General features: G+C 31.7%; 1 protein-coding gene and 2 long non-coding RNA genes across 3 annotated transcripts; all 3 read right to left on the bottom strand.

The window, feature by feature from the left end:
- Nucleotides 1-453: 453 nt before the first annotated feature.
- On the bottom strand, nt 454-1,684 carry LOC111704261 (uncharacterized). Its single transcript, XR_002765788.1, has 2 exons — nt 1,566-1,684; nt 454-1,058 (listed from the first exon to the last, which is right to left on the bottom strand). It is a non-coding gene; the product is annotated as an uncharacterized LOC111704261 (long non-coding RNA).
- Nucleotides 1,685-1,921: 237 nt separating this feature from the next.
- LOC111704259 (uncharacterized) lies at nt 1,922-4,719 on the bottom strand. The gene is made up of 3 exons (XR_002765787.1): nt 4,349-4,719; nt 3,176-3,257; nt 1,922-2,001 (listed from the first exon to the last, which is right to left on the bottom strand). It is a non-coding gene; the product is annotated as an uncharacterized LOC111704259 (long non-coding RNA).
- Nucleotides 4,720-17,698: 12,979 nt separating this feature from the next.
- Nucleotides 17,699-57,271, bottom strand: LOC111704258 (chaoptin; the record flags this gene model as incomplete). The annotated part of the gene is made up of 33 exons (XM_023476447.1): nt 17,699-18,170; nt 22,323-22,448; nt 23,207-23,334; nt 25,477-25,676; nt 26,232-26,280; nt 27,838-28,040; nt 28,190-28,239; nt 28,962-29,071; nt 29,816-29,873; nt 30,133-30,208; nt 30,912-30,952; nt 31,280-31,368; nt 31,972-32,044; nt 33,372-33,459; nt 34,090-34,156; nt 36,705-36,822; nt 40,623-40,754; nt 41,415-41,499; nt 42,150-42,193; nt 45,020-45,103; nt 45,994-46,040; nt 47,622-47,682; nt 48,000-48,088; nt 48,875-48,923; nt 49,843-49,918; nt 50,157-50,222; nt 50,975-51,075; nt 51,245-51,328; nt 52,166-52,236; nt 52,411-52,486; nt 56,336-56,404; nt 56,620-56,691; nt 57,154-57,271. Coding segments are annotated over 33 exons (3,044 nt in total), but the record flags the coding sequence as incomplete, so codon positions are not given.
- Nucleotides 57,272-58,214: the final 943 nt, after the last annotated feature.

The raw sequence follows: 58,214 nt of genomic DNA, 5'->3' as shown, positions 1-58,214 counted from the left end.
TATATTAATATATATATATGAGGGGAGGACAGCGAGGTGTTTATATGAGGGGAGGACAGCGAGGTGTTTAGATGAGGGGAGGATGGCAAGGTGTTTATATGGGGGAGGACAGCGAGGTGTTTATATAAGGGGAGGACAGCGAGGTGTTTATATGAGGGGAGGAGGGCGAGGTGTTTATATGAGGGGAGGACAGCGAGGTGTTTATATGAGGGGAGGATGGCGAGGTGTTTATATGAGGGGAGGACAGCGAAGTGTGTATATGAGGGGAGGAGGGCGAGGTGCTAAAATCTGTTATCAAAGTAATATTTTCCTCTCTATCATGTTTGATCCACTTCAGCTTACTAATTCTCCTAATTTCTTTTCTAAATTTGTCAAACCAGGCCCGTAGCTAGGTATTTTTCCAGAAAAGTTTAAAATTTGAACTAAAAACAGGATTTTAATAATAATAGTTTGTTTTATGTCTATGGTAAATTATCAATTTTTTTGTTTATAAAGAAGACACGTCGAAAAATGCTTCGACGCAGAACTTAATCTGGTAAATTTGTACCCAGTCTTGAGCTTGAAATTGAGACTGGGATGCTGGAATATAACGAGGTTGGAATGCTGGAAAATGATGAGTCTGGGATGCTGAATATAACGAGGTTGGAATGCTGGAATATGATGATGCTGGGATGCTGGAATATAACGAGGTTGGAATGCTGGAATATAATGAGGCTGCAGGATGCTGGAATATTATGAGGCTGGAATGCTGGAATATAACAAGGTTGGAATGCTGGAATATGATGAGGCTGGAATGCTGGAATATAACGAGGTTGGAATGCTGGAATATGATGAGGCTGCAGGATGCTGGAATATTATGAGGTTGGAATGCTGGAATATAACGAGGTTGGAATGCTGGAATATAACGAGGTTGGAATGCTGGAATATGATGAGGTTGGAATGCTGGAATATGATGAGGCTGGGATGCGGATTTTAGTGGCTCGCTTCCTCTCATGTATTTTCCAGAATTCAAGATTCCGAGGGGGGAGATTGAACCACGAGCAGAGTATAATCAGAATCTAAAATTAAAAAATTATTTGATTTACAATATTCATATTTCGAATCCATTTCTTATTTTAGCTATGTTTGCGCGCAAATAGAACAAGATTAAAGAATAAGTCGCTTTTTAAGTTATGACAAAGATAATAATTTTTAATAATATGAATTGAAGAAGAACATTTTTAAGCCCACAAAAGATGATCCTTCAATTATGACCTACTATTAAAATGTCTAGATCTAGATATTTAATTCTCCCTTTCGCCTTAAACATAGTTTCTTTTACATACAGTATATTAATACAATAAAGAGAACTTTTGATTTCAATTTTGATTTCGAACAATGTTTAAACATGGATGCACATATTCATGGAAACAATGAAAAGCTATCAAAAAAACGTAATTTCTTTAATAATTTTAAATTACTTGTAATTCGAAAAAAGTTCGTAAAAATCAAAACTTGAATAAAAATGTCATCTTTATTGTATTGATATAAACGTTGTTAGAGTCGGCACACTCTAAAAAGCTCACTGTATGTAAATGAAATATAGAGTTGTATTTTCTTTATTCACACTCATTCTATCCACATATTCAGCTTCAGAACGTACTAATATAAATCACAAGTTGATAAAAGAACTAGAAACAATAAGAATAAAAGATTAAACCAGTAAATACTAAATAACCATTTGTTTTATTTAAATGTTAGCTTAAGAGCCCAAACGGATTGGACCGAATTGGCTGATTTTTTTGAGGGAACCCATGGTTTCCCCACGGGAATAACAGGCTAAAAAAATAGTCTTTTTCCTTTTTAAATTCAACTTTCTAAAATTCCACGACCACGGGCAACGCCGGGCACTTGAGCTAGTAGTTTATATTTTGTTATTTTTAACCTGAATTGCTAAAGGTCCAATATATCCTAGGATTTTTTCTCCGAACTGGGATTCAAACGAACTCTTAATAATTTTTCCTAAATAAAATTAATCTGTACAGCCGGACCCATAAAACAGTAGTGAAGGAAGACTACTGTTAAGTTATTATTTTAAACAGCCCAATGAACATGTAACACAGAAATTGTGCACTGAACACAAAACTGTTTCACTTAATACGGTAACTTTAAGTTGCTATGTAAAATACAGATAAAATTGCTTAATTTTTTTTCCAAACACCAATTGCTTGAATACAGGCACCATGTCCAGTGTAATATTTTTTCTTATCTTTTTATACATTCTTGATATGATCCGAAATTCTTGTTTGAGAACTCAACAAATATTCTTAAAGATGACAGTTTGCAGTGTGCAGTGTGGACAGATTGAATAGATTTCACATTATTTCAAGTTTAAAGATTAAACCCGGCTTAATCTGCAACCACCACAAAGTTTTAAGTATTTTAGAAACGGAGGTTTTAAAAACTTTCCATCTTAGAAAAAGAAAGTTTGCTTGGTTGTCATTTTTCTTATCATAAAAGGATTTAATGTATTTTCCATGTTTTATTTATAATGCATTCGCAGAGCATCCGATATACATCATGAACTACCGTAAACGTGTTTAGGCCAAAATAATTCATTTTCGACACAAACTTTGATTTTATTATCCCTACATCTTTGCAACGTCCGGTGTCGAATAAAACTTGAAATTCTAAACTATGAATTTTGTTAGATCAAAAAGTCTCATTATATCAGAGGTTTGAACCACAACTATGATCCCTTGTATACTCCTGAGTTCTAACCTAAATCTACAACTATGATCCCTTGTATACTCCTGAGTTCTAACCTGCTAAATCTACAACTATGATCCCCTGTGTACTCCTGAGTTCTAACCTGATAAATCTACAACTATGATCCCCCGTATACTCCTGAGTTCTAACCTGATAAATCTATAACTATGATCCCCTGTATACTGCTGAGTTCTAACCTGATAAATCTACAACTATGATCCCCTGTATACTCCTGAGTTCTAACCTGATAAATCTACAACTATGATCCCCTGTACTCCTGAGTTCTAACCTGATAAATCTACAACTATGATCCCCTGTATACTACTGAGTTCTAACCTGATAAGTCTACAACTATGATCCCCTGTATACTCCTGAGTTCTAACCTAAATCTACAACTATGATCCCCTGTAAACTCTTGAGTTCTAACCTGATAAATCTACAACTATGATCCCCTGTACTCCTGAGTGCTCCTGGAGACGGTGTAAGGTTTCCTCCAGTTCAACTCCACACTTTAAACAATGAAACGAAATATCAAGGTTGGGACTGGATAAAGCAAGGTTAGGTAAGGCCATAAGAGAATTTTGTACCCAGAATACACCAAATTGCGTTCTATACATGAACTCATTTTCGGTGGCTGTACAATTCTATATTGTTTTTTTTTTGTAAACAAACCCAACCAAAACTGGACTTGGACCAAAATATGAAATTAAACCCAGTATTCAAACCTTTCATTATTAGATTTATAAATCTGGAGACGTATGCATTACATCGGTGCTAGCAACGTTGTGTCTCCTTTTCTGGAAAAAACAAAAATTCCAACTCCCCTCTATTCCTGGGCAACTCCCCCCCCCCTCTCATGTCGAAGGTGTAAATTGTTGTTTCGACATAAACCGCTAAACTAGTTTAGTGTATTCCAGAATAAAGGAATTGAGTCTTTACCACAAACTTAAATTTTCAAACCTCTATATCTTCAACCTAATAGCGAAATCCTTTGATATTTCAAACTTAGACTATTTGATCTAACAGAATTCATAGTTTGAAATATCTAAGGTCTACACCATTTATTTAAGTAGATATACAAATTAGAAAATATGATTTTGTTGCAAAAACTCATTTCCTTTGTGTTCAGTAAATAAATTCAATTCTCTTATGTTCTACCGTTGGGATAAAGTAAATTCCGTTAACGAACCTACGGAAGTTGTTGACAGCTAACAAACGAAATAAACAGTTAAAATATTTTTATAAACGAAAAGGTTGACTTTTACGATTTTCTAAAATTCACGAATTGAAACAGAAAAATCCGTAAACTTTTTGGTTTATCGGGAGAAAGTTTAAATAGCGACTTGAAAAACAACAATGTCATGCTAAAATTGTACAAGAAATAAGCACGAAGAGCCCTAACAGTCAAGTTTATCTTACTGGGCTTCCAAGGGGGATATTTCAGTATTAAATTCAGATAAGTTTGGAATAAATTTTTTTTGATGAGGATTGGGTAATGATTATTTTTAGAAAATTTTATGAAAGTTTTATGATTTGAGATTTTAACTGAAACGTGTACGATTTTCATTAATTTTTATATTTTTGAAGAAATTTTACTTACTCGATTACTCAACTTATTAAACTCAGAGTTAGTCGAGGCCATTTTGAATTTACTTTAAAACCAACAGATTAGATAAAGTTACATTAAAATCTAGAACTTTTTTAAATCATCGATTCTTTAACATTTAATGACTCAGCTCTTTCTTCGTGAATTTCTATGAATTTGAAGATTTCAATTTTTATTGTAAAGTTAATTTGTTTTTGGCCCAAAGTGAAGATTTCAAAGTGTCGGAGTAAAACTTTTCTCGTTTTTTAGTTTTGGGGGGCTCGCTGACAATTTAAATCTAAAGATATTTCCTTTCACATGATGTGCATTTTATTACTGCAAAGTTTTATTAAAGTTTGTCAGACGACACTTGTATTCTTGATGACTGTAAACCTCGTACTAATTATGTTTGGGTGGAAAACTGTTTGTAAACATTGATCAAACCAGTTTAATTATACCTGGCAGTATAATCAGACCCGTACTATAAATACAGCAGGAGGGGAAATTAACTTTATTTACTTTTCCCCAAAACTAATTTATTTATTTTTAACTCATGGTAAAGGTTAAGAAGTTTGTTATTATCTATGCATTAGTCTTCAACAACAATACAAATTAAAAAGCAAGGAAATTAATGCGCCAATAATCAAAATGTCAAAATAAGTGTAGTTTTTGGGAGGAATGTAAACAAACATCGGCCTGCAGGTCATAGTTTCTGGGAGGAATGGAAACAAACATCGGCCTGCAGGTCAAACTGTGTAGTTTCTGGGAGGAATGTAAACAAACATCGGCCTGCAAGTCAAGCTGTCTAGTTTCTGGGAGGAATGTAAACAAACATCGGCCTGCAAGTCAAACTGTTTAGTTTCTAGAAGGAATGTAAACAAACATCAGCCTGCAAGTCAAACTGTGTAGTTTATGGGAGGAATGTAAACAAACATCGGCCTGGAGGTCAAACTGTGTAGTTTCTGGGAGGAATGTAAACAAACATTAGCCTGCAGGTCAAACTGTGTAGTTTCTGGGAAGAATGTAAACAAACATCGGCCTGCAGGTCAAACTGTGTAGTTTATGGGAGAAATGTAAACAAACATCGGCCTGCAGATCAAACTGTGTAGTTTCTGGGAGGAAGGTAAACAAACATCGGCCTGCAGGTCAACCTGTGTAGTTTCTGGGAGGAATGTAAACAAACATTGGCCTGTAGGTCAAACTGTGTAGTTTCTGGGAGGAAGATAAACAAACATCGGCCTGCAGGTCAAACTGTATAGTTTCTGGAAGGAATGTAAACAAACATCAGCCTGCAGGTCAACCTGTGTAGTTTCTGGGAGGAATATAAACAAACATCGGCCTGCAGGTCAAACTGTGTAGTTTCTGGAAGGAATGTAAACAAACATCGGCCTGCAGGTCAAACTGTGTAGTTTCTGGAAGGAATGTAATCAAACATCGGCCTGCAGGTCAAACTGTGTAGTTTCTGGGAGGAATGTAAACAAACATCGGCCTGCAGTTAAAACTGTGTAGTTTCTGGGAGGAATGGCCTGCAGGTCGAACTGTGTAGTTTCTGGGAGGAATAAATGTAAACAAACATCGGCCTGAAGGTCAAACTGTGTAGTTTCTGGAAGGAATGTAAACAAACATCGGCCTGCAGGTCAACCTGTGTAGTTTCTGGGAGGAATGTAAACAAACATCGGCCTGCTGGTCAAACTAAAGAAAATTTGAAATTTTTTTTATATTTTTACTAATAACTCCACTGATTGAAGAGATATTGAGAAGAACAAAAATGTTTTGAATTTCTAATATTTCTATTATCATACTTCTGCGAAACTAGAGAAGCTGCGAGCTCACAAAGTCGTACCTGTGATATCGCATATATTTTACCTTCTCCTTCCCCCTAGTTTGTAGTACTTGAGTATCACTGAGTTTGTTTACATTCCGACTAGAACTTGCAGTACACTTCTTGATTAAACCAAAGAAATTAATAAATAGAAAAAAGAAAGAAAGAAACGATGCTCCAGTTACATTAAAATATATAAACATCATAAAGAAAGAAAGAAACGATGCTCCAGTTATATTAAAATATATAAACATTATGCAGAAAATAGAATAATATGGTGGTTTTACGCCTTTTCAAATAAATGCAGCTTAATTTATATATTTTCTTGACGATAAATAAATTTTTGTCAAAGAACATTATTTTTGGCAGAATTAAAACTTAAAAATTGAATGAAAAAGGCAAATATAATTTACGTGGCCTATCCTAGAACTTGACAGTAATAAAGCATGAGATTTTTATTCTAAGGTGCAACTCTTTTTAACTCTTCTATATATCAAATATCATCTTGAAAATGTTAAGAAATTATGCGAAATTAACATCTTCAATCTAATGAATCTATTAAACTAAAAAGAACTATTGCATCTGAAACATAATTCTTTGCGGGCAACCTTGAATAATAAGTGATCTGAAATTGATTCTAAATCTGAAGCATTAAAGCTCCGCTTAATTAAAATTAATTTGTCATCTTACCGATCCCTTCTCTCTCATACCTCAGAAGTTTGAATTCTCTTAACCCCCCCCCCCCTCTCTACCCTTTCTCCTCCAATATATATCTGTATGAAGGGGTTCCTTCTACATGATTTATGTGACGAGGGGGGGAGGGTAAACCAAAACAACGCCTTCATCCGAGCCACCTCATAGACTTTCCTTGTAATCTTTAAGCAGAAGAGGTTAAGATTTTTGATAGATTTTATTCTGCGTAGTTCGGGAAGAGTGTTTCATCCAGCTAGTGAATTGGCGAATAAACTAACATAATTTAAAACACGCATTTGTAATTTCTATCAGAGTTAGTAGGATAAAACAGGGTTTTAATAAGTTCATCAATTTGAAATTTTGAAATTTCGAAATGAATTTTTATCGACTAGTTAGGCCAGACATTTCAATTCTGTTTCTTTTTAATTCATAATATGGTCTCTCTGCGTGGTTCGGAAGTATGATTAATGCGGCTTGTCCTTCCTGTCTTCTCTGTGTGGTTCGGAAGTAGGATTGAAGCGGTTTCCCTCATTGTCTTCTCTGTGGGGTTCGGAGGAAAGATTGAAACGGCTCGCACTCCTCGTCTTCTCCTTAGGGTTCGGAAGAAAGATTGAAATGGCTCGAACTCATTGTCTTCTCTGTGGGGTTCGGAAAAAAGATTGAAATGGCTCGCACTCCTTGTCTTCTCTGTGGGGTTCGGAAGAAAGATTGAAACGGCTCGCACTGCTTGTCTTCTCTGAGAAACCTTGATTTGATGAATTAGGGAGAAATGAATCCCTGCATTACTTGGAATAGAACTGAGAGGCTAATATCAACTCAGTTTCTTCAGAATCCGTCTTTCAATTAGAAAATTAAAAATTATTCGTTTTAAATCAATAAATGCACAGAATTACCCAAAATGATTGAGACTGTAAAGACGACCTAAAACTCTTTAAATCTGTCGAACCCAAAGATTACTAAGAGTCTTTTGCCTTGAAAATAATATTGAGGAATGTTTACAGTTACTTAAACCACTTTTACTAAGAAGAAAATTGATGGCTGGCTAATTACAGCTGATAAGAAATTTTAATCCCCCCCTTGTATATTTTGAGCATGAAGTATAATGAATGAGAGCTGAAAATGAACCAGGATAAAACGTATATCTGGCAATGATATAATATTATATTGAACCAATTCGTTTCCTTTTATCAATTTCACTTACAGAACTCAACTCTACTGGCAGATATAGAACTTATTATAATTTTTTATTAAAGAGACTCTGGTTGTAATTTCAACTGTAATTTTCACCAGATTAATGATGATGAAGATACCGTCGTTTTTCTAGCTTAGAACAAGCCCAATTCTCATAATTTCCTTCGTTATTTCTGAAGAATGCGCAAATTACGTTTTTAGAGAAACCACAATGGAAAATATTGCTCAAAGAAATCATGGATATCTTTTTTATTTTTATTCAGACTCTCTAAATGAAGTATTGGTTGAAATTACGTATACAGTCCCTTTTTTGTTTTGATGGTTGTAAAGTATCTACTATTGGAGTTTTTTATTCATAAGAATGCATATTGCATAATAAATGCGTCATTGCAGCCTGTAAACTGTAAACTGTAAACTGTAAACTGTAAACTGTAAACTGTAAACTGTAAACTGTAAACTGTAAACTGTAAACTGTAAACTGTAAACTGTAAACTGTAAACTGTAAACTGTAAACTGTAAACTGTAAACTGTAAACTGTAAACTGTAAACAATAAAAGTTTCTATGGCAAATCTTTATAAATATTTTATCTACCATTAGTTTACTCTATCAAGGACTATTGGAGAAGGATAATAAAACAGATTAAGTGCATATAATTCCCCAACCAGGGGAAAATATTTCTAATAACATATTTTTTTTGTTTATCAATAATTTTAAACAGGTTTTAAAAAAAAAAATTCGTAAAATTTTGCAAATATTTCTAAAAATTACGAGTTAGTTTTTTAATTGACATTAGAAAATTATTGATGATTTAGGGGGGAAGTAAGGGGGGGGGGGGGTTACTCTGATCTTGTATAGGATCAACGTTAGAAATCGTTTTGTGTAAAGGGGGGGGGGTAGGGAGAGGGAAAAACCAGGAACGGAAAACCAATCTAAATTTAATCTTGAACAAAACCAGGATTGGTTTCACTAACAAACCAATTTAGGGATTTCAGTAAAAACATTTAAAAAAGAATTTCTGCTTTTCACACACCATTTAGAAAAAATAAATGTTTTTCTTTATTTTTATCTACGGTACGTACTATGTACACATTTTTAAAAATCATTCATGATATCAAGCCGACTCTCAACTTGAAGGCCTGTGCTCTTTAAAAGACTTATCGACCAACTTACACTTTTCCGTTGGGACTCGATTGATGCGGATTATACTCTTCAAGACTGCATATAGCAACAGCAACAGCGCGCAGAAGATGGGGCTATAGCCTCCTGAAAATTATATTTAAACAATTACAAGCAATTTACAAGAAGTGAGAGGGGTTCTAAACCGTCATTAGATCTCACCAGAGTTGGCCTTTCATTTTCTATGAAAAGAGAATCAAGAGTCAGGATCAAGATCTAGAGGACTGGTTTTTATGTCGAAGAATCTGAAGACCATCGATCATTTAAAACAACAACATTACTTTTTGTTTATCTTTGCAATTTTAAGGATTGAACTTTTGATATTTCAAACTTTGACAGTGCCTTCAGAAATAATCGTTTGTTTTTTCATAAGTTTTTATTTTTACGGGATTCAATGAATATGTTTGCATACCCAAAACAAGGTTTTTTGAAAGGATGCATTTTTTATGCCGAGAGTCATCAAGAATTAATAATAATTAACTTAACAACTGTCCTTGAAATATTTTTTTAACATTTTTATTTTTATTTTTATTTTTATCTTTTAATCCCAAAACTTGCCCTGTTTTTCGCGAAATATTTATTTTTAATTGAGGGTTGTTTAAAATTGTGCCTCAATCCTTTTAACCGTTTAAATATTTAGCAGGCATCATTGAATTAATGTCAGGTTATGACAGCGTGTATTATAAGTTCAATAGAATTAACTAAATTGGGGGAAAATGCAACAAATTCAGACAGGAAAAAAGCACACATCATGTTCAAAGGAATTACAATTAGATTATTATATTTTTAATCAACAGTTTTTACAGTTTTCATTTTCAAGAGAATTTAATTAGTTTTAGGAAAAGTCTATTTTTTTTTGTTTAGAACAAAAAATAAAAAAATATTAAAATAATTTTTCACGGTGCAGTCTTTTAATATTTGTAGATATTTATAAAATATAATTTATAAGTTTTTGACATAACATTTAAACATTTCAAGAAAACCCAAGGCCCAAAATGGCGTGTGGCTGGATACAATTATACAAAACACCCAAATATGTCAAAGCTCCCAAAACGAAACACCCAATGCCACATAATTTCCCTTAACAAAACGCTCATAATACAATAAAACGCCTGATGCAATATAACGTCCAAAAACTTTAAAATGTTAATAAAGACAAAAAAATTGAAATCTTTTGATTAAAATTTCATAAAGTTTTTTTTCTTGGTAAACGGTTAGATTGAAGCTTTCTTACATATCATGAAGATATATTAACATACATCTATATATATAAAGTTGTAATATCTGTTAGATTGAAGCTTTCTTACATATCATGAAGATATATTAACATACATCTATATATATAAAGTTGTAATATCTGTTAGATTGAAGCTTTCTTACATACCATGAAGATATATTAACATACATCTATATATATAAAGTTGTAATATCTGATTGTCTGTCTATTTGTTTGTCCTATCATGAACCCCTGGACCGATTTGCCTCACATTTTTATTGGGGAACTCGAAAGAACCACAGGAATATTCTTAGCTTGGTTTCAAGATTCCAAGTTGAGTAGGTTTGAGTTTCCCAGTAAAATCGGCGGGAGTATCTATGAATAACTGGGCAGCGCAAGGTTCCCAAGCTAGTTTAGTAAAAGAAATAAAAATGTTTAAACTGTATGATTTTACTTCTAAAAAAACGTTAGATTTTGGCTTTTTTTTACATTGGTCGTTCTTGTGCATAAATAGAATTCTGTAATTTGGCGTTTTGTTGAGTAAGACATATTGATTTTGCTCGTTTTATTATTTTTGGTTTGTGCCGTGGGTTTTTAATCGTTTTGGTTTGCTTTTGAGGGTTAACAATTTTGATGCTTCGACCTCAAATCTTACAAATTTCAAAATTTTTGTTCTAAACATTTGCTTTTCCTACATTATGCAAAAATATTGACCCTGAGAGAAAGTATATGCAAAAAACAACCAAAAAATACATTTTTTTATCGTTTTTCCTCTATATTTTTTCTTAGGATAAAAACATTGCAAAGTTAAATGAAAGCAAACTTTAAGTTTTTTAATAACGATCCAAAACGATGGATGGGTGAAAATGAGGGGGGGGGAATGGAGGGGGGGATGATTGAATAGAGATTATATTGTTGGGAATTATACAGCCTGAAAATTCTCCATTGATTCCTTCTTATTGGATAATTTATTCACGAGACATCAATTTAAACTAATATCGGGGATTCCCGCAGGAGTTCAATCTTTTACAGAATTCTTGAAATTTTATTGGAACCCTACCTGCCTCTTGTACCTTGGTACCTTGGGCAGGGTTGACACAGTGACCCTAAATTTGTAGAGTGGCATGGCCGATTCCTAATGGTACCCTTTCCCTTACCCTATCTGAGAACCCACAATAGGAAATTTCGAGAGATAAAGAAAGATGTTTCATTCATTCTTGATAATTTTTCAGGGTTTAAAGGGTAATGTTGTGAATTGAACATGCCAATCATTAAATGGAGGGGCACTTCTTCACTTATATAACACGTCTACAGTTCCTTTAAGCCATATCCATAAATAGGACTAACTACAGGGATAACCCTGGTAGTGTTTCTTAGTCGGTCTTATTATTTTGTGAACATTTTTTATAAAGGTGTAGATTGCAGTTATAAAACAGTTTCATATACGGCCCATCAGAGCATATACAGAATAAGAACAGGATTGCAATAACAATTTTGTAACTATATATCATTAAAAATACGATCAGAGCATATACAGAATAAGAACAGGATTGCAATAACAATTTTGTAACTATATATCATTAAAAATCCGATCATAAGGGAAAAGTATTTCCACTGTATTTACATTAAATGAGTTTTAGCAGGAAAAGTGGTGACCACTGACCAGTAAACAGGGATCTTTTTGTTTACATTTATACGAATTAACGCTTTTCTAAACGGAAGAAAACGCTGGCAACAACCAGAGAAGCGATAAAAGTAGATAAAAGAAGATATATGAGAAGAATTTGAACAGAAACATATTTTATATTCTGATGCTAGCTTTTACATTCACTTTAGAGTTCCATTTACCCTTTATGGATACTAACTTGGCAAACAGTCGGGTTCATAAATAAAAATAGAATCTGGGTTCCATACTGTAGATATCTACACAAATACATGGGTTCCATACTGTAGATATCTACACAAATACATGGGTTCCATACTGTAGATATCTACACAAATACATTGATTCCATACTGTAGATATATACACAAATACATGGATTCCATGTACTGTAGCTATCTTTACAAATATATAGGTTCCGTACTGTAGATATCTACACAAATACATGGGTTCCATACTGTAGATATCTTCACAAATACATTGATTCCATACTGTAGATATCTACACAAATACATGGATTCCATACTGTAGATATCTACACAAATACATGGATTCCATACTGTAGATATCTTCACAAATACATGGGTTTTATACTGTATAGATAGATGGGTTTCAGACTGCTGCAGTAGATATCTACAGATTCAAGTTTATACACAAATACATTCTGTTGAGAACCAAAGATATTCATAACAGTACAAAGGCTCAAATAATGAACTTCATTGTAAATCTCTTGCAATATTCTATTTTTAAACTTGTCTAACAACTATGTTTATAATTCTTTCCGTTGCATGAATATATTTTATCAATACATCCACACGGATGTAATGAATTCGAAATAATTTATTTTTATGTTCTCTAAAATCCATTGAAACTCTAGTCCAATCCAAACCAACAAGGGAGAGGAGGAATTATTGACTATTAAACCAGAGAAAGATTTCTGGATCTAAGAATCAAAGGCTTTTCCTAAATCTGAATTTATAAACGAGGTTTAAAGGGACTTTACACAACTTTGATATATAGACATTTTTAAAACATAACAATTACAGAGTTAAAGTTGAAAAATCAATCATATTTGATTTTTTTTTAGATTATGTAAGTCTTAACTTAAAATCCTGACAAGTCCCCTAATATTGTTAAAGCTGATTCAACAAGAATATAAACAGAAAATCCATTAGTGAAAACAAAGAAAACTGTCTCACCACAAACAAAAATTCTTCAATATCAATATTTATATATTATAAAAATTATAAACCTTTCTAATATACTTGGCTGGCTTAAAGGGCAGTTCCCGCCCATCTTCAATTTTTAACACCTGATCTGCGGCATTTTCTTTTCATTAATTATCAAACGATAACAAAATCATTTCGCGGATCTATCGTTTTTTGTGGATTTTGAAAAATCGAAATTCAGACCATCAATAAACCTTCCCTGGGGGCATGTGAGGTCCCACAAAAAATAGATTTTTTACGTTCATTAAATACACATAGACAGACAAGGGAAACAAGCCAAAGAATCTTTTTTGTCAACTGGCCCAGATTTGTACAATGACAAGTATGAAACTCTGACAAGAGTGCTCAACTAGGATGTACTGTACACTATATACTACATATGTACTGTACTGTACTGTACTGTACTGTACACTATATACTACATATACAACTAGGATGTACTGTACACTATATACTACATATACTGTACTGTATTGTACACTATATACTACATATACAACTAGGATGTATTGTACACTATATACTACATATACAACTAGGATGTACTGTACACTATATACTACATATACTTAACTGTACTGTACTGTACACTATGTACTACATATGTAGTGGTAATTGTCAAAACTGATTTTTTTGGCTATAACTTTATTTAGATTAAGAATAGGGATAAGGACTTTATATCTTTTGCTTGATTTTCTTAAAATTTGCTTGGTTGAAGTTTGGTAAGTTTTTAATGTACTGTACAATGTGCATTGTACATATACAACTAAACAACTTTATATACAACTCTATATGAGTGTACACATACAACTAAACAACTGTATATACAACTCTATATGAGTGTACGTATACAACTAAACAACTGTATATACAGCTCTATATGAGTGTATATAAAACTAAACAACTGTATATACATCGCTATATGAGTGTATATAAAATTAAACAACTGTATATACATCTCTATATGAGTGTATATAAAACTAAACAACTGTATATACATCGCTATATGAATGTATATTAATTATTTCCAACTACTTTGAAGGAAAATTAAGGGATTTTTACATTATCAAGGGTTCTTAAGACCAATTTTGGCCGAGGGAACCCGCGGTTAAGTGAAATTGTTAATTTCCCGAAAAAGGAGTTTTACACAATTTTATCGTCTTTTTGAGATGAAAATGCGCTTAGTTTTTCCTGCAAACTTTGCAGAACGGGTGGTTATTTTACATAACTGTCCCAAGGAACGTTAAGTAACCTAACCTCCCTCTGTTGGGGGATTCATATGTCGGTAATACTTGTCAAAGGCGGTAAAAAACTAAACAGCTGTATGTAGTAAACGCCTACTCCATAACAATTTCTCGAAACGTATTTATCCAGGTACAACTCAGATTCTCTTAACTATCAATTTCAACACACGGCTATAATCCAGTGAACTATAAACGCCACTACCAATGGGCGCGATCTCGTTAGCTATGGGTGTCAATACGGACACTGGCAATCAATTGATCAATGTCTCAACTATGACACTATTCACACTTAGCTCTAAATGCCACACAGGGGGACACAAGCATAGCTATCAAACAAGCTTTTACTCGATCTGTACCGAATGCCTAGGTACGATCTCAGCCCATATGTTTCAACGAGGACGCAATTACTCTACACTGTAATCAAAGCGGAGTTTCTATATTAACTAGTGTATTTCTCCCATGTAGATTAGAATTGGGCCTTTAACAGGGTAGTTACAAGTTATGCGCTGTTATATATATAATGTAGTTAAGCAATCAGTCACAATATGGGTATGACGGAGTTACATTGAATGGGTTAATCGCAATACATTATTTATGTATTTACTAAATAAAACTAAACAACTGTATATACAGCTCTCTATGAGTATATAAAACTAAACAACTGTATATACATCTCTACATGAGTGTATATAAAACTATCAATAACACAAGAGTAATGAACTTCTGGTGCCAAAAGACTGGACAAAACTCACTCAAGGGTCAAACCTACAGTAATGTTGAGAAATGAACTACATTAGAAACATACTCTGTATGTTATTTTCTGAGAATATAATCAGATTCTAGTTTACAGATTAAGCTGTGTACAAAATATGCAACATTTTATGAGGAATCTGATCTAATTTTTTTAATGTTTGAAAGATGTAAAACACTCAAAATTATTTTGGAAACCCCAACCACGAATGTTACAGATTTTTGAGTGATAAATTCATGGGGAATATACTTGGTTATGAGTTAAAAAAAAACTCTAAGGATTTTGTACTGAATTTTTTGTCGAAAAATCTTTTTTTTTGTGAAAAGCCTTAGTTTTCAATATGAGCACAGACTGCTAAAATAAAAAAATTAATTGCCATTTTCAGTTGTATAACAAAAAAAGGATTTTTCCCAAAAAAAAGCAAATTAGGAATTTTTTTTACGTGACTTAGTTTTTTCTCACATAAAACTGGAATAACAATGAACCAAATCAACTAAAGTTCTTGAACCAACTAAATAAATTAGAAAAAATTAGAAACCACATTTTAAAAAGCTCAATTTCAAAAATCTTAAATCATTAAGGTCGAGTTTTCCATTTTATCCAAAAATACGCCGGAAACAATTCTGAATATTGTCATTCTTTTGACATTATGAAAGATGTTTGATTAAAGGCAAAAAAAATTTTTGTTGTAGGGGGGGGAGGTTTTCCTCTTGAATCCAGCTCTTTCTTGGTACTCATATTTTGTTTAACTCTTAGACTTAATGGTTTTCATTGGGATCAGAGATGGAATTGTGTGCCCCCCCCCCCACGTAGTGATATACTTACACGTTTTTTTTCTCTTGTATTTGTGGATTAATTATTGGAATAAATCAGAAAATTGGAAAAAATTGATCTCTTTTAATTTTTAGTGAGAACTTTAAAATTGTGGAATATAAAGACGACATAAACGTACTGATTAAGTGCATTTGATGTTGTTACATAGTAAATAGTTTTACTGGTAACTTATTAAATCAGTTTAAGTAAATCAGTTTAAGTTTCCACTGCACAATTGCTGTGTCTCAGTTCTTTAAAGTCATAACTTGAGTCTTAAAGTCGTCTTGTTATTCCAGAGTTTTCTGGTCTCACCGTACATATATAAATTAGTTTAATATCTTTTTATAATGTTTGTTTGTCCGATCCCAACTCAGGAACCCCTTGACCGATTTCCCTCAAATGTTGATCGGCAAAACCAAGGGAATATTTTTATAGAGAGAAACTTAGGTTCCCGGCAAAGGTGGGTTCCCAGGCTAGTATTACATAAAACTTTTGGACTTGTGCAAGATGGATTGGATACATAGATAAAAGATGGATTGGATACATAGATACAAGATGGATTGGATACATAGATACAAGATGGATTGGATACATAGATACAAGATGGATTGGATACATAGATACAAGATGGATTGGAGCATTTTTATCAAAACTTGCCCCATTGTTTAAACCTTTATCAGACAATAAATTTCAAGCTTATAAAAATTTTTACAATTTTTTTTATTTACATTAATACTTTAAATCATTCATCATCATTTAATCATAATTGCTTTAGTATCACTCGTGGTACAATATATAAAGGTACAATTATACCTTTATAATTATACATTTTATACATCATTATGGTTTAAAGAAAGGGAACATGAAAATATCATTAAAATATACAATGTTGAAAGCTTCTAATTTTGAAATCATTTAAAATGTTCAAAATGATGATAAAATATTTTTGATAAATCTGATCAAACATCAGTCAGATATTGCTTGTCTAAACCATTCCATGGGACCAACATTAATGTAATAAATTGGTGATATTTTATTTTTTAAAGTTCCAATTTTCATCATATCGCTTCATGAACATTTGCTTTCCTTTTAGAATCGAAAGAAAAATATATTTCCGCGCCGTTACATAACTTTAATTTGATAATTACTGGATAAATCCACATCTCTTTATCCATTTCTTTGATTTTTTTTTATAAATTTATCAAGATTTAACAGTTATTAAATGCCTTAAGAAACTAAAGTTTATAACCAAATAATAAGAATTTTTTAAAAATGAAGAAAAAACTGAAATGTGAATCGGTGATGGCACCCTGTAATCAAAGCAAAACTTTAAATTTCTTTCACATTCCATTAACTAAGAAAATCCTTTAACTAGCAAAATTAAGATTTGAAAAAATTGCTAAAGGAATTGACTCTTTGCCACAAACTCTGATTTTCTAATCCCAATATCTTTGGAACCCAATGTCGTAAACCTTTGATATTTCAAACTTATGATTTTTTATCTAACAAAAGCCATAGTTTGAAATTTCAAAGGTTTACGACGTTGGAATCTAAAGATATAGGGATTAGAAAATCAGAGTTTGTTGCAAAGAGTCAATTCCTTTAAACTTTTGCGAAATATTTTTGTATTTAAATTACTTAACAAAACCATCCCAAGGACACAGAGTAAGCATAAGATCCCGTAAAAATAATAAAAGTAAAAAGAGCGGTTAATAATTAAATAATTAAAATAATTAAACCCAATTTAATATTTTAATTTGAAAACTATTGTTTCAAAATGTGCTCGAACTCGGATTTAACTGAGAAATGAGTTAAGGGCAAGAATCACAGTGAGGTAAGTAGATACCATAATGCTGGGACTGGTATTAAACGACAAACAGTCCATCTTCTTTAACGAGTCCAACAAAAGTCCATCAGAATCCATGCATCGAGCCTGACGTAGGTCCCTGATTATGGACCAACACTCTCCTTGGTCCAGGTCCATGTAGTGCTGACCGCACATTTCGCCGCGCCATCGTCTTAGCCACTTCCCCAACCATCTAAAAATAGGAAATTACATTTTTAAATGTTGTTAAGACGAAATGGACCCTCCCTGTAATGTTGAGTTTAGTAACGTTCAGTTTTTTATTGGCAAAAATTAGATTACATAATTTTTGCCAAATTGTTTATCAATTGCAATATTTGTTTATCCATTGTGAAGGAGGGGAGGAGGGCGAGCCTCAACAATTTCTAGTCCGAGCCACATTCTCCTCATTTTCTCGTCCAAGCCACTTCGAAATGTTACTCCTTCCAAGATAAAACTATTTTTTAAGAATTGGACACGTTATGGCATTAATGAAATATTGAATTTTTGTAAATAAAAAAAATAGTTTCATTTGAATTAAAGTTTTCGAGTTCAATGTCCCTAAAACTGTTCACCTTTTTTACGCGCATTTTCAGATATTCCTGGTGTAGAATGCCGCAAATAATTCCGAGTATATAGAACTTTAAATCTTTTTGTTAATTATAATTCAAACTATAGAATTTTTTAAGATTGTTCCATGGGGAAAATGATAGGCAGAGGTATGCCGAATATTTTGCTATTTATTTTATATCACGAAGGTTAGCCATTACGGAGGCAGAAAGGATTTAAGATTTGTCTAAATAAAGTTTGACATCATTCTCATGGGGTTAAAGCATCCATCATGCTGTTATCATTGCAATACTTTAGTCTATCCATATTATATGCCCTAACCCGGCCAGATCTAAAAAAATAGTATTATCTTCAAGAATTATAAACTTTAAAACACATAATAATCAAAGGACGACGATTTCGAGGTGGCTCGGACGAAAAAATGAGGAAAATGTGGCTCGAACGTGAAATTTTTGTGACTGGCCTTCCTCCCCTCCATCCAAATGTCATATCTGATTCACTCATTGAGCCATTATTTGAGTAACAATGAGCAATCAAAAGTGTCGAATTATGACAGTTTTCTGCGTTGTATCTAGATGGTGATTGCTACTAATCTTACTTGTATCTGTTGCGTCTATTAGGAAAAAAATTGAAAAAAGAATAATACCGAAGAACGCAGCGTCCATACAAATTCAGAAAGTTGCAATAATCGACTTGAATCGTTAAAAATCAATATGATTCCAAACAAATCATTCACATATTACAACCTATAATCATCGATTTTTTCCGACGCAGTACTTGGTTGATATTTCATCACATTTTTGATTTTGTTTTTATTAAAACTAATATTTCGCTTATAACTTGTTTAACAGCTAGCGCTGTTTTTTTAACATTCCTGGAAAATATGAAAATGTCTCCTTAATTATCAAAAATCCTCGAAACGGAATCGAATGTTTTCAAAAGTAACTCTCAGATCATAAAAAATAAAAATATTATGAAATATCAACTATATACGAATGCGTATAGAAAAAATTGATGATTTTAAGTTGTATTATCTAAATTATTTGTTAGGAATTAAATTTTCTGAATTTGTACGGACGCTACGTTCTTCGGTGTGAATCGTTTTTAACAATTTTTTCCTTAAAGACGCAACAGATAGAAGTAAGATTAATAGCAATCACCATCGAATAATTTTCGACGTAAGCCTATACCCCCCGTTAATTTTTCGTGAACACTCCCTTTAAAATTACGTCTTCAGTTTTTTTGAGAATAAATGCTTGTGAGATTTGAATTACATTGTTCGTATACATTTTATATATTTAAAGTAGTATATATATATATTTATATATTTTAAGTATAAATATTATACATGATAGAAAGAAGTATAATGGAAAGCACTGCAGTATTGTTCTATAGTTAACCCTACAAAGTATAGCATCTAAACATTAACTCATAACATACGGGGGGGGAGGGAGGAGGTATTTTTTTCTAAAGTATGTTTTGAAAGATAAAGCCCGCGCCAAAGACAAATATTTTGTAAAAGAAAAAAGAAAAAAAAAACATTTAAATAATGACGCGGCGGCAAGTTTGCAGTTTTGTATTTTTTTTAAAAAATGCATTTTAAACACTAATCGGAGACCACCTTTTGGAAATCCCAGGACTAGGGTTATTTTCGATTATTGGTTTAAGAATTATATATTTAGTAAAATAAGGTTCTGTAATAAATGCTGACCATATCTTGATCAAAAAGGGCAACCTTTCATATTCTACCAATTATGAAATTATCTTATTTTATATATTTATATATATATATATATATATATATATAGGACAAACATATGTAGCGGATTGCTTCAGGATCGGTAAAGAATGAATATTTGTATATTGTGTGGTAGACTGCTAATAAAGATATTAAGAATTTTTAAGTAAATATTTATTTTATACATATAGGTGGAGATAGATAGAAGTTATACACATCTTTCATTCTACAGTTATGGAAATACAGGGAGTTGTAGAAAACATGGGAATAAAATGACGACCTTAAAAGAACTGTAATTTCAAGTGACCCTAAATGCAAAGATGGCAATGCCTCATTTCAAACGGGACTCTTGAAATCTTAATCTAAACAAAATAGTGATGGATAGTTTCTCCATTGCTTCTTAAAAATTAAGAAATGCGCAAGTCACTTTCGCAGAGAAACTGCAAATGAAAATAAACATCGAGTTGAGCTGAAAACTTTAGAATGTGATATCCTTAATCCCGATCTGTTAATTAATCTGGAGATTAATAACAAGAGGAGAACAAGCATTATTTAATCTTAAGATTAAGAGAAAGAGTGGATCAAGCCTTAATCCCGATATCCACCATTCAAAAGTTCCCAGCTCAGTGTAAAGAAACAAAAACATGGATATCTAATTCATACTTGATCAGACAACACTTTCAAGGGTGCCGTTGTAAATCGGGAATAGCCGAACTCGTCTTGAAATTATAAATCACTATTAATAAGAACAATCTTTATTCTGGTATTTACCGCTTATGGTCTTTTAAAAATAAAAATAAAAGGCTTATAGATAAAAAGATATGATTGTGAAAATACATTGAAATTCTAACGTTAAAAATTAGGCTGATTTTAAATTATATACTGATTTAGTCTTTTTACTTAGACCTGTACTGTTCGTAGTTACTACTTTATACTTCTTTAATTGTTGGACTGTATGATTTTTTAAAGTGCAGTATGAGTTCTTATTAGTCTTGAACGGTCCGGATGACATTAAATATAAAGTAATTGAGTCTTTTCCTCAAACTCAAATTTTCTAATCTCTATATCTTTGCAACCTTCAGTGATGTAAACCTTTGATATTACAGAAATTTTTGAGAATGTTTCTTTAGATATTTTTCGAAAAATCAAAGAAAATATTGATCGATTTAGAGGAATTTATAATTTTTTCAACCAGCGTAATCTGGAGAATTAATGCTCTAACGCTGGTATTAAACATTATGCTTTATGCTTGTTCCTGTATCATGATGTAAGTAAGTATATAAATTATATTTCTATGATAAATAGATATAGATATATATCTGTACTCAACAAACGTGAACATATACGAATATATTATAGATGAAAAAATACCTTCTAGAAGCTGTTCATACAAGTTACAGGGTAGCAACTTTTTAATAAATAATCACAATTTTTAAAACATTTTTAATCTTAAACCGATTGATAGCGAAGTAAAAAAGAGAGTTTATCATCTGATTGCATATCATTGAATTAAATTTAGATGATCAATTTACCCTGTGAGTGGCTTAGAAAACCAAAAATAATTTTTAAAGTGCAAAATTTCTCAAATTTCATTATTCGTTTTCTTACATCTTAGTGTATTGCAGTTTGTTGTAAAATGTTTGAGTAATGTATGTTCAAAAAAGGATTTTACAGTTCAAAAATATTTCTCTCTTATTTTATTTGGTGTAAAATTGTATCATTGTATCATAGTATCATTGTATCATTGTATCATAGTAACATTGTATCATTGCATCATAGTACCATTGTATCATTGTATCATAGTACCATTGTATCATTGTATCATAGTACCATTGTATCATTGTATCATTGTATCATTGTACCCTTGCACCATTGTATCACTTTAGGTTTGTTAGAAAGAATTTGTTTAAAAAATAAGTAAACTTTTGGATAAAAAAACATTTTTTGGGACAAGTTTTTGTAAAAAAAAATATTTTGCATCCTCAGAGCCCTAAAAACCTCATTTGTTAGAGCTGCAAGAAAAATTGATGTTACACTTACCCCATACTATCACAGTTACATGGGTATAACTTGTCCCCTAGATTCAACCCCTCTAGGAAAACCGAATATGGAGCTCCCAGGGTGTAACTAGAGGCAGGGTTCTCTAGTACTGCAGACACCTTACTCCTGAGATAAATTAATCAATTAAAAAGCATTGATTTATGATTGATTAAAAATAATGTTAACGTATTTTCAAGAGACAAGTTTTGTAAATTTGATACCTTGAATCTAATGCATTATTAGCTCACAATTAGAAATTGTTTTACTCTTTAAATAGAGGGTCATTTGAAATTACGCTGACTGTCCCTTTAAATAGAGGGTCATTTGAAATTACGCTGACTGTCCCTTTAAATAGAGGGTCATTTGAAATTACGCTGACTGTCCCTTTAAATAGAGGGTCATTTGAAATTACGCTGACTGTCCCTTTAAATAGAGGGTCATTTGAAATTACGCTGACTGTCCCTTTAACCCGATTTTAACAATACTTTATCTAGAGACGAATATGAATATTCAGATGAATTAATAAAAATATTTTGTTTAGAAAATCAAGCGCAGCAGCAATTGCTATATTATAGGTCTACGCTCACAGGCAGCCGTAGTACATTTTAATTTCCAAACCGGGTCAACCTTTCCGGTCCCAGTTTGTACTGTATCGCCCGGACATTGGGTAAATAAAGCAGACACTTAATAGGACTAGCTGGTGAAACAAGGTTGAAGCGGTCAGACTTTAGGTTGAATTTACTTTTACTAAAGGGTCAAAGTAAAACAAAATAAAAATTTCATGTACTTTCTCTATTAAGACTTTTTTTTGGGGGGGGGGCGGGGGGGTTACTCGGCACAATCCCCCAAACATTTCCCAAATATAGTTAGTTTTGGATATTCACCTGTTTCCTACTCTTCCTGCCAGGTTTAAAGTAAGGTTCTGAGCTCGACCAAGATTTAAAAATAAATCTCGCTCAACCAGGATCTTATCCGAGATCAAGGTTAAACTCAGCTCTCTGCTCTGTAAACCCTGAAATAAAAATAATAAGTTAATATTCTTGACCTTAAACTTCTTCTAATCAATTTAACCTCTTATAATGTCTATTGCGTATAAAAAGAATATATATAAGCCAAGATGGTTATTAAGGATATCCTATACTGGCTGAATCAGAATTGAATCTGAAATTGATCGCCACCAATTTCACTTTTCCATAGCGTCTGCGTCTGTAATGAGGAAAATAATGAAACGTGTTGTTAGCTGTAAACCAGAGAATCTATGTAAATTCACAGAGTTGCAATTTCCAAGATTTTATTGCGAATTAAGAGCTTTCTTTCTAAATATCAAAAGTCGATAAAATTGACTGTTTTTATTTTTCAGTGCTGTCAAATTTTATTTAGTAAATTTCATTTTCAGATTGGAATTAAATCGGGCTTTATTATCAAACTTTATTTTTCGACTTTGTAGGGTCAGCCTTGTTTGAAATTCCATTTTAGTAGAGCCAGTATTATTTTGATTTAAAAATGATAAAAGTGAAACATTCTTTGAATTGTCATACATAAATAAAGACAAATGAGGCGAAGTTTTATTTTTTTTTGTGACGATTTTGTACTAAAAAAAGAAACTTTACGACAAATATAATAAGTTTTAACACTACCTACCAAGATAGCGGGGGAAGTGCTAAATAAAAATGTTTAAAAATGTTTTAAAAAATCTTAAATCGAAAACTTTGTAAGTTTTTGTAATCTATAGATTATTGGTTAGCTGGAAATTTTAAGGGTCTGCTGGTGATATTTACAGAGGTAATTTATATTGGAATATGGATATCACACGTTCAGAGGTAGATAGATAGATAGATAGATAAAAGGATAGATAGATATAAGAATAGATAGATAAATAGATAGATAGATAGATAGATATATAGATAATTATATAGATAGATAGATAGATTGATAGATAGATAGACAGATAGATAGATAGACAAATAGATAGATAGATAGATAGATAGATAGATAGAAAGATAGATAGTTAGATAAATAAATAGATAGATAGATAGATTCAGAATTTGTAAATTCAATTTTTAACCTTCTTTTTGCAAGTTCAAATTGCCTATACAATTTTCTTAACAAAGAGAAATGTACTCAAACCATGAATAAATGTGGTCTATAATTCTCATTGGGTAAAAACCCCTCTAAAAACAAAAGCTTAGGAATTCTCCGAACTGTCCCTTACTATTTTGTTTTCGTAGATAAACATTGTCCCAGGACAGGATAAATCATATCTATAAATGTGAGTTATAAATCTGCCCTTGGTTAAACCTTTTAGTCGAATTGAATTCTGATTTTAGAGATAAATCATTCAAACACTTAGCGTTGAACAAGGGTAGAGATTTCTTTAGCCCAAGGAAACTAACAATCAATACAGCTTAATTCACAAATATTTTCAAACTTTTCTTAATTCACAAATATTTTCAAACTTTGCTTAATTCACAAATATTTTCAAATTTTGCTTAATTCACAAATATTTTCAAACTTTGCTTAATTCACATTTGCTTAATTCACAAATATTTTCAAACTTTGCTTAATTCACAAATATTTTCAAACTTTGCTTAATTAGGATTTAAGATTCATATTGTTCAATCTAAAACATCACAAAAATGAGAGTTATTTTTTTGTTAAATTGAGACGTAAAAGAATTTTATGCAGAATTAACATTTCTAGTTTCCCTTTTCAAACCAAGAAGAGTGAAAAAGGACAATATATAACGCTAAAATTGTTGTGAGGATACGGGTGCAAATCGCCATTAAAAGCCTAATGTTATATTTATATCTATAAAAGGTTTCAATATATTTTCTCTTTGATATAGATTTTATTTACAAGAAGAGTTGGATTGAAAACATTCCATATTTCAAACTGAAATCAGATTAACTTAAGTATAAAGTAACTGTAGACGAAATTTCAAATGACCCTCCAGCTATATGAAGACTGAGTCACAAGTGTGCTATTAAAAGCTCAATAAGCATGAAAAGACTGGATTTCTATAATTTCTTTTTTTAAATTGATTATTTATAATTGTGATTTTTGCGGATATCTTGATTTAGAAACAATGGAGACATTGTAAGAATTCAAACATGTCATGAAATTACACAGACAATCCGTTTAATGTATGACCTACCTTAAATACTGCTGGATGAAGGTTTGTAATGGTTTCACTTGTAATAATAATATGTTTCAGTTTATCTGGTAGACCAGAATCAGGACTGGAGCTGGATAGATGGTTTTTTAAGGAGGCTCCATTCGAGTGTATATGGAGAACCTCCAGTGCAGGGTTGGAATGGAGAAGGTCTCCCAGATTCTCCAGTTTGTCTTGATTAACTTTACAAAAAAATTAAGTTTTTAAAAGTACCTCTGTTCGGTAAGGAAATTAGTTTTTGCAACAAAATCGAATTTTATAATTCCAATATCTTTGCAACCCATTGTCCTACACCTTTGATATCTAAAACTATAAATTCTATTAGATCAAAACGTCTAATTTTGACATATCAAATAATTACACCATCAGGTTACAAAGTATAGGAATTAAAACATTCGAGTTTCATGTGCAAAAACTAATTTCCTTTCAAATTCTAAATTCTTTGGCATCTGTCAGCAAAAAATTATGGAAAACATTTTTAATTTTAGATTAGGAGATGTGCACATTAAACACAAGAGAAACATTTCAAAATTACGTATGCTTTTTTATCCATTTTCCTGGATAATTTATTCCAATCTTGAAACGGAACCTTATTATAAGAAGAAGCTGTAGTGTTAAGCTGTACAAATGTATTGGAATATATATATATGTGTATATAACTATATAACAATAATCAGAACAGCTATCATATATATATATATATATATATGTGTGTATATATATATATATATATTGACCTGATATTGTTAAATGTTTCAGGTTGGGTAGAGTTGCGAAGCTCCCACTCTGAAAACAAATATTTTAAACAAAAATAAAAATTGATTAAATTTTACCATTTTTACAAAGTTTGAACCTTTTCTGAAACTTCTAATATCATTCGTATGGTTAAAAGGTTACTTTTTCAAATCATTGAAAAATGATTTAGATTTAGATAATTTAGATAATTTCAGTCATATTACTTGATAAATTTAATCAACATTTATAATTTGTTTTATCTATTTTTTTCATTTTTTTACAATTTATATGTCTTGTAGACATGAAACCCCTTAAAAATCCGATTTTTTTGGACTTTAGAAAAATTAGCTTTTTATCCAAAAAATATCTTCAAAGTTCTCCCTTTTTTAATTTCTTTTTAAATTTGAAAGGAAAGTTTAAAGTAAAATGCTAGAAAGCTGAAAACTTTAATATTTTCGAAACAAATAAATCCAGATTTGATTACACTCAGAGAACTCTCTCAAACTATTTCAAAAAGTGAATTTCCAATTTTTATTTATTATTTACAGATTTGCAAGCCGCGCTGCATCAAGTAGATTGAAGAAAACTTAAAATAACAAATTTTAAGAAAATTCTTTTCTTGATTTGTAAAATATTTCTATATGACAGGGTGTACCAATAAACATAGGATTTGAGTGACTTTATGACGTTCTTTGTATTATTGTATTATTTGTGTAATACCTAATTTCATAATAAAGTTTCGTCTGCCAGATTATATTTTATGTTACCAGTAAAACTGTATGTTGTCTTTGCAAAATTTCTGCAAGATGATCGAACAGAAAAAAGGAAAAAACTTTGTTTGTATACAGGATATTTTCTCAATTTAATACAGTATAATAGTATCAAGGGCGTATACAGGAGGGGGGTTCTTCTTAAAATAAAGAATAAAGGAAGAACGAAGGTTTAATTTGCAGGTTTAACTTCTTCATATTTTTTTCTTCTTCTACAATGTTGTCGGTTTGTATGCTTCTTTCTTACAAAGTGTACTCAAAATTGTTTTAATGCTCAACAAACATGTTTAAAACTAATAATCAATGTTTTTTTTCATTTCTTAGATTTAAAGTTTAAGCGGAGATCTAGAAATCTTTCCTCAATTTCCATGTTTACTGGGACACCCTGTAGGTGTTGCCGTCACAAGTTTCTTGATTTGATTAAAGTTTATCAATTAAGTCAAGGTTTAGAAGGTCTCCAGGTCCTACTAAACCCTGGGATACTATTATCCAACCCCAGATATACAAACTATACATTTAATATTCATAATGTGTAAAGTTTCTAAGTTAAAACAATCAACACATTTAAGAGAAATTATCTGAAGTTTAGAATATTTTATCAAGTTTTACAGTAAGAGAGATTTTCTAAAAGCTTGGGTTAAGGATATAATAACCAGACAAGCTTTCTTTTTTCTCATAAACTAGGCTTCTAAAGGGCCTCGCGCTACACTTTCTTGTTTTAATACATAATTAGCTGATATTTTGATATATTGTTGCTGATTTGTCTGCAAAATAGTTTAAAGATTCAGCCGGTTTAAGGTCTATTGCGTTAAAATAAAGTCTTCCGTTCCTTTATTACCTCTACGTTTGTTAGCTCTAGTCCTCCTAGATCTAGTCTTTGCAACCTGTCCAGGCTTAGGAAGCTTTCATTCTTGATACTCGTCATAGGGTTGTAGGACAGAGACAGGGAGGCGAGGTAGGGAAGGATATACCATACGTTGTGAGGAGGGGAGGGCATCGAGTTCCAGGATAAATCCAGTTCACGAATATTTGACATGTTTGCTTCAAATATTAAAATATTCAAGAAATGATTGAATAATTTGCATCCTTTGAACATTAAGAATGTTTCAATATCTAAAATAATTTAAAAATTCCTATAAAATTGCCATGTCATGTTTAAAGAATTAGATTAATTTGATATTTATATTTGCCTAGACTGCTGGAGGGCACAAAGGTCAGCTTGTTCAGTGACATATTTAGGCTAAACATTAAAACAACAATCATTATTTGAAAACAAAGAAAAATTTGAAATTACCAAAAAAAAATTACTCCAGTGTCCTAATTTAATAATTTGATCCGCGGCTTAAATCTGCCAAAAACCGGTTTCAATTGAGCGACAGCTTAAATCTTGAAAAATTTAATACAACTTTAAGTGAAACCAACCATATTTGATCCGCGGCTTAAATTTAAGCCGCGGCTCAATTTCTTTAAATTCGGCCTCAGAGATCATAAATTGATCTGTTCAGAACGCTCTCAACTGATCCCATGTTCCATGGCGGTTTGACTTAAATCCTTGATCTTTGAATCATCTAATGACTATCTCTTGCTGGATTTTTCAAATATATTCATAATTGAACATGAAAAGTGTTCATGCTGTGGATATAGAATTGAGATTCTGGTGGTTAAGTGCACTGTGGATATAGAGTTTAGTTCTTTGTGGCTGAGCGCTTATACTTACAAAAAAAAGGGTTTAGCCTTTCTGTATGTTTACAGAGCTGAAAACTTTAGAATAGTGGATATCGGGATTAATGCTTGATCCTCTCTTTTTTTTAATCTCCAGATTAAATATTGCTTGTTCTCCTCATGAATTTAATCTCCAGATTAATTAACAGATCGGGATTAAAGATATCACATTCTAAAGTTTTCAGCTCAGATCAGATAAAAAATACAATCTTTTTTGTCAAATTATTTGATAATCTTTACCTGATTAGTTCTGGTAGGTTTAGATTAGGGAGTAAGGACAAGGATGTATTTGAAAGATCTAGATGCTCAAGCTGTGTTCCCACTCCGTCTAGTAACTCATCAGAGAACATCTGAATTAAACGGAGTATTCATCAATTTTTATTCTGAAGACGAAGTGTAATGAGTTCAATAGGAACATTAATGTCAAAAAAACCTTTAAATCAAGATCAATATCAGAGTCTCTGACAAAAGTCTAAATCAATCTTGTCTTAAAATCAATGTTATAGAAAAGGTCAATTTTATGGTCAAGGTCAATGTTATGGTTGAGGTCAATTTTATAGTCAAGGTCAATGTAATGGTCAAGGTCAATATTATGGTCAAGGTCAATGTAATGGTAAGGGTTAATGTTATGGTCAAGGTCAATATTATGGTCAAGGTCAATGTAATGGTCAGGGTTAATGTTATGGTCAAAGTCAATGTAATTGTCAAGGTCAATGTAATGGTCAGGTTCAATGTTATGGTCAAGGTCAATGTTATGGTCAAGGTCAATGTTATGAACAATATTAATGTAATGGTCAGGGTCAATGGTATGGTCAAGGTCGATGTCATGGTCAAGCTTAATGTTATGATCAAGGTCAATATTATGGTTAATTCAATGTTAAGGTAAGGTCCTGGTCAAGGTCAAAACCAAGGTCATATTTAAGGTCGGTTAAGGACAAGGTAAAAGTCAGGTTTAATGTCGCAGTCAAGGTCAAAGTCAAGATCAAGGTCAAGGTCAAGGTCTAGATCAAGTTCAAGGTCAAGGTCAAGGTCAAGGTCAAGGTCAAGGTCAAGGTCAAGGTCAAGGTCAAGGTCAATTAATGAGGATGTACTACCTGAAGTGGATTGTGAGAAAGAGAGAGAGAAACCAGTTCAGGAAGACAGCAGAATGCTCTACAGAAAACATTAATAAATTTTGTTTTGTTTACATCTTTCCTACAGTTAAACTTGAAAATAAAGAAGTTTAGCACATACGCAGATACAGAATTTCTGATTCTGAAAACATATTACGATCTGCATACTGCTGTGAACTATTTGTATATCACCAAGCATTGCGTATTTATGAATGCATTAATTAAAATTTCTATCAACCTTCCCATTTTTATGTTATTGCTTTTTGTTAAAAAATCTGAAAAGAGAAATGTGCACTTACCTTGAATCGATCTCTTTAATCCTATTGTTTGATAGGTCTAGGACCACCAAACTACGGATTTGACTAAGCTGAGACTCTAAATATTTTCAATATATGTTAAAATTATAATATAGCTTGTTAAAATTGTTAGGTTCGGAGAAGAAAAAGCTTCCTGAACCATGTGAAACTAACCTAAATTCCACGTAAGATTGAGATTATATATGTTTTCAATCATAACCCCTCTTAACTTATTTAAGAGCTATAGAGAAGAATAAAAATGTGTTTTAATTTCTGATATGTAAAGGAACAAATTTACTTCTTCTTTTGAGTAAAATTAAGACAAGAGAAGCAACAAACAAAGTTGTACCGGTACACTGTCATCTTGCCAGGCTACATTTGTTTAACAAAACGTGCTGGATCGACTCTACACTGCTGTAGTCCAGACTGGACGGTACGACTGAATATTGTACCGGCTTGGAACACACAACTTTTAGAGTGGGGTTGATAATGTCGCATGAATTTGACCGTCTAGCTCCTTCTGTCGAGTTTGGAGTGTCAACTTTAATTCAAATCAAAATTATAAAATTTACTGACATTTTGTTTACATTAGTCTTACACCTCTTGATCCTACCTGATATTAAAGTTATATTGTTTCTTGATCCTACCTGATATTAAAGTTATATTGTTTCTTGATCCTACCTGATATCAAAATTATATTGTTTCTTAATCCTACTGATATTAAAGTTATATTGTTTCTTGATCCTACCTGATATTGAAGTTATATTGTTTCTTGATCCTACCTGATATTAAAGATATATTGTTTCTTGAAAGATCCAAATGCCTGAAGTCACACAAATTAAACATTTCATATTTACATTTAAAAGTAATGGTGGTATTAGCAAAACTTAAGAAGTACAACGAACGCAATTTCAACTAATCCTCCATTTATTGAGGAGCATATCTGACTCACAAAACTTTGCCTGATCAAGAATGAATGAGATATTCATGCTTTTTACTTTGAAAAGTGATTATTCTCAATTGTGGTTTCTTAAAAAAAGTGGTTTGCGGATTTATGCTGAAAAAACAATGGAGGAAATTGTGAGAATTAAACCTTTAATGGCTGCGTGAGGTGCCAAGAATTAAAAAAACATGAGAATAATCTGTGTTCCTGAGAGTGCTCTGAACAGGGTTTAAAGCTTTGACCGGTATCTCCATGAGTAGGTTTGAACTAATCTTGAATATCTCTAGTCTACAAACCTACATACACAATCCATTCTTACACCATCACTGTATTGGAAACAGATACAGATAAATACGTAAACAGGGATAGTTAGGTAGTTAGCTAGATATACCTAGATAGATAGATAAATAGTAATACAGTTGGATACTTAGTTAGCTAGATCGATAACTCGTTATTATAGGTATACACTTTACAGAGAACTAGTCTTTTTAAAAGGATATGATTAAGATAATACATATTTACTGGCAACTGAGTCCTCAGGCCAGATTAAACAATAATAGCGAGCAGTAGTTGAACTAAGTACGCATAGTTGATTTACTTCTATAAAGTATGTCCAAGAATACAATGGAGAAGAAGTTCAACTAGCCATACCTAGATCAGCTACGTCTAGCTTTTAATTGAAATCCGATCTCTGCAAGTGCTGTCATGTCAAACCGGAATTTTGAAAAAGTGTCATTAAAAAGTGACAGTTCCAGACAACGTGACAATTAAAATGTCTCAGCAGAAAGGTTTTTAAGAATTAGTGATTACAAATCATATGTTTACTGCTAAAATGCAGGGTTGTTTAAAAAGAAAAAAAATCTTTTTTGAATTTAAAAGATAGGATGAGGATAAAATGCCTGAAAAATGTGCTCCGGTAGCTCCTGCAGCTGGTTCCCTGATAGATCTAGGACCTGGAGACTTCTCTGCATCCTAAACCAGATCAATCATCTTAATGCTAATCCATCTTCAAGGGTTAAAGTTGTATTTGATAATATGAAAATCAGAAACGAAAAAGAAGTGACAGCTTATCAAAATGAGTTTGTGAATGATTCATAATGGAGTTTTGATCTTTTTCATTATTTTTTTCTCTCTTTTACTCTTTTACTCAAAACATAAATAACTAAAACATCCTAGATTGTCTTCTTCTATATGTATACCTTTGGTTTGTCTTTTTCACGTCCTAGCAAGGAATTGTTATATTGAAGTTTCGTTATTATTCCTACATAGATTACAAAGTTTCAGGTTTGTATTTCATACTTTCTAGATTTCTGGTTTCTAAATTATATATTTCTAGGTTTACCTGAAAGTTTTATCCTTGATACTTTCTAGACTATATATTTCTAGATTTACTTGAAGGTGCTATCCTTGATACTTCCTAGATTATATATTCTAGATTTACCTGAAGGTTTTATCCTTGATACTTCCTAGATTATATATTTCTAGATCTAACCGAAAGTTTTATCCTTGATACTTTCTAAATTATAAATTTCTAGGTTTACCGGAAGGTTATATCCTTGATACTTCCTAGATTATATATTTCTAGGTTTACCTGAAGGTTATATCCGTGATACTTCCTAGATTATATATTTCTAGATTTACCTGAAGGTTTTATCCTTAATACTTCCTAGATTATATATTTCTAGGTTTACCTGAAGGTTATATCCTTGATACTTTCTAGATTATATATTTCTAGATTTACCTTGATACTTCCTAGATTATATATTTCTAGGTTTACCTGAAGGTTTTATCCTTAATACTTCCTAGATTATATATTTCTAGATTTACCGGAAGGTTTTATCCTTAATACTTCCTAGATTTTATATTTCAAGATTTACCTGAAGGTTTTATCCTTGATACTTCCTAGATTATATATTTTTAGGTTTACCTGAAGGTGCTATCCTTGATACTTCCTAGATTATATATTTCTAGGTTTACCTGAACGTTTTATCCTTGATATTTCCTAGATTATATATTTCTAGGTTTACCTGAAGATGCTATCCTTGATACTTCCTAGATTATATATTTCTAGGCTTACCTGAAGGTTTTATCCTTAATACTTCCTAGATTATATATTTCTAGGTTTACCTTGATACTTCCTAGATTATATATTTCTAGGTTTACCTTGATACTTCCTAGATTATATATTTCTAGGTTTACCTGAAGGTTTTATCCTTGATACTTCCTAGATTGTTGTTAGCTAGGTTTACCTGAAGGTTTTAACCTTGATACTTCCTAGATTATATATTTCTAGGCTTACCTGAAGGTTTTATCCTTGATACTTCCTAGATTGTTGTTAGCTAGGTTTAGCCTTTGTAGATTAGTTATTGGTTCTAGAGTGTTTTCCTCTGAAAAAATAAAACTTAATTGAAAAATAAAGAAATTTTAATTAGTTATTGTACTATATCCACGGGCAGCCGTAGTACATTTGAATTTCCGAGTAGGGTCAACCTTTCCAGTCCCAGTTTGTACTGTATATCGCCCGGATATTGGGTTAATAAAGCAGACACTCAATAGGACTAGCCGGTGCAACAAGGTTGACGCGGTCAGACTCTAGGTTAAATTTACTTTTACTGAAGGGTCAGGGGTGCGTGTATCAGGATTTTGAGAGAACAAAATAAATTACATTTTAATCCTAACTAATGTTTAGATAAATACATTTGCTGCTTGCTACTCCAAAAAATGTTTTTAAAAGAAATTGAGTTTTTGCCACAAACTCAGATTTTTTGATCCCTATATTTCTGCAACTCAATAATTTAGGCTTTTGATATATACAACTATGAATTCTATAAGATGAATTATTGTAAGTTTGAAATTAAAAGGTTCACACAATCATTTTGTAAAAATTTAGAGATTAGAAAATTTGAGTTTCCGGTGAATATTCAATACCTTTGCCGATAAAATGGGAAAATCGTTATTAAAACCATTATTAAAAAAGCATTGTTTTCTGTTTTTAAATGTTATAATGTTTATATTACCTATTGAATCAATCAAATTGTTAGAAAGATCCATCACCACGAGTTTACGAAGGCTTCCAATAGTTTCCTTAAAACAATCCAACTTTTCAGATCAGTTCTATACAGTTTTAACACTTTCATTCTTAAATCATATATCTAAGGGATTGCTGGCGATTTTCATTCTTTTTTGTAAATTAACCGTTTTTTTCTGAATGAGGTCAAAATTTGGCCATGTCAGCCTTGGGGTAAAGCCTGTAATCCATGTGTCCTGGCAACCCATGTCGTAGCCCATTGGTATTTTAAATCCATGTGTCCTGGCAACCCATGTCGCAGCCCATTGATATTTTAAATCCATGTGTCCTTGCAACCCATGTCGTAGACCATTGATATTTTAAATCCATGTGTCCTTGCAACCCATGTCGTAGACCATTGATTTTAAATCCATGTGTCCTGGCAACCCATGTCGCAGCCCATTGATATTTTAAATCCATGTGTCCTTGCAACCCATGTCGTAGACCATTGATATTTCAAATCCATGTGTCCTGGCAACCCATGTCGTAGACCATTGATATTTTAAATCCATGTGTCCTGGCAACCCATGTCGTAGCCCACTGATATTTTAAAGTATAAAATCTGTTAGATCAAATAGTCTAGGGCTGAAATATCAAATGTATACACCATCAGGGTGCAAAGGTATAAGAGTTATAGACAAAATTAAGTTTGTCGTAAAAACTTTTTATTTATGATTTTAAAGAAAAAAGACCTTTAGAAGTAATTTTGCGTGATTATGTTTAAAATTTGGATCACTGTGATTTACGAACAATATTCATATATTTATAAAATTTACGAAATTTTCAGGAATACATTGAAAACTATGTTTACCATATATATATAATAATCCCTTTTAGTAAAGAGAAGAGGGGTTGAGTTGAAGAGAGGGAATAAAGAATGGTTTTAGATTAAAGTGTAAAGTTTTCAGAGGGACAACATATAAGAGGGTTAGCGCTCTAGAAAGAATTCGTTTCTTTTGAATTTAAACTTTTAATTTGATTTGACAGTAAACAAGACACCATATAGCTCACAATAGACCTGGAATTCTTGAAGGGGGGGGGATAAGGGGGGGGGTTACAGATGAAAGTTACTGCAAAATGCTTAAATTTCAAAAAGATTAATACATTTTAATGAAAAATTTTAATGCTAAGTTCAGATGAAACAAAATAAAACCAATGTGGATTTTTATGTTTTTTACTTAAACTTTTTAAACGTATTTGAAATAATTGAATTGGATATATTTTTTAATGCTAAAATTGAATGTTATATAAATTTCAAATATCTTTGTAAACAACCTTTTTTGGTTGCTTTCTTAGTAAATGTTTGACGGAACTCAACTCAATTGGGTCAGAGATGAGTTCCATTTTCCTTAATTCATTAGCAAATCTACGCAAATGCGTCTCTTAATAAATTTTTCTTACTGTCTTATACCTCAAATGGTAATCAATAGATAAGATTAAAGAAAAATGCTAAGCAAAATCAGCCTGCGTAAAACAAGTGTTTACTATGGTTTATAGGGTATTACCCGTATGTCAAGTTTTTAAATGATAAGACAACGGCGCAAAACAAAAGTTGGGTATATACCTTCTACTGAGCCTTGTGCAAAACAATAGTTGGGTATACGCCTTCTACTGAGCCTTGTGCAAAACAATAGTTGGGTTTACACCTTCTACTGAGCCTTATGCAAAACAAAAAATAGAAAGACTTCGAAAACGAACTGGAAACAGGTTTATGAAATATCGTATTTGTTGTTTGTTTTGTATGCGTGTGCTTACGCCCACAATACTGAACTAAAAATAAAAATATTTCTAAAGTAAAAAACAATTTCAAATATCTGATAATCTTTTAAACAGGATCGTAATTTACTTATTAGCCGAAAAAATTAGAGAGCAAAAAAGTAAATAGCGTAAATAGCGTAAACAATTTTTATACATTTACAAATATTTCTAAAACTCTAGAAATGTCCAATTTCATTAATAATTGTGACTTAAGACATCATACCCAAATACTTGAGCTATCCCTTACAAGATTTCCCTAAATATTGATGAGTATCCTGTTTCTATTTCCTTTTCTTGAAAACTATATCAGATGGAATATAAAACATTTTACTGAAAGTATACATGGAGGAAACACTGGAATCTTGGGAATATACATTCGCAACATTTCTGCACATTAATAATTTAGAAGAAAACTATGCACGCTTCCCTTGGGGCCGAGGGGGGTTGGTTGTGATTTCAAGAAACTTTGAAAAACATGTATATTGTATATTGTATATTGTATATACTATATACAACGGAAATGTAAAACAAACTGTTCTCAATTTAACCCTCTTATCTGATTATTTTAGTTAATTCACCATACTTTGGTAAAGAAAAAACATAAGCTGAAGTTATCAGCTGAATATTTAAAATTCAACAGATATCCTGCTTAGCAGGAGAACACTTCTGCTAAGCAGGAAACAGGAATTCCTGCTTAGCTAAAGAAATAATAACTGACTTAAATTAAAAATCTTGTACACCGAAATTATGAGGAATCTGTTGAGGTGTACAGCTGTAAAGATTAAGAATATATAAAAGTTAGAATCCCTTGTTAACTCTAGGTATCTTGTTGTATGCAATGTTAATGGTTCGAAGTGATGAACTCATTGTCTCGAAGAAGCCAGGCTGGATACTGGTAATGTTGTTGTAGGAGATATCAAGGGACCTAAACAAATAGTTGCATGTTAAATATAATCAAGTTGTTATCAAAGAGACAGCATGTTTTTATAAAAGAGACAGTATTAAATTCTCATTTTTACCTTCATTGTCCGTCATTAACCGTGCACACAAAACAATTGAAAATAATCAATTTTTAATAGGAAAACAAGGTTATCTCAATCAACCTGTATCTCACACTGTTGTGATTTGGACGTAGTGTCACGTTATAAATGGAGGGTTGCTTGAGATAAGGTTCTACAGTAGAAAAATGTTCAGAGGAAATGTAAGTTATTCTGTATCAAGGAATACACAAATTAGTAATTAGTTTGTTTTTAATCTTTGTGACAGAAACAATCTCAAGAACTGAAGAGGGTCAACCCAGACCGAAATATATTTTCAATAAATGTGGAACTAACATCTACTTTTTTACTCTACAGAGGTTTGGTCTATCACCATCACCGACTTTTAAATTAGTTTACCCTCATAGAGCAGGGGCGGATCCAGGGTGAGCCTTGGAGCAATAGCTTACTCTTGGAAAATTGTTCTCATNAACAAAATGGAAAGTTGGCTCACCCCTAGTAACATCCTATTTACACCTATGCCATAGAGAACCAGAATGTGTCTTTGATTTCAGATTTAGGAGATTTGAATTGTTAGAAAGTATTTGAAGAGTATACACAAACTAAGGTGTCAAATTTTAAAGTTTCAAGATTTATCTATTCAATGTTCAAGATTCAGGATCGTCTGTTGAATTCACAACGAGGAACAGTGAAATCCACAAACCTATGGAATAGAAAGACGACATTATAATAATCCTTAAGTAAGATGTTGTAACAAAGCAAATAGAGATTCTAGTAACTTAAATCACTTATTTATTAAATAGGTCTGTTTACACTCTGCAATTGCTATGTCTCTGCATGTCCAGTAGACAGACTTTTAAAGTCTTAACTTAATTCTAAAAGTCGGCTTCCTACTTCAGAGTTTTCTGGTCCTTAGTGTATATTCAACAGAAAGAATACTTCCTTATTTAAGCTGTTTTTTTAACATATTATTGCAATATTGAGAAACTGCTTACTGTAATAAACTACATTTGCGGGAAAAAAGGCGAAAAAATTCTTGGTGCGCGTCGCGTCGCATGAATTAAAATAAAAAGCATAATGAGCCCAACCTTCAGGGGACAAAAGACCTAAGTTATTGCAACAAACTCAGATTTTCTAATTCCTTTATCTTTGCGATGTTGTAGACCTTTGATATTTTTAAATATAAATTATGTTAATCAAATAATCAAAGTTTAAAATATCAAAGATGTGCACCATCATTGTGTAATATATATGGATTAGAAAATTTAAACTTGCGGTAAAAACTCAGTTCCTTTCTGTATAATAATATAATAATATGCCCCTGATTGTGGATATTTTTTCTTTGACTTTTTAATATTTTTATAATTTTTAAAAAAGGTTATTTTACAGTACAGAGTAGTCTATTCAATTATTTAACTTTTCCAACGCTGCGCTACGACGAATTAATCAAAATTTAGAAAATATTAAATTTATTTTCATTAATTTTTCATTTGTATACAAGGGCAATTTTTACATAAATTAATGATTACTTTTTAATCTCAAAATTGAAATAAATTTTAATATGATCAGATGTGTGTTGCCCTGTATATTATAATAGAAATAAACACAAAAGAAATGTAAAAGAAATGTCCAGATATTTGAAAAATCTTGAAGATGTGTAGATTTTTGAGAATTCCCACAATTTTCCTGGATATTTGAGAAATCCCCTAAATGTCTAGATATTTGAGCTGTATCTCCCAAATGTCTAGATATTTGAGCTGTATCTCCCAAATGTCTAGATATTTGAGCTGTATCTCCCAAATGTCTAGATATTTGAGTGTATCTCCCAAATGTCTAGATATTTGAGAAATCCCTAAATGTCTAGATATTTGAGAAATCCCCTAAATGTCTAGATATTTGAGCTGTATCTCCCAAATGTCTAGATATTTGAGCTGTATCTCCCAAATGTCTAGATATTTGAGCTGTATCTCCCAAATGTCTAGATATTTGAGCTATATCTCCCAAATGCCCTAGGATATTTGAGAAATCTAGCAAATGCATGGATATTTGGGATATTTTCCAAAATCTTCGATAACGTAATTGCTGTCGGGTCTTGATAAAGTAGGATTTCCAATGGATCCTACTTTATAGAAATTAACATAGAAATATTTCACTTTTCTTAAAATTGGAAAAAGTTAAACAAATATGGAAAATATGTCAAAACTTTTATCAGATACTTTTTCTTCATTTTATCAGATACTTTTTCTTCATTTTATCAGATACTTTTTCTTCATTTTATCAGATACTTTTTCTTCATTTTATCAGATACTTTTTCTTCATTTTATCAGATACTTTTTCTTCATTTTATCAGATACTTTTTCTTCATAAAAATTATGAAATTATATTTGAATCTTTAGAAATAAAATTCTAAATAAGAATTAACCTCATTTATTGAGTATTTGAGGAACAAAACTGCTACGTTCTAATGATGATTTCTTAAAGTAATCAAGCAATTCTTAATGGCCCCTCTTTAATCTTTTCACAGCCCTCCCCCCATGATAAAGTTAGAATTGGAAAATTTAAGTGTTTTGATTGTTTCCTCGGCAGATTGATAGATTTGATGGTTTTATTGTTTTCGTCTTCCAGGAGTTATTTATCTTACTCTTTTATCATTCAAGGATTTTATATAAAAATCTATTCTTTTCTATCTATCTATCTATCTATCTATCTATCTATCTATCTATCTATCTATCTATCTATCTATCTATCTATCTATCTATCTATCTATCTATCTTTCTATCTATCTATCTATCTACCTATCTATTTATCTATCTATCTATCTATCTATCTATCTATCTATCTATGTTCTTCTCCCTGTCTACCCGAAGTCTAAAGTAGCCAAGTATTGATTATCTGATAATTAACGTTCTTAATTATCCCTGGGCAATATTATCATAATGTTTGTTCTCTTCAATTCTTATATCAGCTCTAGTATATTTAGCATGAATAGGAGAATTGTTTGAATTTAAGTTTTGATGGATACGATGAACATGTACTTCCCAACATGTTGTCTGACAAAATTCTTAGAAGAGAATCTCTAGGACTGGTTATATGCTAGAGGTTGGTATCTATTCCTTATCCTGGAGATAAATGAGAGTCTCTGGGACCGGTTTGAAGCTGTATCTATACCTTATCATGGGGTTGAGTAGAATCTCTGGGACTGGTTGGATGCTATGGATGTTATCTATACCTTCTCCTGGAGTTAGAGAAGAATCTCTGGGACTGGTTTGAAACTAGGGTTGGTATCTATACCTTATCCTGGAGTTAGAGGAGAATCTCTGGGACTGGTTTTAAGCTAGGGTTGGTATCTTTACATTATTCTGGAGTTAGAGGAGAATCTCTGGGACTGGTTTGAAGGTTGGGTTAGTATCTATACCTTATCCTGGAGTTAGAGTAGAACCTCTGGGACTGGTTTGTTGCTATGGATGTTATCTATACCTTATCCTGGAGTTAGATGAGAATCTCTGGGACTGGTTGGATTCTAGGTTTGGAATCTATAACAAGTATCTAAACCTTTTCATGGAATTAGAGGAGAATCTCTGGGACTGGTTTGAAGGTTGGATTAGTGTCTACACCTTATCAATCTCTGGGACTGGTTTGAAGCAAGGGTTGGTATCTATACCTTATTATCCTGGAGTTAGAGAAGAATCTCTGGGTCTGGTTTGGAGGTTGGGTTAGTATACTTTACCTTATCCTGGAGTTAGAGGAGAATCTCTGAGACTGGTTTGAAGCTAGGGTTGGTATATTATTGTGAGATAGATCAAGGTGTAGAGTTGGAGACAAGGAACCAACGTAATCCAAACTGTCAAAGTTCACAGATCTAACAAATTTAAAATTGTCCATACGCTAAAAAAAATGACTCAAAAATGTCTTGAATATCAAAGTAATAAAGGCTCCCGCAAAACACATTAAAAATTTTGGAACTTTAACCAAGTTTAATTTTGTTATAGAGGATTTTTTGCTTAAGATTATTAATGTTAAAGAAACTCAATACAATTATTAAAATTAAAGTTTTGTATGGAATAATTTTTCCTAAAATCTTGATTTTAAAGAATCCATACAAAATTAAAGATTTGTATGGAGGATTTTGTTCCGAAGATTATTGTTAAAAAGAAATACAATTATCAAAATTAAAGTTTTGTATGGAGGATTTTGTTCCGAAGATTATTGTTAAAAAATACAATTATCAAAATTAAAGATTTGTATGGAGGATTTTGTTCCTAAGATTATTGTTAAAAAGAAATACAATTATCAAAATTAAAGTTTTGTATGGAGGATTTTGTTCCGAAGATTATTGTTAAAAAATACAATTATCAAAATTAAAGATTTGTATGGAGGATTTTGTTCCTAAGATTATTGTTAAAAAGAAATACAATTATCAAAATTAAAGTTTTGTATGGAGGATTATGTTCCTAAGATTATTGTAATTAAAAAGAAATACAATTATCAAAATTAAAGTTTTGTATGGAGAATTTTGTTCCTAAGATTATTGTATGCTAGATTTAGAATCTGCAGGCTGTGCAGGTTTTGAAAGGATTCATCGTTTAAGCTTACAATCTGGTTTCCTAAACAAGTACAGTAAAATAAGTATATACAAGTGAACCTATGAAACTGCGGAATATAAAAACGACTGATAACCTTAAGATATGACTTTTACAGTCCAAAAAAAATGTTTTAAAAACCTATATTTACACCTTTAACATTTTACTTAATAAGTTGGTTTTCAAGCTAAAGGTAAAAATATTTGCTTCATAAGTAACAGCATCAGATAAACATAACCAGCATCAGATACACATAACATTGCCTAAATGTCGTCTTTAAATAATGAATAAAGTTTCTCAATTACTATGAGACCCATGAAACTGTGAAACAGAAGAAGACATTTAACTAAAATTCTAACTATGTATATTTTATTCAGTTAAAGAGTAAATAGTTTTACCAGTAGGTTGAAATTTAATTTAATAAGTGAAAATGGTCTGTGTACACTGCACAATTACTGTGTTTCATGTTTTTGGTCTATTTGAAATCATAACTTGAGTCTAACAGTCGTCTGCATATTCCACATTTTTTTGGGTCTCACTTTACACCAATTTATAAATAGTAATATAGTTTCATTTTGATTTCTATTTTTGATTTAGCGAATTAATTAAAACTGAAACCATTTAAAAGTTAGAAAGTATAATTAATAATTAATAATTAATAATTAATAATTTACCTTCCAAGTTAAGATGTTTAAGAGCTCTCATCTCAACAAACGCTCTGAAAATTAATACTTTTATTAATTAGATTTACTTTTATTACAAAAAAATTGACATTTTTTCACACATGTTTATGCCCCATAACACTATCTTCAAAAAAAAGTAGCCCCTGATTAAAATGTACTCACTTTGTCAAGTGAAAGGCCATTTTTTTGGGAAAATAAAAGATAACATAAATTTAACGATTTATAAAATCCAAATTGTTATTAGACAATATTCCCCTGCTTAACTACATACCAGAGCAACATTACCCCCCCCCCCCTCACACAAACAGCTAGTATTGTTTGTTTTTCTGTTGTTCAAATGTGTGTCATCATGTTTTGATCTGTCAAAGATTATTAATGTGTTTGTGTACTGCAGTATCAAGAAGTAGAAAACATTCAGTTCAACACTATTTTCACCTATAAAACGGCTGGGAGGGTCGGAGGGGGGGGGGGGCATTTGTTGTCCACCTTCGACCTCAATTTATCATAATCTAAGGTACTAATGCTAGGAAAGTTAATTGCTGTCGCGTATACTCTGCGTACATATTGAAACCAGTTCTCTCTGGGCGGACTTTGTAAACAAAAATAAAAGCATGGTGTTCGTTTAGTATCCAAGAAGGTTAAAAGCATTTAATTTGATAATTTTGAAAATTCACATAATAGTTTCCTATGACCAGAATATTTTATAGATTATTTTTGTGAAAATGGATTCCATGTCAAGCTTTGACTTCCGTCTTGTGTTTACTTTTCCGCCCAAAGACAGTACACTGCAGTACAAAAAATGTGTACACCTCTGAAATAACTTTCCGTGCATTAGTACTAATAGAATCTTGCATCAGAATGGGCATATTTTAGTCGCAGTGCACAACAAAAGTATTGTATCTTTGCTGCAAAATCTAATCCTTTTAAATCCCCTATACATTTGCAACCCAATGTCGAAGATCTTTGATATTTCAAATTATGAATTAATTAAATAATATAGGTTTAAAATATCGAAGGTGTACCCAACATTTATCTTAACCAAAAAAAATTGCCTGAGTTTTGCTCAGAGATAGACAAAAACAATACAAAATGTTCAGAATAGAAAAAAAATAAAAGGAAAAAAACGAAAACAGGCAGATAGTTTTACAGACAGACAGATAGACGACAAACATGAAGATTGAAGAAGAAAGAGACAAGACATTTAACTGCATCAAACCATATTCCTTTGATTCATTTAGAACAGACAAATAGATAGATAGATACTCAGATAAATAGACGATAGATGAAAGATAAAAAGATAGTTAGATAGATAAATACTCACATAAATAGAAGATAGATGGAAGATTAATACATAGTTAAATAGACAAATAGAAAGATAGATACTCACATAAATAGAAGAAAGAAGAAAGAAGATAAGATAGAAGGATAAAGGAATAGAAGAATAGAGAAATAGATAATAAGATGTGCAGACAGCAAATAGAAGGATCGAGAGATAGATAGATTATAGAATAGAATGATAGATGAAAAAAGAGAAAACAAGAATGAAAGATAGCTAGATCACGGGCAACCGTAGTACATTTAAATTTCCGAGCCGGGTCAACCTTTTCGGTCGCAGTTTGTACTGTACCGCACGGATATTGGCTTGATTAAGCAGACAATCAACAGGAATAGCCGGTGCAACAAGATTGACGCCGGACGCGGTCAGACTTTATGCTTCATATATGTTGAATTTACTTTTACTAAAGGGGCAGTAGTGCGTGAGATAGAGAATAAAAATAAATAAGAGACCGAAATGGACTATTTAAAAAAAGTGTAAGAACATTTTTTTTGTGAAAGTGAAAAGCTAAGAAAATTAAAAATGCATGATGAAAAGTTGGATCAAGGCATTTTAATTAACACAAGAACAGAAATAGAATAAAACCTTACTAGTTAACTTTTATTGCAATTCTCTTTGAAGAATGCTTTTCATTATGTGACAGTCCTTATAGTATTAAGTTATTCATATAGAAATAATAAATACATGAACATATTTGGATTTTAAGCATAATTTTCATGTGTTTACTGTTGTTAAATTATAGATTTTTATCCTTCAAAAATGTTTGAAAATATTGTATTTTAAACATTTTAATTTTTTTTATTTTTCCTATTTTGAAAATATTTTATATCTAGTTTCTTTAATACTTGAATAAATATTTGATCTCAAAAATCGTCTAAACCTTAAAACCAAGTGCTCAAAATACCAAATGAATGAATTATTAAGTTTAATACTCAAAAGAATGAAAGGGGCGCCATGTCAAGTTAAGTAAAAACTAGTCTTTGTCACAAACTAATATTTTCTAGTTCCTATTTCTTAACAATCAGCCGCTGTAAACCTTTAATTAAATCAACATAAAGAATTTGAGCCGCGGCTTAAATTTAAGCCGCGGCTCATATATGGTTGGTTCCACTTAAAATTGTATTTAATTTTTCAAGATTTAAGCCGGCGCTCAATTGAAACCGGTTTTTGGCAGATTTAGGCGGCGGCTCAAATTCATTAAATTCGGACACATAATTCATAGTCTTAAATATCTAAGGTCTATACTACATTGGGTTGCAAATATATAGGGGTTAGAAAATCAGAGTTTGTGGCAAAGACTCAATTCCTTTCAGAATTGATTAATAATGTGCATACATAACTTCTCTTATCGAAAAGCAATTGTAAAGAATAAACATGCGTTGTATGACTAATTAAAAAACTTTATATTCTTTTTCTATACTTGAGCTTAAAAATTTAACCTTGAGAAGCTAATAGGTCACAAAGTCGTACTAGTAAAGTCACATAAATTTGATCTTCTCCTTTTGTCTAGTAGTAGTAAACTTACCTTGATTCTATAGTTTGTATTCTATTATCATTAATAAGAAGGGTTTCCAGTTTCTCGAATCTGAACATATCATGTTCTATTCGCCTGATATCATATAAACCTTGTCAACCCCTACCCTCCATTTAGTTTTTAGCATCTTATAAGTAAAACTAATATACAATGCTGTACTTTAATGAAACAAATTAGATTAAAAAATGGTTTACTTTTAAATTTCTATAAATGAATACCCCTGAGGTAAAATTTTTTGGATTTTGTACCTGGGGACCAAGCATTAGCGTGAACCGGATTAATTTAATTTCTCTTTGATATCCTGGGATGTTCATACCCTGCAGGGATAACTTTAATGGAGGGATCATACATTGATCCTCAAATATAAAACATCGGATATCGAGATCAAGTCTTCAAGATTAACAACATCCACACTAAAATTCCGATCTCTAATTATAAAAATTAAAATAAAACTTAAAATTTAAAAAATTTAAGATAGTTATGATTTATACGTGTCTTTTTGGATTAACGAAAAGTTGCCAAAAATCGAAACATTCTCAGAAAGAATTTTTGAAATTATTCATCTTAGAAATGAAAAATTAAATTAGTTCACACTAAAAATGTATTCATGGAAAACAAAAAAATTATATTTAACGCTAAAATCGATAATGATATTGATAAAAAAGGAGAGATTTCTTGCTGATAATATGTTATCATTTCTTCATTCATTCCAATGTCTGATCGAACTTTTCGTGTGGAGTATTGTTAATCAGTGAACTTTTAGATTCGAGGATAAATGCTTGATTCCTCAATTAAAGTTATCCTGCAGCCTGCAGGTCAGGGGCATACACAGAAATGCCCCCCCCCCGCCGGGGTATGCAGCAGGTAGATTAATCTGTGGATATGCACAAGATCAAGATTCATGCTAGATTTAAACAACATAAAAGATTCAATTTCTTTTAAGATTTAAAGATTTGACAAGGTTCCTGATGTGGTTGAAGGAGAGATCAAGGATCCTTAACTCAGGGTTCGCCTGCTCATCAACAACCATTCAACCAAATACAGATGATAAATGTGTGCACAGCATGCAATGTACAATAACAAGAATATATACATTGCATAGTAAAAAAATTTCTAATAAATCAAAAAAATTGGAGTCATCTAAAACCTTGCAATAATATTTATTGTGGATTTTAATTTTTTATAGATTTTCCTACAATACTCGGAATCTTCAATTTATGACATGAAAACGAAAAAAACACAAAATCAAGTGATAAAAGCAGTAAAATTTTAAATGGTAAAATACAATTAATTAGTTTCCAAATTTAGACGGATTATTGCCCTATGTAGAATTGCATTATTTTAGGAATCTACTTCTTTGAAAAATGTTGACGAATATGAGGTGTTCTGTAAGTTGTAATTAGGGATGGGCAATAGTCAGATTCATTTTTCAAAAACTTTAAATTTTTTAAACTTTTAGCAGGTTTTACGACAATATAAGAAGGTTCCCCACATTTTAAAACTCTATTCTGTAGAAGTTTGCTTTAATCAAACATGCAAATTTGTTACTCAAAAAGAAAATATTAGGCAAAAACAATCTCTTTTTTTTGGTTTTCAAACGATAGTTTTTATTAAATTTTGCCTTCTATTTACCATTCTCAGATTTTCGCAAAACAAAACTCTAAAAATATTAAAAGCTTCTGTAAAACGAATCTAGCTTCTACCCATCACTAGTTGTAATATATCCAACTAAACAACTCATTAATTACATTTTTTGTATAAGTTTGTGTTTACTAACCAGCCCTTAATTAGTTAGGTTGAACTTTGTTTACATTACAAACTCGAAACACTATAAATCTGTCAAATGAAAACTAGCAACATATAAGATTTTGAAAGACAAATTGTATTATTTTATAATATAAACTAAATCAGAAAGAAACTATGTAATTTAAACGGTTCTAAAAAAGCCTAAACAATCATATTTCCTCTTATTGAAAAGCTTTTGACCTTATCCGTAAGTCTTTTGGAGTGTGAAAGATTGTTACTAAGAACGGTATTTAATAGCAATTAATACTTGTGAATCCCATGCACCATTAGCCTAAAAAGATACTTTTTTGTTGCTAAATTTCCATATTTTCATGGAAAAGCATATAATCAAAATGAAAGTAAACTAAAATGCGTTCAAAACTTAAGAATAGGGCACTGAGAATATTCAAAACTCTTACATTCTGTTTGAAAGGAACTGAGTTCTTGTCAAAAAACTCAAATTATCTAATCCATTCCCTATATATTTACAACCCGATGGTGTTGACCTTTTTCAAACTTGGACTATTTGATCTACCAGAATTCAGAGTTTAAAATATCTAAAGTCTTGACATTGGGTTGCAAATAACAAGAAATTAGAAAATCAGAGTTTGTAGCAAAGTCTCAATTAAAATAATAAAATGAGATTAATCTTTGTTAAAACTTAATAAACAGAGTGTGAGGGATATCTCCCACATATTTCAAACTCTAATATTCTCTTTGAAATTTCGAACAAAATATTCATAATTTCGAACAAAATATTCATAATTTCGAAATAATTTTGAGTTTAAATGGTTAAATGGTTTCTTCCCTGGCTATGTAGAGTTCCTCTCATGAACCCGGTCAGCTTATTATCCTGGAGGTACAGCTCTCTATAAATATAGATATTATCCTGGAGGTACAGCTCTCTACAAATATAGATATTATCCTGGAGGTACAGCTCTCTACAAATATAGATATTATCCTGGAGGTACAGCTCTCTACAAATATAGATTTATCCTGGAGGTACAGCTCTCTACAAATTTATAACTTAACCTGTCTTAAACTAAATATATATTTAAATACAAAGAAAACTGTAGGGTTTTAAGATTTTCGAAACAAGATATTCGCGAAATTTTTCTCGAAAACGTTGAAAGACATACGACAAAAGTGAAAACGTTCCGTCCCTTTAGGTATGAGAAAAAATTACCTCAAATTCTTCATTTTATGTAAAGTATCCAGAGGTATGGAAACCAAATGATTGTCACTAAGGTCCAGTAGAATTAAAGAAACAAGGTTCTAGAACAATTAAGATGAGTTGAACATTTTCTGCGTCATTTATCTTTTATTTTTTCAATCTTTCAATCAATCTTTCAATCTTTTTATTATATTATTATATTATATTATATTATAAAGATTTATTCACACACAAAGATATAAATACATATATAAATGGTGTAGTTTAAATTTGTTAAAATAAATTTTTGAAAATACAGGTTTCCAACACATTACATAACAATTTTATCATTTCAGTTATTACGTAATCATCGAATCCTTCAACATATAAATTATTCATTCTTGTATTTAAAAGTTCTTGTAAAAAACCGGAACTTTCCATGCATGTTCCAATGGGACATCAAAATATTTCATTTGTTTCTTAACTAACATTTTACTAAGATCCGACTGGTGTTTTAGGAAGTGAAATGGTAAATATGGGAAAAAACATAAGTTGGTTTTATTTATCAAAGATATAATGTTAAAAAGTTAGTAATAAAAGAAAACGTACATTCTAAATTTACATTGGATCAGATTATTTATTAAATCAAGTATTCATTTTGTAAACTTAAAATGTTATGCATCAATAATGTAGTTGGAATAAAATATTTCATATGATTTGGATTTGTTTCATATTGTACGTCTAAATGATATTTATTACAAAAGCATTGAGTAAATCAGACTTATCAGTTGTATTATATAAATGGCAATGTGAAAATATTTTTATTCTTTACATTTTACCGCAATAAACACTTAAAAATTAGAAAATTTTGAAAACCAGATTTTGTTAAAAAGTAATTTTCTTTTAACCTGAAAAGGTTGGTTTGGTAGTTCTGTAAGGTGAAGAGCATGTCGCATCCTGAGGTTAAAAAGTATAAACGGAACTGAGTTTTTTCCAAAAACAAAATTTTTCTAACATATTTATAGAAATCAGAAAATCTAAGTGTATTGCAACATTTTTTAGGTCTTTTTTGTAATTATTCATTTGGTCTTTTAATGTTAATATTACTAACATTTATTAATTATCTATTTGTTTCTTAATTTAAATTCCATATATGATTAGAGGCTTATTACAATTTGTATCTCTTTATCTATCTTTCTGTTTGTCTATTTTCCAGCCAAAATACATTTATTAATTATCTATTTGTTTCTTAAGGAAGTGAGTTTTAGCCACAAATTCTGATTTTCAAATCGCTATATCATTGCAATCTGATGGTGTTAACCTTTGATTACTATTATTATTTGATCTAAAATAATTCATAGTTTGAAATATCTAAGGTCTCTGACATTGAAATACAAAGATATAAGGATAAGAAAATCAGATTTTGTGACAAAAACTCAATTCCTTTACATATCCATGTATAGGATTAGAGGCTTATAAGATTTTTATCTCTTTATCTTTGTCTATTTTGTAGCCCTAAAAGGAAATGAGTTTTTGCCACAAACTCAAATGTTTTAATCCCTTTATCTTTTCAACCCGACGTCGTAGACCTTTGATATTTCAAACTATAAATTCTGTTATATCAAAAATTCTAATTGTTTGAAATGTCAAAGGTTTACATCATCAGGATGCAAAGATATAGGGACAAGAAAATCTAAATTTGTGGCATCAAATATACAATTCCTTTATACATTTATTTATCTATATATTTATTTACTATTCATCTAATTTTTATCTATATATTTACTATATACCATCTCTTTATCTATCATGACATCTATCTATCTATCTATCTATCTTTAATGCCATCTATCTATCTATCTATCTATTAAGCTACCTGAGGCTCCTGAGAGAATTTCCTATTTCTTTGAAGGCAATTTCTTCAATCCTTTGGATTTTGTTTCCAGATAAATCTTTGAAAAACAAACATCAAACTTTAGATATCTTTTATAGAAAAATGCAATTTTAATCCCCACCCCCTCTCACCCTCTTACTATTTATATTTTGTATCCTTCTATTTTAAAGTATATTTATATTTATATATATATATATATATATCATAAACATTTTGTTATGTATATTCATCTGCTTTTTTTAAATATTCCCACAACCCAGTTTAAGTGATTTTTAAGGTTTAAAAGTTTTTGTTTCCTAGAGATGATACGCTTGGAACATGATAGAATGCATTGTTTCTGATCACCTTTATGTCTGAGTTGACTGCAGAAAACAACATTAGAAGCAAGAGATTTATAAATACCAAGAAGGATACATGAGGTTAAACCAAGAAGGATACATGAGGTTAAACCAAGAAGGATACATGAGGTTAAACCAAGAAGGATACATGAGGTTCAAACTGTGAAATGCATATTGAAACCTTAATTACGTATTTAATCATAACTATTGAGAGATTTGAGAAGAACAACATTTTTTTCAATTTATATTATGTAAAATATGAAACCGGGCAAAGGAACTGAGTTTTTGTCACAAACTCAGATTTTCTAAACACAATCTGCAACTGGATAGTGTAAAACTTTGATATTTCAAACTCAAATTTTTTGATCTACCAGAATTTATAGCTTGAAATATCTGAGGTCTACGACATTGGGTTGCAAAGTTATAACGATAGGAAAATTTTAGTTCGTGGCAAAGACTCAATTCATTTGTTATTCTCATAATTGTCATCGAAACTAAAGGAGCTATGATCGTAGACCAGTGATATCACATAAAGTTGCCCTTCTTCTTCTTAATTAAAAAAAGTTGGTTTCTTGTACATTCTGCTATTTAAACATTGATTATAAAAGAAACTTTCAAGAAAGGATGTGCACTGCAGTTTCTTGGAGGAAAAACAAAGCTTAGCATGGGCAACACTAGCGTATTTTCAACTCTCGACTAGAAACTGCAGAACACTTTATGGGAGTTCCTTTGCTGATATTTAAAAAAAACTTTAATTGACATCTAGTGTTGTTTTCCTAAACTAATTTCCTCCAGCCCTGGCGGAAAATCCTCGAACTGACTCAGCCTAAGATTCCCGTAGCTGTGCAGAGAAGGTAGAGATAAATGTCTCAAATTTCTAAACATCCAAATTCATTTTTTTAATTAAACCGATTTCTGACAATTCTACAAGTCCAAGAACAAGTTTTTTGCTAAAATTAACACACACCTCATTCGAAATATCGAACTGTCCTCTGAACAGTTAGAAAGATTGGACACATTATTAGATCTGCCTAACTAATGTTTACCTGAGAAGTCCTATCTCTCTGCTTGGAACATGACGCATCAGATCTCCACTGAGATCTAGATCAAGAAGTGCGTATCTAAACTCACTGTAACAAATCTTGTCAATATCGTTTAAAACATTCATTAATTAAACTTAGTTTTCAAACTTAATCTAACAGAATTCATATCTAAGGTCTACGTCATTGGGTTTAAAGATATAGGGATTAAAAATCTAAGTTTGTGGCAATGACTCAATTCCTTTTAAGAATAATAATAGTTCAGCACAGTATAGGATAGATTATGTAAAGCAAGAATAGTAAAGGACAGTATATATAGGAATATATTAGAACAGAATAGAACAGGACTTGATAGGAAAGAATATGTTAGGACAGAAAATAACAAGACAGTATAAGAAAGAATATTGAAGGACAGAGTAGAACAGAACGGGATAGGAAATAATATGTTAGAACAGGGTTTACATAGGACGGTACAGGACGGAACAGGACGAAACAGGACTGCATAGGATAGAAAAGTGGATCATGATAAAATGATTATCTGGGTCTAGTATCTGGGTCTAGTATCTGGATCTAGTATCTGGGTCTAGTATCTGGGTCTAGTATCTGTGTCTTGTCATGGGTCTGTATTTGGTTCTAGTGTCTGGGTCTAGTATCTGGGTATAGTATCTGGGTCTAGCATCTGGGTCTAGCATCTGGGTCTAGTATCTGGGTCTGGTATCTGGGTCTAGTATCTGGGTCTAGTATCTGGGCCTAGTATTTGGGTCTAGTATCTGGGTCTAGTATTTGGGTCTAGTATCTGGGTCTAGTATCTGGGTCTAGTATCTGGGTCTAGTATCTGGGTCTAGTATTTGGGTCTAGTATCTGGGTCTAGNTGATAAAAAAGTTTACCTCCCCTCCCCTCTATATCGATGTATTAACAAGATTTTCCTAAAAGTATAGTTAGGAGAGATCGCCAACACATTATCACTTAGATCAATCTTACGAATTGAATCAAAATCCTGAGATGTCATATATTCTTTACATTTATATATTTATATATTTCGGGGGGAAAAACGAGACTAAAAACATCATCTTTCCACATCTACACAAGCAAATATAACTTGATTTAGATTTAATACTATTCAGAAGAAAAAGTTGATTTTATATAGTTTAAAGAATTTATAATATTTTTCCTCGAATACGTTGTATGGTAGGATTGATAATCGGTTACTGGCTAGATTTAGCTCCTGTAGGCTTCGCTCCAATCCTCTACTCACAATCACACATTTTTTCATGATTTTTTTTGTGATATTTTATTAAATTTAAAGTGGACCTCCCATGATAAATACATATTTCAAATATCCCCATCTCACGCAAAACTAGCTACATTGAAGTACATCCTGTCTCTATCCACATATTTTCATTCATATTTGTACCTTAATTCAAAATACGTTGAAAATAGCGTAAACGGCGTTTTTTACTTTAATAAAGAAAATAAAGTCCAAAAAAAGGACCACTAATTTATCGAAAATGTAGGTTGCGGGGATGCTTTTTAGGAAAACTGTTTGTTTGTGACCAATTATCCAAGAGATAAATTGTACAATATAAAACAGCTAGCTTGTAAGCATTAATATTATATCATCCTTGTTAAGAAAAAAGTTAATAGGTCTCACTGCTTAAATCTAAAAATGATGGGTCACTAAAAAAACCGTCTACATTCCCTTTAAGATAAGAAACCCTACTCCATGAGTTTTATCTGTGTCATATTGTCTGGTGGTGGATTGTCCCCTCTTGAACCTCTATTATGTCTGGGTACATTTAACATCTATATGTTCCCTCGTTCATAGTGAATCTATAACTCTCCAGGATACTAGGATACTAGTTTTTATATTCTTAGATAAATCATTCTACCTACTCCTTGCTCTTCAGGATACTAGGATACTAGTTTTTATATTCTTAGATAAACCATTCAACCTACTCCTTGTTCTCCAGGATACTAGGATACTTGTTCTGATATTCTTAGATAAACCATTCAATCTTATCCTTGTTCTCCAGGATACTATAGATACTAGTTTTTATATCCTTAGATGAACTTAAATTCATTCCTCCTATTTCTTAGATAGAACATATGAACACTTGTCACAAACCCAAATTTTTCTATCTCCCAAATATTTTTTTTTCAACTGATGGTGAAAACCTTTAGTAAATTCCGTACTCTTATATCTTCGCCCTAAACTGTATCATTCCAGGCAAAACCCGTCCGCTATCCAAGTCAACCAGCACACAACCCACCTGGCTCTATATGTCACACAGGGACACAAGCTTAGCTATCAACAAGCTTAAATCGGGCTCTGAATGCCACACAGAGACATAAGCGTACCTATCAAACAAGCTGTTGCTTCAGCTCTAAATGCCACACAGGGACACAAGCGTAGCTATCAAACAAGCTATTACTTCGGTAGTAATACGGGATACAATTACTCTACACTGTAATCAAAGCGGAGTTCTGATTCTAATTAACTATATTTAAGGTTTATAAGTTACAAGTTAAAGTTAAAAGACGTAATTAACAATTCCTACGTCGTTATCAATATCACATGATTAAGGCAATCATGTTGCATATTACAGTACAGTTAAATAGGCTCATTTAAGATGTGCGTATTTATAGGATTAGCTATACATTAACTTTTCCAAATATTCTTCCCTACATTCACTTTTCCAAATCTTCTTCCCTTCATCTCCTTCTTCAAATCTTCTTTCCTAAATCTTTTTTTCCAAACTTCTTCCCTACATCTACTTTTCCTAATATTCTTCCCTATAAATACTTTTTTGAATCTTCTTCCCTTCATTTACTATTCCAACTCTTCTTCCCAATATCTACTTTTCCAAATCTTCTTCCCTACATCTACTTTTCCAAATCTTCTTCCCTACATCTACTTTTCCTAATATTCTTCCCTATCTACTTTTCCTAATATTCTTCCCTAAATTCACTTTTCCAAATCTTCTTCCCTACATCTACTTTTCCAAATTTTTCCCTATCTACTTTACCAAATCTTCTTCTCTACATCTACGTTTCCAAATCTTCTTCTCTACATCTACTTTTCCCAATCTTCTTCCCAACTTCTTTTTTCCATATCTTCTTCCCTACATCTACTTTTCCAGATCTACTTTTTCTAATTTAATTCTGTAGTTCAAATTATCAAAATCTTATACTGTTTTTACCCACATTGGGTACGATTAAATTACATTCATGTCCTGAAATCCAAATATTCCAACAGTTCCATTGTTTGTATGATTATGCTGGAGTTTAGATATCATCTAATAAAACCGTTTACTGGCAGTTGGCCCAAATCTAGAGAATCGTTTTACTCTTATATTTTGTTGTCATCCATCTTTCTATTATTTTTACAAAGGGAAGAATGGGAGGGAGGAGGGGGGGGGTACATGCATGCGTTTGTGGCACTTTTTAAAGGGACTATAAGCGCAATTTCATGGGACCATCCATTCAAAGATGGCAATGCCTGATTTACAACGGTACCCTCTAAAGCTTGGTCTGATCAAGTACGAAATAGAAGTCCATGTTTTTGTTTACGAAAGCTGTTTATCTCAATTTATGATTTCTCTGCAATAGTGAAGAGCACATTTATATAACTTATGAGAAAGATTAAAGAAATAAAGTGGATTTAAAACAATGTTATCTTCAAGAATTTTATCAGATTTAGGTTTCAAGGAACCGGTGTAAATCGGGCATTGAAATTACGCGTACAGTCCCTTTAAGGGAAAAGCTACAATCTAATTGTCTAAACCATCTTCCTGTAAGCTATAATCTATATTTCTCTATGTGTTTATATATCTATCTCTGCAGGGTTTATTTTCTGCAAGAAATTATAGTATTTTCTACAAGTTTATTGATCTAATACATCTCAGCCAGATCTTTCTAGCTAAACATTTATATTCTACCTTTCTTTAATAATATCATAGTATTATTTATGCAGTCAGGGCGTTAACCATTCCATTTTATAAAAACAATTACAGCTTTCAGAGGTTGCTTTCAGCCCGCCATTTTTTCTACTAAATATATGTTCAGTTTTTCCTGTTTACATTGGTATCCAAAAAATGAATTTTAAATTTTAAATTTCGATTAGTTATAATCTGTCCAAAAAGAAGATTTTTTTCTTCAGAATTGAGACATGTACTTGAGTGATTACAAACAAATTTAATTCTTCATATAGACTAGGGGTGTAAACAAGAGTGGAACATGGAGGCACTGCCCCCTTACTCAAAAATGTACAGTTAATTCTTTTAAAAGCTTAACTTAACAACTCCATATTTATTTCCTTTTTCAACTCATCAAGTTTCTATCAGAAGACTTTCAGTGCAGACCAATGACCAAAATATGTATGTATATATCTACTGCTAGATATTTAGAAACATAAATTCATATATTTCATGATGATATATAGATAGCTAGAGCTGACTAGTGACTAGCCCAAGAGAAAACATAAATTTATACATTTGATGATGCTATAAAGATAGCTAGAGCTGACTAACTAGTCCAAGAGTAAATATAAATTTATACATTTCATGATGATATAAAGATAGCTAGAGCTGACTAGTGACTAGCCCAAGAGTAAATATAAATTTATACATTTCATGATGATATATAGACAGCTAAATATATGTTTCGTAAAGACAGGATTTACTACGACTTGTCAAGGAGCAAAAGGGCATCATTTATATTAATATATACAATCTGCCGTATATACCCTTAGACAACTAGACTTTTAGATATATTGTTATAGATAGATAAATAGATAGATAGATACATAGATTTAGATAGATATTAGGATAGATAGATAGTCTAAGAAAACGTTGATATTTTAAATCCTTTTGCCAACACAGTTGACTGATTATAAAGGCTAAAAAAAGTTTTTAAAAAATATTGTACTTCTTAATGTTAGAGCATTGTAACCAGGTTAAAAATAGTTATCAAATCAGTAATAAGATGGTACTTCATGTTTCTTTATAGAAAGCTCGTTTTCTATTTCTGGGAGTATAATCCCCCCCCTCCCCCTCCAACCCTTGAATAATAAATGGCTAAATCAGTATGTATTGTGCCTGAACGCTGCTGGAAGAATATTCCCAATCTGGCAGTTCTGTAGATCAAGATGTCGTATTTCAGATTCACTAAACAAATCAAGGGGTAATTATTTTCCTTAGCACCCCCATTGTGTATTGTATATTTAACTGAAAGCGTAGTCCTGTATTGTATGTTTACCTGAAAGCGTAGTCCTGTATTGTATGTTTACCTGAAAGCGTAGTCCTGTATTGTATGTTTACCTGAAAGCGTAGTCCTGTATTGTATATTTACCTGAAAGCGTAGTCCTGTATTGTATATTTACCTGAAAGCGTAGTCCTGTATTGTATGAAGAGGGTTCCCCTGAAGGGAAGTAAAGTTCAACCAGGCAAAGTTACTAAAAAAACCACACACCCCTCAACACAACATTCACAATTTAAATACATTTTTCTTTTAATGAAAATGGACAAAATTAAAAAAGAAACGGAGGATAAAAATCGCAAAAGCGTAAAGGAAAAATAGTACGGCACTAATTCAGTTTCTGTCCACGATTTAGCTTAATTACAGCTATGAAATTGTGTTTAGGTTTCTACTTTGTTCGAACCTCCTTTTAAGTTACAATTTGCTACTGATAGCCTTGATAAAGATTAAAGTTTAAAGTTATGGGCAATGGGCATGGATCCTTAAATTTAAAAACTTAAATTGGGTCAATATTATCAAGACATGCTTAGTTCTTCTCAGTTTAACGTGACGCAATGGAAATATGATTTGTTCTCTCTAGTTCAACGTGTTAAGATTTAGACTTGCGTGAAGATTATTAGATTAACGTGCATGAGGTGATGAGATGGGATGGGTTTGCCTGAATTCATTTTTCTCCAGGGTTAGAATCCGATTGTTTGCCAGGTTCATTCTATCCAGTCTCATTCTCTTCTTGGAGAAGGTATCCTCAATCCTTTCAATCCTATTCCCAGACAAATCTAAAAAATAATTTAAATACAAAAACTGAAAAATATTGACCATGGAAAATCTAAAAAGATTGAATCGTATTTGACCGAAATTAAAAAAGAAAAATTAGCTTTTGCTCGAGACTGGGAAGTAACAAATTATACAAAAATCTCTGATTTGAAACCCTTATATCTTTGCAAACAGTGCTGTAAACATCTGATTTTTTAAATTGGGAATTCTGCTAGATAAAAAAGTTTAAGTTTAAGATATAAAATATTAAATCATCAGATTGCAATAAAAAGGAATGAGAAAAGTCTTGGTGGCGAGTAATCTGAGCCCGCGATTTAAAAGCTTCGACTCGGGTCGTAATTCCTTAAACCCAGCTTTAAGACTCAATCTTAGACCCTACTCTGACGACAGCTTGTGTCGCGTAATTGAAAGCTGCAAGAACTTAGTCTCGACTTATGGAGTTAGGCCCAATTAAAATAAAACCAATCTTGGTTGGTTTTAATGGAGAATAAGGCTCAATGTGGAGTCTTGTTCTCATCAAAACCCGGAATGCGCCAATTCCTACCATGAAAATCCGACAAATAGAATATTAAACCGGTTTTATGAACTCGATTCTTTGGAAAATTAGATGCAACTTAAATCCGAAAGCTCAAGCCGTAAGTAAGGCCCAACAACAGCTTAGACCGGAGTCGTATTTTCTTGATTTTTTTAAATCACCGGCTCAGTTCCTTTAAAATATTTTAGGTTAAATTATATAACTGGTTACCCACAAAGGATGAGACTGTATAAAAACGACCTGAAACTCTTAAATATAACAATTAAAATTTTTTTTAAAAAATTTAGTTTTCTAATAAAGTTTTTTACTGGCTTATTTTGTTACGCGAGCCATGCTGCGTGAAGAAAGTCTGTTTGTCGCCCCTGCGTATTTCTGAGTTTCTCCTGAAGATCTGTACGGAATGTATTGTG

Source organism: Eurytemora carolleeae, unplaced genomic scaffold, assembly GCF_000591075.1.
Source record: "Eurytemora carolleeae unplaced genomic scaffold, Eaff_2.0 scaffold399, whole genome shotgun sequence".
NCBI lineage: Eukaryota > Metazoa > Arthropoda > Copepoda > Calanoida > Temoridae > Eurytemora > Eurytemora carolleeae.
This window is presented reverse-complemented; position numbering and strand designations above follow the sequence as displayed.